Genomic DNA, 72,089 nt, shown 5'->3' with positions numbered 1-72,089 from the left:
CAAGAGAACGCACACAGGCGAGAAGTCTTATTACTGCTCCCAATGTGGAAAAGGTTTTATCCAGTTAAGGAAATTGAAAATGCATGAAATGACGCATACAGGGGAGAAGCCCTACCACTGCTCCCAGTGTGAAAATAGATATGTTTCATCAGGAGCCCTGAAGTCACATAAGAGAACACACACAGGGGAGAAGCCATACCTCTGTTCCCAGTGTGGCAAGAGTTTTAGCTGGCCAGGGCAACTGAAAGAGCACGAGAGGACACACACAGGAGTGAAGCCTTACTATTGCTCCCTGTGTGGAAAGAGTTTTACCCATTTAGGGAACTTAAAAAGGCATAAAAGATCACATGCTGTAGAGAAGCCGTATCAATGCTCCCAGTGTGAAAACTTGTTTTTATCACCATGGGACCTGAAAAAACATGAGAGAACCCACTCTGTAGAGAGGCCTTTCAAATGCTCTCAGTGTGGAAAGAGATTTATCCAGCGTTGTCATTTGAAAGCGCATGAAAAAATACACACAGGCGAAAAACCATTGTGCTCTCATTGTGGAAAGAGTTTTACCCAGTTAGGGAGCCTAAAAGAGCACGAGAGGACACACACTGGAGAGAAGCCATACCACTGTTCCCGGTGTGGAAAGAGTTTTACCCGGTTATGGTGCCTGAAAGCACATGAGAGAATGAAGAAGCTGTGTTCTGACTTAAGTTTTTGACTGAGAATTTTGTGTTTTTGTTCATGTCACGTAAAATCAACTTGGTTCGATGATAGAATCCTTAGTTGCTGCCTACTTTTCTTAAACTTCTAAATTAATGATACTCATTGATTCTTGATGAACATAACTTATAAAATGCCTCATGAGCTTAGTTCAACTGTCATACTCAGATTCCAAAATACCCACTTGATTTGCACCAATGTTTTGTAAACAATGTAAATGTAAACACACATTGTATGAGCCTCAAAACATATTATAGTTTAAACTATAATTTTGGGTCAAACTAAAGATTCTAGCTTTAAAGGTCCAATGCAGCCTGTTTTTAAAAACATCTCGATATCAAATCATTTCTGGGTAATATTTAGGTCCCTTACTGTAAAATTTAGGTACCTTACTGTAATATTTAGGGACCTTACTGTAATATTTAGGTCCCTTACTGTAATATGTAAGTCCCTTACTGTAATATTTAGGTCCCTTACTGTAATATTTAGGTCCCTTACTGTAAAATTTAGGTACCTTACTGTAATATTTAGGTACCTTACTGTAATATTTAGGGACCTTACTGTAATATTTAGGTCCCTTACTGTAATATGTAAGTCCCTTACTGTAATATTTAGGTCCCTTACTGTAATATTTAGGTACCTTACTGTAATATTTAGGTACCTTACTGTAATATTTAGGTCCCTTACTGTAATATTTAGGTCCCTTACTGTAATATTTAGGTCCCTTACTGTAATATTTAGGTCCCTTACTGTAATATTTAGGTACCTTACTGTAATATTTTTCAATTTCAAATGGTCAAAACCAAAATAACTTCTTAGCAAAGAGCAATTTCTCAATTGCAAGAATTGTGATGGTACTGAGTGGGGAGGGAACAACTGAACTAGCTCTTATTGACAGAGAGGTTTTTCATATTGATTTGATAACTAATTACCTGCCTGATGATGATATCAAGTACGCCAACGTGTCATCCTTCCAAAACAGGCTGAAATTTCAGGCGGTCTTTTGAAACAGCTCTTACACTGAAAGGACATGATCATCATTTCCACAGTATTATTCCAACCTCAGTGTGGACATATTTATAAACACACACGTTTCTGACTCTGCACTGGGCCTTTTAAAAACGCCTTTTCAACAATACATGTGTTAAGTCTTTTTTATCTAAAGACATGAATTGAAAAACTGAAGTATGGCAGTTTTAATAGCGAGCGCGACAGTTTCAATTTGTACACTCTCTGTGATTCAATGGTCCTTTACAAACTCTGGCTCTTCTATGGGTTTGTCTGTGTGACAGTTTCAATTTGTACACTCTCTGTGATTCAATGGTCCTTTACAAACTCTGGCTCTTCTATGGGTTTGTCTGTGTGACAGTTTCAATTTGTACGCTCTCTGTGATTCAATGGTCCTTTACAAACTCTGGCTCTTCTATGGGTTTGTCTGTGTGACAGTTTCAAATTGTACGTTCTCTGTGATTAAATGGTCCTTTACAAACTCTGGCTCTTCTATGGGTTTGTCTGTGTGACCGTTTCAATTTGTACGCTCTCTGTGATTAAATGGTCCTTTACAAACTCTGGCTCTTCTATGGGTTTGTCTGTGTGACAGTTTCAATTTGTACGTTCTCTGTGATTAAATGGTCATTTACAAACTCTGGCTCTTCTATGGGTTTGTCTGTGTGACAGTTTCAATTTGTACGCTCTCTGTGATTCAATGGTCCTTTACAAACTCTGGCTCTTCTATGGGTTTGTCTGTGTGACAGTTTCAATTTGTACGCTCTCTGTGATTAAATGGTCCTTTACAAACTCTGGCTCTTCTATGGGTTTGTCTGTGTGACAGTTTCAATTTGTACGTTCTCTGTGATTAAATGGTCATTTACAAACTCTGGCTCTTCTATGGGTTTGTCTGTGTGACAGTTTCAATTTATACGCTCTCTGTGATTAAATGGTCCTTTACAAACTCTGGCTCTTCTATGGGTTTGTCTGTGTGACAGTTTCAATTTGTACGCTCTCTGTGATTAAATGGTCCTTTACAAACTCTGGCTCTTCTATGGGTTTGTCTGTGTGACAGTTTCAATTTGTACGCTCTCTGTGATTAAATGGTCCTTTACAAACTCTGGCTCTTCTATGGGTTTGTCTGTGTGACAGTTTCAATTTGTACTCTCTCTGTGATTCAATGGTCCTTTACAAACTCTGGCTCTGGCTGTTCTATGTGTGTGTCTGTGTGACTGAGTGGACCTCCTTCTTCAAGCACTACAAATCATCTATTGTTTACATTTGAGTTGCATATGTATCTTACAGAGTGTGGCTTTAAGGGAATATTTGGTCACATCTACATGTAAATTAAAAAAATAATAAAAAATCCCTATTCTAACAGTATTTATTCATAATGTACATGTTAATATTGAGAGGGGTGTACTGCAAGGCAGGATCAATAAGGACTAGCCATCTTAACTTTTATAAAGAACCAGACATAACTATGACATTTCTGGCTCATTAGGAAATCTAAACTTGGTTATTGAGTCAATCAGACCATTTTAAAGCTTCTAAAAACATCAAATAGAAACCTAAGCACCAGGTGAGACTAACTCACTGATCCTGCTTTGTTGGATACGTCTTCCTGTCCAATTCTCTCTGCATCCTGTGCCCCTGGGCGGTCTGCGGCTCTCTTCAAAACTGTCTTTGTTGGATACGTCTTCCTGTCCAATTCTCTCTGCATCCTGTGCCCCTGGGCGGTCTGCGGCTCTCTTCAAAACTGTCTTTGTTGGATACGTCTTCCTGTCCAATTCTCTCTGCACCCTGTGCCCCTGGGCGGTCTGCGGCTCTCTTCAAAACTGTCTTTGTTGGATACGTCTTCCTGTCCAATTCTCTCTGCACCCTGTGCCCCTGGGCGGTCTGCGGCTCTCTTCAAAACTGTCTTTGTTGGATACGTCTTCCTGTCCAATTCTCTCTGCATCCTGTGCCCCTGGGCGGTCTGCGGCTCTCTTCAAAACTGTCTTTGTTGGATACGTCTTCCTGTCCAATTCTCTCTGCACCCTGTGCCCCTGGGCGGTCTGCGGCTCTCTTCAAAACTGTCTTTGTTGGATACGTCTTCCTGTCCAATTCTCTCTGCACCCTGTGCCCCTGGGCGGTCTGCGGCTCTCTTCAAAACTGTCTTTGTTGGATACGTCTTCCTGTCCAATTCTCTCTGCACCCTGTGCCCCTGGGCGGTCTGCGGCTCTCTTCAAAACTGTCTTTGTTGGATACGTCTTCCTGTCCAATTCTCTCTGCACCCTGTGCCCCTGGGCGGTCTGCGGCTCTCTTCAAAACTGTCTTTGTTGGATACGTCTTCCTGTCCAATTATCTCTGCACCCTGTGCCCCTGGGCGGTCTGCGGCTCTCTTCAAAACTGTCTTTGTTGGATACGTCTTCCTGTCCAATTCTCTCTGCACCCTGTGCCCCTGGGCGGTCTGCGGCTCTCTTCAAAACTGTCTTTGTTGGATACGTCTTCCTGTCCAATTCTCTCTGCACCCTGTGCCCCTGGGCGGTCTGCGGCTCTCTTCAAAACTGTCTTTGTTGGATACGTCTTCCTGTCCAATTCTCTCTGCACCCTGTGCCCCTGGGCGGTCTGCGGCTCTCTTCAAAACTGTCTTTGTTGGATACGTCTTCCTGTCCAATTCTCTCTGCACCCTGTGCCCCTGGACGGTCTGCGGCTCTCTTCAAAACTGTCTTTGTTGGATACGTCTTCCTGTCCAATTCTCTCTGCACCCTGTGCCCCTGGGCGGTCTGCGGCTCTCTTCAAAACTGTCTTTGTTGGATACGTCTTCCTGTCCAATTCTCTCTGCACCCTGTGCCCCTGGGCGGTCTGCGGCTCTCTTCAAAACTGTCTTTGTTGGATACGTCTTCCTGTCCAATTCTCTCTGCACCCTGTGCCCCTGGGCGGTCTGCGGCTCTCTTCAAAACTCAAATCCTACAGAAGAAAATACAGAAGAAAACATGAGCAACATGACAAACAACATGACTAGTAACATGACTAGCATCATGACTAGCAACATGACTAGCAACATGACTAGCAACATGACTAGCATCATGACAAACATGACTATCAACATGACTATCAACATGACAAACAACATGACTAGCAACATGACTAGCATCATGACTATTAACATGACTATCAACATGACTAGCACATGACCTGCAACATGACTGTCAACATGACTAGCAACATGACAAACAACATGACTTTCGACATGACTAGCAACATGACTTTCGACATGACTAGCATCATGACTATCAACATGACTAGCATCATGACAAACAACATGACTAGCAACACGACTAGCACATGACTAGCACGTGACTAGCATCATGACTAGCATCATGACTAGCAACATGACTAGCAACATGACTATCAACATGACAAACAACATGACTAGCAATATGACAAACAACATGACGAGCATCTTGACAAGCAACATGACTAGCAACATGACTAGCAACATGACTATCAACATGACTAGCAACATGACTAGCATCATGACTAGCATCATGACTTCAACATGACTATCAACATGACTAGCACATGACTAGCAACATGACTAGCAACATGACTAGCATCATGACTAGCAACATGACTAGCACATGACTATCAGATGACTATCACATGACTAGCAACCTGACTCAACATGATGAGCAACATGACAAACAACATGACTAGCAACATGACTAGCATCATGACTAGCAACATGACTAGCAACATGACTATCAACATGACAAACAACATGACTAGCATCATGACTAGCATCATGACTAGCACATGACTAGCAACATGACTCTCAACACGATGAGCAACATGACTAGCAACATGACTAGCAACATGACTAGCATCATGACAAACAACATGACTAGCAACATGACTATCAACATGACTATCAACATGACTATCATCATGACTATCAACATGACTAGCATCATGACTATCAACATGACTATCAACATGACTAACAACATGACTATCAACATGACTATCAACCTGACTATCAACATGACTAGCACATGACCTGCAACATGACTGTAAACATGACTAGCAACATGACAAACAACATGACTTTCGACATGACTAGCAACATGACTCAACATGATGAGCAACATGACAAACAACATGACTAGCAACATGACTAGCAACATGACTTTCGACATGACTAGCAACATGACAAACAACATGACTAGCATCATGACTATCAACATGACTAGCACATGACCTGCAACATGACTGTCAACATGACTAGCAACATGACAAACAACATGACTTTCGACATGACTAGCAACATGACTTGACATAACTAGCATCATGACTATCAACATGACTAGCAACATGACTAGCACGTGACTAGCATCATGACTAGCAACATGACTATCAGCATGACTATCAACATGTCTAGCACATGACTAGCAACATGACTAGCATCATGACTAGCAACATGACTAGCAACATGACTAGCACATGACTATCAACATGACTATCACATGACTAGCAACCTGACTCTCAACATGATGAGCAACATGACTAGCAACATGACTAGCATCATGACTAGCAACATGACTAGCAACATGACTAGCATCATGACAAACAACATGACTAGCAACATGACTAGCAACATGACAAACAACATGACTAGCAACATGACTAGCAACATGACTATCAACATGACAAACAACATGACTAGCATCATGACTATCAACATGACTAGCACATGACTATCAACATGACTGTCAACATGACTAGCAACATGACAAACAACATGACTTTTGACATGACTAGCATCATGACTATAAACATGACTAGCAACATGACAAACAACATGACTAGCAACACGACTAGCACATGACTATCAACATGACTAGCAACATGACTAGCACGTGACTAGCATCATGACTAGCAACATGACTATCAACATGACTATCAACATGTCTAGCACATGACTATCAACATGACTGTCAACATGACTAGCAACATGACAAACATGACTTTTGACATGACTAGCATCATGACTATAAACATGACTAGCAACATGACAAACAACATGACTAGCAACACGACTAGCACATGACTATCAACATGACTAGCAACATGACTAGCACGTGACTAGCATCATGACTAGCAACATGACTATCAACATGACTATCAACATGACTATCAACATGTCTAGCACATGACTATCAACATGACTGTCAACATGACTAGCAACATGACAAACATGACTTTTGACATGACTAGCATCATGACTATAAACATGACTAGCAACATGACAAACAACATGACTAGCAACACGACTAGCACATGACTATCAACATGACTAGCAACATGACTAGCACGTGACTAGCATCATGACTAGCAACATGACTATCAACATGACTATCAACATGACTATCAACATGTCTAGCACATGACTATCAACATGACTGTCAACATGACTAGCAACATGACAAACATGACTTTTGACATGACTAGCATCATGACTATAAACATGACTAGCAACATGACAAACAACATGACTAGCAACACGACTAGCACATGACTATCAACATGACTAGCAACATGACTAGCACGTGACTAGCATCATGACTAGCATCATGACTAGCAACATGACTAGCAACATGACTAGCAACATGACTAGCACATGACTATCAACATGACTAGCAACATGACTATCAACATGACTATCAACATGACTATGAACATGACTAGCACATGACTATCAACATGACTGTCAACATGACTAGCAACATGACTTTTGACATGACTAGCATCATGACTATAAACATGACTAGCATCATGACAAACAACATGACTAGCAACATGACTAGCACGTGACTAGCATCATGACTAGCATCATGACTAGCAACATGACTAGCAACATGACTAGCAACATGACTAGCACATGACTATCAACATGACTATCAACATGACTATCAACATGACTATCAACATGACTAGCACATGACTATCAACATGACTTTTGACATGACTAGCATCATGACTATAAACATGACTAGCATCATGACAAACAACATGACTAGCAACATGACTAGCACGTGACTAGCATCATGACTAGCATCATGACTATCAACATGACTAGCAACACGACTAGCACATGACTATCAACATGACTAGCAACATGACTAGCACGTGACTAGCATCATGACTATCAACATGACTAGCAACACGACTAGCACATGACTATCAACATGACTAGCAACATGACTAGCACGTGACTAGCATCATGACTAGCAACATGACTAGCAACATGACTAGCAACATGACTAGCACATGAAGTATTCAACTGTCAAGTGTACACAAAGAAGGATGTATATGCATCCATACAACTGTCTCTTTCAACCTGCTCATAAATGTTATTTTATGTTTTATTATGGAAATGTTCTGAAAACGTTTTATCATGTGGCGGTTTCATTCAGGTCTCTGTTTAACGAAATACTCTGTCTTTGACAGGAGAGAGACCAGACTCTCCCTCTGACAAGAGTCCTTCAGGGGAAATAGACCCAGGGAAGAGGCCTTCAGGGGAACCAGACCCAGGGAGGAGACCTTCAGGGGAACCAGACTTGGGGAAGAGTCCTTCAGGGGAACCAGACTTAGGGAAGAGTCCTTCAGGCGAACCAGACCTAGAGACTGCCAAACCAGCAGGACGACACTGCTGCTCCCACTGTGGAAGGAAATTTACCAAGTTACACAACCTAAAAGAGCACGAGAGGACACACACAGGCGAAAAGCCTTTCCAATGTTCCCAGTGTGGAAAGAGTTTTAGCCGGTTAGACAGCCTGAAAATGCATGAAAGAATTCACTCTGGAGAGAAGCCTTACCAATGCTCCTATTGTGTAATGAGTTTTTCACGATCACAGGCCCTCAAAAGGCATGAGAGGACACACACAGGAGAAAAGCCTTTTCAATGCTCCCAGTGTGGAAATAGTTTTACCCTGTTGGCACACCTGAAATCACATGAGAGGACGCACACAGGAGAAAAGCCTTTCCAATGTTCCCAGTGTGGAAAGAGTTTTACCCGGTTAAGGACCCTAATTAGGCACCAAGGAATACACAAAGAAGGAAGGAAGACCTTCCATTGCTCTCAGTGTGGAAAGAGTTTTACTGAGTTATGGGGTGTGAAAATACACGAGAGAATTCACTCTACACACAGAGGAGAAAGGCCTTTCCAATGCTCCCAATGTGGAAAGCGTTTTACCCAGTTAGGGAACCTGAATTTACATAAGATAATTCACTCTGGAGATAAGCCTTACCACTGCTCTCAGTGTGGAAAGAGCTTTATTCGGTCATGCCATCTCAAAGAGCACGAGAAAACACACACAGGGGAAAAGCTCTTCCAATGTTCCCAGTGTGGGAAGAGTTTTGCCCGGTTATGGAACCTAAAAGAGCATGAGAGGATACACACAGGAGAGAAGCCCTACCACTGCTCTCATTGTGGAAAGACCTTTTCCCGATTAAGGGAACTGAAATCCCATTACATTTCACACACTCTTATCCAGGGAGAATAACAATTGTTGAATTCACCTTAAGGTAGCTAGGTGAGACAACCACACATCACAGACATAGTAAGTACGTTTTCCCTTCATTAAATAGTTCTCAGTGAAGTCAGTGCTAGTAGGAAAAGACAAGTTCAGGTCAGATTTATTGAAAATACTCTTTGAAGAGGTAGGGTCATCGTAGTTTTCAAGGTTCGTTGTACATGAGAGAATAAAGAAGCTGTGTTCTGTCTCTTTTTTACTGAGAATTTGTGGTTTTGTTTATGCCGCATGAAATCAAAATTGTATGAATGAAATCATACAACAAAATGGCTACTTTTTGTTTTAAAATGTTCTAATGTGCATTTTATTTGAATTAATAACAATTCTTGTAATCTTGTAATTCCAAGATGGTGTAGCAGTGCAGACGTGGTTTGTCGTCCTCTCGTTTACTTTTGTATTTGGTCTTTTTTGTATATATTTTAATTTATTTTCAATCTTTTTTCCATTTTTAAATTAAATATACCTTCCGGTAACCATCCTCACCCAATGTCATACGGATCTGCTATTTTTTAGGCCTTATAGCTAGAACTCCCATCAGAAGCTAACCAGCTAATTAGCTACTAGCTATTTAGTCATTGTTAGCGGCCTTTACCTTCTGCACCAGACACTTTTAGCCTGGATAATACTTGCCAGCCTGCCAGTATCGGACTGTTTCCTCCACTACAACACCGGATTCCTGCCGTAAACCCTGGACCATTACTCCTGATCATCACAGCTAGCTAGCTGCCACCGAGTGACCAGAGTGACCCAGCCCCGAAGCTAGCCCTGAGCCAGACCTCCCGGCCTACTCTGATCACTCGGCTACTCAGCCGATGACTCTACCCCAACACAGCTACAATCCACTACTCCACCGGATCCATACCGTAGGACCTGGATATTTGCATCGGCTCATCGCTGCTACCGATTGGCTATAGTGGCTAACGCCCCTGCTCCGAAGCTAGCACCAGTTAGCCGCAAGCCAGGCCCATCTCCCGACTAGCAAACGAAATTACTACAACTACAATACTTCTTTCGCCATCTGGCCCGGACCCTTTGTCGACACGGCGCCCGCCGTACCATCCACCGACATAACTCCATCCGCTGTGCCCTCAACCGGCCTTTGCCGGATGTCGGAGCAAACGCTTCTACTTACCCCGGCCTGCTAACTTTAAACGCCATGTCTCCCGCGTGCTAGCGTAGTAACGACTACCCCGCGGCTTCCCTGTTCCATCTATTGCTGTTCAATGGACCCTATGATCACTGCTGGGCTGTTCATTAATCACGGTACTCCATTTTGTTTATTTGTTTGTTAACCGACCCTCTCTGGCCATTCATCGCCATTTTACCTGTTGTTGTCTTAGCTGATTAGCTGTTGTTGTCTTACATGCTGACCAGACCAGACACGTCGCGTGCGCGAGCGTCGCAAAACAAATGTAGAAATCCATGTTATTCAATTATTGCACCCACACTGCTCGCTCGCGCCAACGAGCGTCTGCGACGCCAAGGGCTGAAATAGAACTCCTTTCTATTTCTGACGCAGATCGCGCTGCAAGTCCTGCCTCTCCCATCTCCTCATTGGTTTATAGAAGCAGGTACCAACGTTCCATCTCCTCATTGGTTATACCCACGTGGGTGATTGAAAGATGAACTGTTTTGCTGGTCAAATATGAAAAAGCCTGGAAGGAGGAGAGGTGACTAGAAACGATTCGGATGGCCGTTTTATGTGTGGATTAATTGTCGGAGTAGATGACCTTATGCATTTCAGGTAAAATAACAACTCAATGTTTATATCCTAGGACAAATTAGCTAGCAAGTGCAAGCTTGTGTCCCCAAATTAATGTAATTGGTTCAGAGTTTGTTTTGATCATTTAACCTGCGTGTCGTGATCGCGTTTGGTGTAGGGGTGCAAAATGTATGTACGATGGTGCACGCGCACAGCCGGTTTGGGTTCCGTGTTACCCGTTGTTGTCTTAGCTAGCTCTCCCAATCAACACCTGTGATTGCTTCATGCCTCGCTTTATGTCTCTCTCAAATTTCAATATGCCTTGTACACTGTTGTTTAGGATAGTTATCATTGTTTTAGTTTACTGCGGAGCCCCTAGTCCCACTCAACATGCCTCAGATACCTCCTTTGTCCCACCTCCCACACATGCGGTGACCTCACCCAGCATAACTAGCCCGTACAGTAAACTTGGTGCCTGGGTTTACCTCCACTGTACCCGCACCCCACCATACACCTGTCTGTACATTATGCCCTGAATCTATTCTACCACGCCCAGAAATCTGCTCCTTTTATTCTCTGTCCCCAACGCACTAGACGACCATTTCTTATAGCCTTTAGCCGTACCCTCATCCTACTCCTCCTCTGTTCCTCAGGTGATGTGGAGGCTAACCCAGGCCTTGCGTGTCCCCAGGCACTCTCATTTGTTGACTTCTGTAACCGAAAATGCCTTGGTTTCATGCATGTTAACATCAGAAGCCTCCTCCCTAAGTTTGTTTTACTCACTGCTTTAGCACACTCCGCCAACCCTGATGTCCTTGCCGTGTCTGAATCCTGGCTTAGGAAGGCCACCAAAAATTCTGAGATTTCCATACCCAGCTACAATATTTTCCATCAAGATCGAACTACCAAAGGGGGAGGAATTAGTCTGCAGAATTCTGTCATACTTTCCAGGTCTGTGCCCAAACAGTTCGAGCTTCTAATTTTAAAAATGAATCTCTTCAGAAATAAGTCTCTCACTGTTGCCGCCTGTTATAGACCCCCCTCAGCTCCCAGCTGTGCCCTGGACACCATATGTGAATTGATTGCCCCCCATCTATCTTCAGAGTTCGTTCGATCTGTTAGGTGACCTGAACTGGGATATGCTTAATTAACACCCCGGCAGTCCTACAATCTAAGCTAGATGACCTCAATCTCACACAAATTATCAAGGAACCCACCAGGTACAACCCTTAATCTGTAAACATGGGCACCCTGATAGATATTATCCTGACCAACTTGCCCTCTAAATACACCTCTGCTGTTTTCAATCAGGATCTCAGCGATCACTGCCTCATTGCCTGCATCCTCTATGGGTCCGCAGTCAAACAACCACCCCTCATCACTGTCAAACGCTCCCTAAAACATTTCTGCAAGCAGGCCTTTCTAATCGACCTGGCCCGGGTATCCTGGAAGGATATTGACCAAATCCCGTCAGTCAAGGGTGCCTGGTCGTTCTTTAAAAGTAATTTCCTCACCATCTTAAATAAGCATGCCCCTTTCAATAAATAAAAAAACTAAGAACAGATATAGCCCTTGGTTCACTCCAGACCTGACTGCCCTCGACCAGCACAAAAACACCCTGTGGCAGACTGCACTAGCATTGAATAGTCCCAGCGATATGCAACTTTTCAGGGAAGTCAGGAACCAATACACACAGTCAGTCAGGAAAACAAAAGCTAGCTTTTTCATAAAAGAAATTTGCATCCTGCAGCTCTAACTCCAAAAAGTTGTGGGACACTAAAGTCCATGGAGAATAAGAGCACCTCCTCCCCGCATGCTCACTGCACTGAGGCTAGGAAACACTGTCACCACCGATAAATCCACAATAATCGAGAATTTCAAGAAGCATTTCTCTACGGCTGGTCATGCTTTCCTCCTGGCTACCCCAACCCCGGCCAACAGCTCGACACCCCCCGCAGCTACTTCTTTGGACACTGTGTTAACAAACCTCCAAACGAGCTTCAATGCCATACAACACTCCTTCCGTGGCCTCCAACTGCTCTTAAATGCTAGTAAAACTAAATGCATGCTCTTCAACTGTTTGCTGCCCGCACCCGCCCGCCCGACTAGCATCACTACTCTGGACGGTTCTGACTTAGAATATAGGGACAACTACAAACACCTAGGTGTCTGGCTAGACTGTAAACTCTCCTTCCAGACTCATATTAAACATCTCCAATCCAAAATTAAATCTAGAATCGGCTTCGTATTTCGCAACAAAGCCCCCTTCACTCACGCCGCCAAACATACCTTTGTTAAACTGACTATCCTACCGATCCTCGACTTTGGCGATGTCATTCACAAAATAGCTTCCAATACTCTACTCAGCAAACTGGATGCAGTCTATCACAGTGCCATCCGTTTTGTCACCAAAGCCCCTCACACCACCCACCACTGCAACCTGTATTGCCTCGTCGGCTGGCCCTCGCTACATATTTGTCGCCAGACCCACTGGCTCCAGGTCATCTATAATCTATGCTTTCCTTTCAGTTCTCTGCTGCCAATGACTGGAACGAATTGCAATAATCGCTGAAGCTGGAGACATATTTCCCTCACTAACTTTAAACATCAGCTATCTGAGCAGCTAACCGATCGCTGCAGCTGTACATAGTCCATCTGTATATAGCCCACCCAATCTGCCTACCTCATCCCCATATTGTTTTTATTTACTTTTCTGCTCTTTTGCATACCAGTATTTCTACTTGCACATCACCATCTGCTCATCTATCACTCCAGTGTTAATCTGCTAAATTGTAATTACTTCGCTACTATGGCCTATTTATTGCCTTACCTCCTCATGCCATTTGCACGCACTGTATATAGACTTTATTTTTTTTCTTATATTGTGTTATTGACTGTATGCTTGTTTATTCCATGTGTAACTCTGTGTTGTTGTTTGTTGTGCACTGCTATGCTTTATCTTGGCCAGGTCGCAGTTGTAAATGAGAACTTGTTCTCAACTGGCCTACCTGGTTAAATAAAGGTGAAATTTAAAAAATTTAAAATAAATCTTAAAAAACGCAGTTTCTTATAGGAATCTTATAGGAATGCTATAGTGCTTTTTCGTAAGGGGAGCCAGTTTGACTGTATGGAGTAGCTTACTTTCGATGAGCAAAGACTAAGACTGGTAGGTCTGGGATACCAGACTGCACTCTGGTCAAAGAGTGATGACAGATATCCCTTTTAAATGAAAACAGTCTGATCTCCACAAAAGCCAAACTGAGAAATACATTTCGTTTTTTTATATTAACAAGTGGTTGCCATGGTGAATAATCCAATAATAATTGGTAGGACCCATGAAAGGAAACTCTAAATGAAAATACTGACAGATCAATAAAAATGGCCCTGTAGATCTAATCTAAATGATTCTAAATTCATATCTAAGGGTATTTAAAAAAAAAAAAAAATCCCGTTGCAGGTATTATAAATGAACAGTGTGTCAGTTTCCCAAAGCTTGGTGTTGACTATGAACTTTACTTAGTGAGGTAGCTGTGCTTTGTGGAAGAATGTCAGATGTAAATTATTGTCAACATTGAGTTGTTACTGGCTAGCTAGCTAGTTGGCTAGCTAACTGGATATAACAGGTAATGACGTTCGTTATCTTATTTGTGCTTAATTTTATTTGTTTGTTTACACAGATGACATCAGCCTTATATATATTTAAACTTCTGTTATGATTGGTGTTTATATATTGGAGAGTTGAGACCAAATCACGGACGCTGGACAGAGTGGATTTCAGTTGTAACAAAAGACAGTTTTAATGAGTCAAAGATATCTTGTCCCGCAGTTTTACGGGCACGGATCTAGTTCATATAACTCGGCAAGGAGTCAGGTGAAAAAGAGGCCTTATACATAGGTTACATTCATTTTTATACATAGAATAAAGTAGGTGGAGTCTTGTCGTTTTGGTCTTCTGACTGGTCACAAAGGGTTGGAGGCGGGCCTTGCTCTAGCCAGAGCGGGCCCCATTGATGCACCTCAAAGTCCTGTTCTGAGCACCCGACCAGTAGAGGGGGTGAGATGTGTGTTTATACAAGGAGACATTTGTGTGTCAGGAAATCTGACACAGGAGAGCAGAGGGGGTCAGTTTTATGGCTGGGTGTATGTGTTCATGCGATGGAATGTCTTTGTTTCCTGGGGTCGGGAGACAACCAAGCTGAGGGGATCGTGTTAGGGGGGTAGTTTTATTGCTGGCTGTGTGAGCTAGTTCCTGTTTCAGCAAGGGTACGTAAGATGACTTGAGTCAGGCGGTTTAGCTTAGCGCTGTATCATATATGAGCTATGTGTATGAATATTTATATAACACTTGCTTGGCTAAATATAGCTAGCTAGTTGATTTGCTAGCTAGTTGGTTGGTTAGCTAGCTTATTTTTAAGCTAGCTAACCTTTATTTTGTAAATATTTTCTTAACTCCATTTCTTGAATTGCATTGTTGGTTAATGCCCCATCAGTCAGCTCTCTGTTTCCACTCTCTCAACGGAGCTGACCTGAACTGGCAGGTTTCACACCCCACATTTACATAGGGAGTAACATGTCACATTTTCTGGCCATTCCAGAAAAATGATATCTTCCTCTGAGAGAGTGAGCCCAGCTTGGGAGACAGCTCCCAGTGTGGAAAGATGTTTACCCGCTGACTAAACTAAATACATTTAGATTTAAACGGGCAATAAAGTATCAATCATTTAAAAGTAAAAAAATATATGTACCAATCACAGATTGCCCCTTTAACAATTCCTCCAGTACTGAACAATATATTTGAGTGCATAACTTTAGTAGAATGCCCCTATAAAACCGCACCTTAGCCTAGTTCACCAACTGCTGAGTTGTTTTTAGACAATACTCACTGGTGTTAATAAGAGCTTCTGTCTCCTCCTCTTTCACTCCCAGAACGGCTTCAACCTTCTCTTTTATTGAGACAGCCTCCTCTTCCTCCCCAAAAGGTTCCTCTTTCACTGAAACAGCCTCCTCTTCCTCCCTTTTCATTCTGAAAGCTTCTACCTCCTCTTCCACTGTGACAGCCTGTATCCCCTCTTCCTCTTTCACTCTATAAGTTTAATTCTCTTCTTTCACTGTAACATCCTCCTCTTCTTTCAATGTGATAGCCTCCTCTTCCTCCTTTTTCATTCTGAAAGCTTCTTCCTCTCCTTTCACTGTGATAACCTCCTCTTTTAAGTCAATGTTCAGCCCCAGAGCTTCTTTCTCCGTACAGCAGACCTCCTCACTTCGCCATCTGCTGGCTGCATTGGGTAACGCAAAGAGGATTCTGTCAAACAATATCACAAATCATTTCAGGTCGTTTTTTACCACACTTCTTATAAAAACACTATCACCCTCTACGAAGTTGGTTAAAAGAAAAACGGAAACATCCGGTTTTCATGGATATAGATTATCTTTAACCCAATCACATGTATAGGTAGCGTGGCCGAGCGGTCTAAGGCGCTGGATTAAGGCTCCAGTCTCTTCGGAGGCGCGGGTTCGAATCCCGCCGCTGCCAGATATTTTGGCTCCCGAGCGTCGCAGCGGTCTAAGGCACTGCATCTCAGTGCGAGCACTGGATCGATTCCAGGCTGTGATTGGGTCCCATAGAGTGTCGCACAATTAATCCAGCGACGTCCGGGTTTGTCAAGGGTTTTTGTAAAATAAGAATTTGGCTTGACTAGTTATATAAAGGAAAAGAAATGACTGAATTTCAAATTGATTACATGTAGATTTTTTTGTCACTGGTGTACACAGTGGTGGAAAAAGTACTCAATTGTCATACTTGAATAAAGGTAAAGATAACTTTATAGAAAATGACTCAAGTAAAAGTGAAAGACACCCAGTAAAATACTACTTGAGTAAACGTCTAAAAGTATCTGGTTTTAAATGTACTTGAGTATCGAAAGTGAATGGAATTGCTCAAATGTCCTTAAGTATCAGAAGTAAAAAGGGTAAACCATTTGAAATTAATATATTAATAAGCAAACCAGACGGCACAATTGTATTTTTTTATTGACGGATTGCCAGGGTCACACTCCAACACTCAGACATAATTTACAGATGAAGCGTTTGTGTTACGTGAGTCCGCCTGAGCAGAGGCAGTACGGATCACCAGGGATGTTCTCTGTTTAGTGAGTCCGCCTGAGCAGAGGCAGTACGGATCACCAGGGATGTTCTCTGTTTAGTGAGTCCGCCTGAGCAGAGGCAGTACGGATCACCAGGGATGTTCTCTGTTTAGTGAGTCCGCCTGAGCAGAGGCAGTACGGATCACCAGGGATGTTCTCTGTTTAGTGAGTCCGCCTGAGCAGAGGCAGTACGGATCACCAGGGATGTTCTCTGTTTAGTGAGTCCGCCTGAGCAGAGGCAGTACGGATCACCAGGGATGTTCTCTGTTTAGTGAGTCCGCCTGAGCAGAGGCAGTACGGATCACCAGGGATGTTCTCTGTTTAGTGAGTCCGCCTGAGCAGAGGCAGTACGGATCACCAGGGATGTTCTCTGTTTAGTGAGTCCGCCTGAGCAGAGGCAGTACGGATCACCAGGGATGTTCTCTTGATAAGTGTGTGACTTGGACCATTTTCCTGTCATAATGTAACGAGTACTTTTGGGTGTCAGAGAAAATGTATGGAGTAAAAAAGTACATTATTGTCTTTATGAATGTAAGTGAAGTAAAATTAAAAGTTGGACAAAAATATAAATAGTAAAGTACAGAAACAACTACTTAATTTTTTACTGAAGTACATTACACCACTGCATACACACAATACCACAAAATACCACAAAATGTCAAAGGGGAATCATGTTTTCAACGTTTTTTTAAAAACAAATTAATTAAGAAATGAAAAGCTGAAATGTCTTTGAGTTTATAAGTATTCAACCCATTTGTTATGGCCTAAATAAGTTCAGGAGTAAACATGTGCTTTTTAATTAACAACTCACATCATTAGTTGCATGGACTCACTCTGTGTGCAATGATAGTGTTTAACATGACGACCTCATCTCCGTACCCCAGATATACTGTACAATTATCTGTATGTTCCCTCAGTCGAGAAGTGAATTTCAAACACAGATTCTACCACAAAGACCAGGGAAGTTTTCCAATGCCTCGCAAATAAGGGCACCTATTGGTAGATGAAGAAATATATATATATAATCCATTTTGAATTCAGGCTGTATCACAACAAAATGTGGAATAAGTCAAGGGGTATGAATACATTCTGAGGGCATTGTAGCTAGAGATAAATAATGATAATGAAATTATAACAAAATAATGAAACAATCCCTAGTAAGCTAATGTTTTGAGGGCATACTGACAGTATTATTTAACATTAATAGACTGGTTTTACGAACAGATGGGAGAGTATGGAACGCCGTTTGGGTCTTTGGGTCTTCAAACACCCAAACGGCGTTCCATAAGAGAGAGCACGAGGAGGGCCCGTGTCATGCAGGTTCAGGTAGCCTCTACAGGACAGTTGTATATTATTTAAAACATGTAATCAATTGGTAGCTGATTAGGCATTATTGCCACTAGGCAGCAGTCTAACAATTGCAGCATTGCGACAGCATGTGTAGCTTCGTGAAATGTTAGGCCTAACATGAGAAAATGACGACCAAATAGAGGCCTACCAATAAACCGTTATTCATTAGCTAAAGAAAAGCTATACATACCCAGAAACCCTATCACCGATTAATTAGGCATGTAGCCAATTAGACACGTCACTATTTCAACACGATTGACAGCGATCGGTTTGTGAGATGGCTGTCTGGCTGAAATATTGGATTTTATTTTAGAGCGGGGCCCAAACTCCAACCTTGCGGGGTCCAAAGAAACTGCCTTAACTTTTGAAAATGAGCTCCTAAAATCAGAAGGCTACCAACGACTGGAGTAGTATTTGTATGTTGGCAAATTTCCAATGTTTCAGTTAAACAGGTGCTGTGCGGAATAGCTCCCCCCTGCCAGAATCCCCCTTCGCGTAAACGCGCAAGCACTCAATTCTTCATCGATTTACTTGCTCATTGAGATTTCTCATCACGTTAGGCTGCATTTAATTTTTTTTAATGTAATTTTGATTTCACTAGTAATGTCTGCAGTTTTCGGTTTGGCTATTTGTTTCAAGTGTATTAGTCTATAAATAAATCTCTTTGCCAAAAGTCGTCATCTCTCCCGTGTCTTATTCGACTAGTAGTTGTTCTAAAATGTTTATTGCTCGCCTACATGCTAATACCTATTAATGATTAATTGCGGTTGCCTATCCTGAAGTGAAGTTTGTTCTGTAGAAAGTATTTGACTCTGATGTGTGCCACAGAAAGTATTTGATTATAGCCACAATATTAAGGAAATTAGAAGGGGGGGGGTGGGTTCGGCATGGACATTTTCTTGCCTGCCGACCCCCCCCCCCCCCCCACCCCTGCTATCTTGGGACTGCAAGGCCTGCCACACCTCAGAATCATTGTTGATTACATATCATGCCCTCTGATATGTGCCACAGTAAGTGTTAAACTCCAGTCACAAAAGGAAGTGGTTATTTCAGCAATAATAGTTCAGAGCCCTCTACTGTTCCCTCTACCCATCCCTCAATCCCCCATCCCATCGAGCCCTCTACTGTTCCCTCTACTGTTCCCTCTACTGTTCCCTCTACCCATCCCTCAATCCCCCATCCCATCGAGCCCTCTACTGTTCCCTCTACTGTTCCCTCTACTGTTCTCTCTACTGTTCTCTCTACTGTTCCCTCTACTGTTCCCCCTACTGTTCCCTCTACTGTTCCCTCTACTGTTCCCTCTACTGTTCCCTCTACTGTTCCCTCAATCCCCCATCCCATCGAGCCCTCTACTGTTCCCTCTACTGTTCCCTCTACTGTTCCCTCTAATGTTCCCACTACTGTTCCCTCTACTGTTCCCTCTACTGTTCCCTCTACTGTGCCCTCTACTGTTCCCTCTACCCATCCCTCAATCCCCCATCCCATCGAGCCCTCTACTGTTCCCTCTACTGTTCCCCCTACTGTTCCCTCTACTGTTCCCTCTACTGTTCCCTCTACCCATCCCTCAATCCACCATCCCATCGAGCCCTCTACTGTTCCCTCTACTGTTCCCTCTACTGTTCCCTCTACTGTTCCCTCAATCCCCCATCCCATCGAGCCCTCTACTGTTCCTTCTACCCATCCCTCAATCCCCCATCCCATCGAGCCCTCTACTGTTCCCTCTACCCATCCCTCAATCCCCCATCCCATCGAGCCCTCTACTGTTCCCTCTACCCATCCCTCAATCCCCCATCCCATCGAGCCCTCTACTGTTCCCTCTACCCATCCCTCAATCCCCCATCCCATCGAGCCCTCTACTGTTCCCTCTACCCATCCCTCAATCCCATCGTGTTTTTCCCTCTTATGGCTTTACCTACATTTTTTAAAACACTTTTTCTGATAGAATTTTTAAGAATGTGGGTACAGTAGTAATAATAACAATAATAATAACAATAATAAATTAAACATTTGTACTCTGGGCAACTGTATAATAATAGAATAAACAAAACTATGACTGAATGTGACTCCATGAAGAATGCCCTCCCCAATAGGTCCCTTCGCCCTCCATAGGACACCCCCAGCACCCCCCCCCCCCACCATCAGCCCTCCATAGGACACCCCCAGCACCTCCACCATCCCCATCAGCCCTCCATAGGACATCTTCAGCACCTCCACCCCCCCTCCCCCCATCAGCCCTCCATAGGACACCCCCAGCACCTCCACCCCACAAATCACAATAATATATATATATATATATACATAAACATATTCACAGGATACTCAACTTATCTCTTTTCCTACATCAGATGTACAGGTGACATTTCCACCTGGATGACAGCACATAATCAGCAACACAGAGATGATCTTCATCCGAGGGAATGCCTGCCCGTTCTCATTGTTACATCAGATGATCACATGTCATTTACATTCCATCCCTAAGGATTGCCTGCCCGTTCTCATTGTTACATCAGATGATCACATGTCATTTACATTCCATCCCTAAGGATTGCCTGCCCGTTCTCATTGTTACATCAGATGATCACATGTCATTTACATTCCATCCCTAAGGATTGCCTGCCCGTTCTCATTGTTACATCAGATGATCACATGTCATTTACATTCCATCCCTAAGGATTGCCTGCCTGTTCTCAGATGTTAGATAACCCCAGGTAAAACACACATCATTTACATCCCAGCCGTTGTCAGCTCCAGATTTGACTACTTCAACTCCCACCCTGTTCGAGTCCCTGCATTCTCAGATTCCCCTCAGTTATTCAGCTCTATATTGTAATCAATAAAATGCTGTTTTTTTTATGAACATATACGTTCAGATCCTTCCTGAGAGAGAAGGGGTGTAGTATCTTCAGATGGGCGTGTGGTTTTGTCACTAGAGTCAAATACTTTCTGTGGCATACATCAGAGTCAAATACTTTCTATAGAGCAAACTTCATGTCAGGATAGGCAACCGAAATGAATAATTAATGTGTGCGTGTTATATTAAACAGAGGAGGGAGTAAAATGTAGGCAAGCAATAAACATTTCAGAACAACTACTAGTCGAAGAGACGACGCATTTTGGCGAAGAGACGTATTTTAATAGACTAATACACTTGAAACAAATAGCCAAACCGAAAACTGCAGACATTACTAGTGCGACCCCCCCACCTCCCCCCCACCTCCCCCCGCGATCAAACCGCCATAAAAAAATAAAATGAAACGCAGTGATCACGTGATCACTGACAGCTGCCTTGAAGAACACACCTACAATTCTTTCTGCTTCTAAGATCAGTTAAAAAGAGGCTGAACTGACAACGGAGTGAAGAGCATAAAAAAGCAAGTCGCAGCAATGAAGAATTGAGTGCGTAGAATTCTGGCAGGGGGGGCTTTTCTGCACAACACCGGAAGTGAAGGCGGAGCCTCGGCTCTTTTGTCTTGTGATTTTGGGCAGAGAGCCACATGTTGAAATATAACGTCTCAGACCTCTACAATATCAGTAGACTAGACATAAATATTCCCATCTGGTTAACTTCGCCGGATCTCTGTAATCGACAATAACGGAAGAATCTACAATGAATAAGGTAGGTTTATATACATTTAAGACAAGGGGTCTTTGTAGCCAACTTCCTGCTTTTACACAGCACCCGTATAACGATCAAAACAAATGCTATTGGGTAACATACACTATTATTGCGGGTGTAGCGAAATGCTATTGACATTTGTGCTGTTTTTGTACGTGAAAATAATGTATTTGTTATTTTTAAACTCGTTGGGAAGGTTCGTAAGCAACCATTTCACTGTGAAGTCGCATGCTGAAAGTTGGTGGCCATATGCATAAATCGCTCCGCCATTTCCTTGTTGCAAAAAAATATAATAGTTTACCTAATTTCAGTTTTTGACAAAAGAAGCACGCACAGTATAGAGAATCATTGTACCATCTAAACCACTGTGAAATATATTTTCAATAACCAACCATATTGTTTTTTGAAGCTGGTGAACAAAACCAAGTATACAGAACAAAAAATACAAACGCGACATGCAACCATTTAATAGAATTTTACCGAGTTACAGTTCATTTGAGGAAATCTGTCAATTTAAATAAATTCATTAGGCCCTGAGAGAGAGAGACTTTTTACTAGTGTAACGGATGTGAAACGGCTAGCTTTAGTTTCAATCGGTGACGTCACTTGCTCTGAGACCTTGAAGTAGTGGTTCCCCCGCGGCTTTTGTGGAGCGATGGGTAACGATGCTTCGTGGGTGACTGTTGTTGATGTGTGCAGAGGGTCCCTGGTTCGCGCCCGGGTATGGGCGAGGGGACGGTCTAAAGTTATACTGTTACACTAACAGAGGACCTGGTAAACTAGCCTATTCCCTATAATGTTATTAACTATAACCCCAACAGAAATAACTTCAAACCAAATCGTTTGCACTCATGACTACTGCTTTCAATAACCTTTTCAGCCAGTTTACAAGCAAATACTATGTGAATGTATTTTTTATAAATCAGCTAGCAATGTTGCTAACTAGCCTGCTAATGTTCTGTGACTGCATGAGACAGACAGCAGCTATCAACACCAAGCTTACAGCTACATTAAAGTAAACCAATGTTACTGGTATATAGTTATCTAAGCCAGCCAGCTAAAGTTAGCTGCTAGATAAACTAGCCAGCTAACTAGCCTAGCTATCAAAGCCCCCCACCGCACTCTGTTATATCCTATCAAAGCCCCCCCCCCCACACACAGCACTCTGTTATATCCTATCAAAGCCCCCCCCCCCACTCCCCCCCCACAGCACTCTGTTATATCCTATCAAAGCCCCCCCCCACAGCACTCTGTTATATCCTATCAAAGCCCCCCCTCCCCACAGCATTCTGTTATATCCTATCAACCCCCCCACAGCATTCTGTTATATCCTATCAACCCCCCCACAGCACTCTGTTATATCCTATCAAAGCCCCCCCCCCACAGCACTCTGTTATATCCTATCAAAGCCCCCCCCCCCCACAGCACTCTGTTATATCCTATCAAAGCCCCCCCCCCCACAGCACTCTGTTATATCCTATCAAAGCCCCCCCCCCCCCCCCCCCCCACCCACAGCACTGGTTACTAGCAGAATTCCCAATCCCCCAAAGGTTGTAATCGCCTGGTTAATAGAAAAATTTCCAATTCCCCAGAGGTTGTAATCGCCTGGTTAATAGAAAAATTTCCAATGCCCCAGAGGTTGTAATCGCCTGGTTAATAGAAAAATGTCCAATTCCCCAGAGGTTGTAATCGCCTGGTTAATAGAAAAATGTCCAATTCCCCAGAGGTTGTAATCGCCTGGTTAATAGAAAAATGTCCAATTCCCCAGAGGTTGTAATCGCCTGGTTAATAGAAAAATGTCCAATTCCCCAGAGGCTGTAATCGCCTGGTTAATAGAAAAATTCCCAATTCCCCAGAGGTTGTAATCGCCTGGTTAATAGAAAAATTTCCAATTCCCCAGAGGTTGTAATCGCCTGGTTAATAGAAAAATTTCCAATTCCCCAGAGGTTGTAATCGCCTGGTTAATAGCAGAATTCCCAATTCCCCAGAGGTTGTAATCGCCTGGTTAATAGCAGAATTCCCAATTCCCCAGAGGTTGTAATCGCCTGGTTAATAGAAACATTCCCAATTCCCCAGAGGTTGTAATCGCCTGGTTAATAGCAGAATTCCCAATTCCCCAGAGGTTGTAATCGCCTGGTTAATAGAAACATTTCCAATCCCCCAGAGGTTGTAATCGCCTGGTTAATAGAAGAATTCCCAATTCCCCAGAGGTTGTAATCGCCTGGTTAATAGAAGAATTCCCAATTCCCCAGAGGTTGTAATCGCCTGGTTAATAGAAAAATTCCCAATTCCCCAGAGGTTGTAATCGCCTGGTTAATAGAAAAATTCCCAATTCCCCAGAGGTTGTAATCGCCTGGTTAATAGAAACATTCCCAATTCCCCAGAGGTTGTAATCGCCTGGTTAATAGAAAAATGTCCAATTCCCCAGAGGTTGTAATCGCCTGGTTAATAGAAAAATGTCCAATTCCCCAGAGGTTGTAATCGCCTGGTTAATAGAAAAATGTCCAATTCCCCAGAGGTTGTAATCGCCTGGTTAATAGAAACATTTCCAATCCCCCAGAGGTTGTAATCGCCTGGTTAATAGAAACATTTCCAATCCCCCAGAGGTTGTAATCGCCTGGTTAATAGAAACATTTCCAATCCCCCAGAGGTTGTAATCGCCTGGTTAATAGAAACATACCCAATTCCCCAGAGGTTGTAATCGCCTGGTTAATAGAAACATTTCCAATCCCCCAGAGGTTGTAATCGCCTGGTTAATAGAAGAATTCCCAATTCCCCAGAGGTTGTAATCGCCTGGTTAATAGAAAAATTCCCAATTCCCCAGAGGTTGTAATCGCCTGGTTAATAGAAAAATGTCCAATTCCCCAGAGGTTGTAATCGCCTGGTTAATAGAAAAATGTCCAATTCCCCAGAGGTTGTAATCGCCTGGTTAATAGAAACATTTCCAATCCCCCAGAGGTTGTAATCGCCTGGTTAATAGAAACATTCCCAATTCCCCAGAGGTTGTAATCGCCTGGTTAATAGCAGAATTCCCAATTCCCCAGAGGTTGTAATCGCCTGGTTAATAGCAGAATTCCCAATTCCCCAGAGGTTGTAATCGCCTGGTTAATAGAAACATTCCCAATTCCCCAGAGGTTGTAATCGCCTGGTTAATAGAAACATTCCCAATTCCCCAGAGGTTGTAATCGCCTGGTTAATAGCAGAATTCCCAAAGTCCCAGAATTTCTGCAAACGGTTGCTTCATTATGCAGAGAACGTTCTGAAAATCATACAGGCAAATAGCCTTTTATACCTCACATTTGGTCATACCATCTACCATACCCATTATAAATGCCCCTCTTCTCTAACACTGTCAATGCTATTTATAAGTCTACTCCAACACATTACATTGCTTATCATATTTTGCCACATTGTTACATAACCTACTGCAAGCCTAACGGTTTCTCCCCCTCCCTGGGTGGGGAGACGTGTGGTAGGATTAATTTCTGTATTACCAAGAAGAGAGAGACTTAACTCCACACACCAATCAGAGTTATACTTAAACTTACACCTTTTAATAATAATTAAGCTTTGCAATAGCATTTGACTTTCAACAATTCACTATCTCTAATGAATTGTTGAGTGTCAACATAACGCCAACTGAGATCTTTTATAGCAAACCCCCCCCTAGTCGACATGACAAACCACAGATAATAGGAACTGTTCACAAAGGAAGACTTTTACTTGAGAGAGGAAGTGTCCCACGGAGATCTTTTATAGCAAAGATCCACCACCCACCCTAGTCGACATGACAAACCACAGATAATAGGAACTGTTCACAAAGGAAGACTTTTACTTGAGAGAGGAAGTGTCCCATGGTCAGATAGCATTCGCTATCAATTATCGTTCAGTTTGGTCTCTAAGACGAGGTTCTAATCTCATTCCTGGTACTTCATAGTACAAAAAAAACAACTCATCCAATGGCATAGATCAATTGTCAACTCTAGATACTCCCATCTCAAGTAAAACCTCCCTTGACCCCACTCCTGGTCAAGCTCACTGAAGGGAGTGAGCCTCTTAGGTCATACAATATCCCAAGATAAGTGCAACATCAGAGGGGACATACAATGGTTCCAGACACTGCCTCCAGACACTGCCATACACCTCCCCCCCAATAGACAAATGAGGGAGTGACTTGCCCACAGACATAGTAGAGACAAAGTAATTGGTTCCCCATTAATCACGCCATCCATTCACATGGTTTAAGAATAGGTAAAGACACATTCACATGGTTTAAGAATAGGTAAAGACACATTCACATGGTTTAAGAATAGGTAAAGACACATTCACATGGTTTAAGAATAGGTAAAGACACATTCACATGGTTTAAGAATAGGTAAAGACACATTCACATGGTTTAAGAATAGGTAAAGACACATTCACATGGTTTAAGAATAGGTAAAGACACATTCACATGGTTTAAGAATAGGTAAAGACACATTCACATGGTTTAAGAATAGGTAAAGACACATTCACATGGTTTAAGAATAGGTAAAGACACATTCACATGGTTTAAGAATAGCTAAAGACACATTCACATGGTTTAAGAATAGCTAAAGACACATTCACATGAGAAGACAATGTTCCATTCCTGTCCTCTTCCCGTTCTGATATTCTGCATAGCACCAGGGACATGTGAAAGACAAGCCTGACCTCTCCCCTCTCTGGGCCCCAAGAAATACTTATTTTCCACCATAATTTGCAAATAAATTCATTAAAAATCCTACAATGTGATTTTCTGGATTTTTTCCCCCTAATTTTGACTGTCATAGTTGAAGTGTACCTATGATGAAAATTACAGGCCTCTCATCTTTTTAAGTGGGAGAACTTGCACAATTGGTGGCTGACTAAATACTTTTTTGCCCCATTGTGTGTGTGTGTGTGTGTGTGTGTGTGTGTGTGTGTGTATGTATGTATGTATGTATATATATAAGTTGCAAAAAATGTGAAACTGTTTTTGCTTTGTTATTGTGTGTAGATTGAAGAGAGAAAAATAACTATTAAATACATTGTAGAATAAGGTGGTAAATGTAACAACTGTGGTAAAAGTCAAGGGGTCTGAATACTTTCCAAATGCTCTGCATGAAACGCACATGTCTCAGTCATAGTTAGGAGATTAATGCATGGATTGGTAAGATTTTGGCACCGTCATGTTATACTGCCTGGTAACATCTGGTGCATGTATTCCGTGAAACACATTTGCTACAACACAAAATTCCTGTTGCTGTGGGAGTGGACTTACGAGTCTGTTAACTATCTTTATCAGGGGAGTGCAGGACCCTTTCAGGGCCGCAAAACAACAGCTCTGAATTATAGCCCCTCTTTCACGTGACGCTCCGTGCAGAGTAGAATACTAGACAACGTGATGGAACAAAGGAGGCATGTTAAAAGGCTATCGGACGTGTAACTTTTGAAAATGAGCTATAAGCAGAAGCCTACGGCTGGACTGTTATTTGTATGTTGGCCGAAGTCCTCTTTTTCAATCGAACGGCAGTGAAAGTGGAGTCCGTCTCTATTCTCCATTTTCTCTTGTGACTTTACACGCTGACCATACTGACGCGAGCGTTGCAAAAATAAATGTACAACGTGCATGTTATTCAATTATTGCACCCACACTGCTCGCACGCGCCAATGAACGTCAGCGTTGCCATTGTGCGTTTCAGGTAAAATAACAGCTCGAAATGTATCTCACAGGACAAATTAGCTAGCAACTGCATGCTAGCTCATTTAAATTGTCATAAATGTTTAATGCTTTTCGAACCTGTCGACGAAATGATTATAATTGGTTCAGAGTTTGTTTTGATATTTCAACCTGCATGTCGTGATCACTTTTAGTGTGTTGGGGACAAAATACATTTGCGCGCGCGTCCGGTCTGGGCATGGTGTTAGGCAGAGAGTAACGTGTTGGAATGTAACGTTTCGGTCTTCTACCTCCCTAATCTACAAGGTCAGTAGACTAAACATAAACAATTATCATCTGGTTAACTTCTCCTGAACTCTGCAATCGACCACAAACAAAACAAAAGTTTATACAATGAATCAGGTGAGTTTATTTGTTTATTAAATAATGGGGTGAAGCCTCCCTTAACTAGCCTACAGGTTAGGATCAGCGTGCGCTCTCCCAATCCTAACCTTAACTATTAGGGTGGTTTTATATAACGGGGTGAAGCCTCCCTTAACTAGTTAGGATTGGGAGAGCGCACGCTGATCCTAGACCTGTAGTTGAAGGAGGCTTCAGACACCTACTGTAGCATATTATAAGTCTCTGGTATCCCTGACCTAGGGGGGACAACATGAGGTCTGGGGTCTCTGGTATCCCTGACCTAGGGGGGACAACACGAGGTCTGGGGTCTCTGGTATCCCTGACCTAGGGGGGAACAACACGAGGTCTGGGGTCTCTGGTATCCCTGACCTAGGGGGAACAACACGAGGGTCTGGGGTCTCTGGTATCCCTGACCTAGGGGGGAACAACACGAGGGTCTGGGGTCTCTGGTATCCCTGACCTAGGGGGGAACAACACGAGGGTCTGGGGTCTCTGGTATCCCTGACCTAGGGGGGAACAACACGAGGGTCTGGGGTCTCTGGTATCCCTGACCTAGGGGGGAACAACACGAGGGTCTGGGGTCTCTGGTATCCCTGACCTAGGGGGGAACAACACGAGGGTCTGGGGTCTCTGGTATCCCTGACCTAGGGGGGAACAACACGAGGGTCTGGGGTCTCTGGTATCCCTGACCTAGGGGGGACCAACACGAGGGTCTGGGGTCTCTGGTATCCCTGACCTAGGGGGGACAACATGAGGTCTGGGGTCTCTGGTATCCCTGACCTAGGGGGGACAACACGAGGTCTGGGGTCTCTGGTATCCATGACCTAGGGTCTCTGGTATCCTTGACCTAGGGTCTCTGGTATCCCTGACCTAGGGGGGACAACATGAGGTCTGGGGTCTCTGGTATCCCTGACCTAGGAGGGAACAACATGAGGTCTGGGGTCTCTGGTATCCCTGACCTAGTGTCTCTGGTATCCCTGACCTAAGGGGGCAACATTCTCTCCTTCTCTCTTTCTTTCTCTCTCTCGGAGGACCTGAGCCCTAGGACCATGCCCCAGGACTACCTGACATGATGACTCCTTGCTGTCCCCAGTCCACCTGGCCATGCTGCTGCTCCAGTTTCAACTTCCACCTGACTGTGCTGCTGCTCCAGTTTCAACTGTTCTGCCTTATTATTATTCGACCATGCTGGTCATTTATGAACATTTGAACATCTTGGCCATGTTCTGTTATAATCTCCACCCGGCACAGCCAGAAGAGGACTGGCCACCCCACATAGCTGTTGTTGTTGTTGTTGTTGTGTGATTTGGATTGATCCCCTCTACCACACGGAACCCCACTAATCTACTGACGGAGCGCAGGAGGTGGCTAACAACAGACCTCCATCCTATGCTAGCTTGCTACCGATGCCCTGGCTAGCTGTCTAAATCACCAACCAACCTCTCCACTCACCGGACCCTTTTGATCACTCGACTAAGCATGCCTCTCCTTAATGTCAATATGTCTTGTCCATTTCTGTTCTGGTTAGTGTTTATTGGCTTATTTCACTGTAGAGCCTCTAGTCCTGCTCACTATACCTTATCCAACCTATTAGTTCCACCACCCACACATGCAATGACATCTCCTGGTTTCAACGATGTTTCTAGAGACAATATCTCTCTCTTCATCACTCAATACCTAGGTTTACCTCCACTGTATTCACATCCTACCATACATTTGTCTGTACATTATACCTTGATGCTATTTTATCGCCCCCAGAAACCTCCTTTTACTCTATGTTCCAGACGTTCTAGACGACCAATTCTCATAGCTTTTAGCCGTACCCTTATTCTACTCCTCCTATGTTCCTCTGGCGATGTAGAGGTGAATCCAGGCCCTGCAGTGCCTAGCTCCACTCCTATTCCCCAGGCGCTCTCTTTTGACAACTTCTGTAACCGTAATAGCCTTGGTTTCATGCATGTTAACATTAGAAGCCTCCTCCCTAAGTTTGTTCTATTCACTGCTTTAGCACACTCTGCCAACCCGGATGTTCTAGCTGTGTCTGAATCCTGGCTTAGGAAGACCACCAAAAACTCAGACATTTTAATTCCAAACTACAACATTTTCAGACAAGATAGAACTGCCAAAGGGGGCGGTGTTGCAATCTACTGCAAAGATAGCCTGCAGAGTTCTGTCCTACTATCCAGGTCTGTACCCAAACAATTTGAACTTCTACTTTTAAAAATCCACCTCTCTAAAAACAAGTCTCTCACCGTTGCCGCCTGCTATAGACCACCCTCTGCCCCCAGCTGTGCTCTGGACACCATATGTGAACTGATTGCCCCCCATCTATCTTCAGAGTTCGTGCTGCTAGGCGACCTAAACTGGAACATGCTTAACACCCCAGCCATCCTACAATCTAAACTAGATGCCCTCAATCTCACACAAATAATCAATGAACCTACCAGGTACCTCCCCAAAACCTTAAACACGGGCACCCTCATAGATATCATCCTAACCAACTTCCCCTCTAAATACACCTCTGCTGTCTTCAACCAAGATCTCAGCGATCACTGCCTCATTGCCTGCATCCGTAATGGGTCAGCGGTCAAACGACCTCCACTCATCACTGTAAAACGCTCCCTGAAACACTTCTGCGAGCAGGCCTTTCTAATCGACCTGGCCGGGGTATCCTGGAAGGATATTGATCTCATCCCGTCAGTAGAGGATGCCTGGATATTTTTTTTAAATGCCTTCCTAACCATCTTAAATAAACATGCCCCATTTAAGAAATTTAGAACCAGGAACAGATATAGCCCTTGGTTCTCCCCAGACCTGACTGCCCTTAACCAACACAAAAACATCCTATGGCGTCCTGCATTAGCATCGAACAGCCCCCGTGATATGCAGCTGTTCAGGGAAGCTAGAAATCATTATACACAGGCAGTTAGAAAAGCCAAGGCTAGCTTTTTCAAGCAGAAATTTGCTTCCTGCAACACTAACTCAAAAAAGTTCTGGGACACTGTAAAGTCCATGGAGAATAAGAACACCTCCTCCCAGCTGCCCACTGCACTGAAGATAGGAAACACTGTCACCACTGATAAATCCACCATAATTGAGAATTTCAATAAGCATTTTTCTACGGCTGGCCATGCTTTCCACCTGGCTACTCCTACCCCGGACAACAGCACTGCACCCCCAACAGCAACTCGCCCAAGCCTTCCCCATTTCTCCTTCTCCCAAATCCATTCAGCTGATGTTCTGAAAGAGCTGCAAAATCTGGACCCCTACAAATCAGCCGGGCTAGACAATCTGGACCCTTTCTTTCTAAAATTATCTGCCGAAATTGTTGCCACCCCTATTACTAGCCTGTTCAACCTCTCTTTCGTGTCGTCTGAGATTCCCAAAGATTGGAAAGCAGCTGCGGTCATCCCCCTCTTCAAAGGGGGGGACACTCTTGACCCAAACTGCTACAGACCTATATCTATCCTACCGTGCCTTTCTAAGGTCTTCGAAAGCCAAGTCAACAAACAGATTACCGACCATTTCGAATCTCACCATACCTTCTCTGCTATGCAATCTGGTTTCAGAGCTGGTCATGGGTGCACCTCAGCCACGCTCAAGGTCCTAAACGATATCTTAACCGCCATCGATAAGAAACATTACTGTGCAGCCGTATTCATTGATCTGGCCAATGCTTTCGACTCTGTCAATCACCATATCCTCATCGGCAGACTCGACAGCCTTGGTTTCTCAAATGATTGCCTCGCCTGGTTCACCAACTACTTCTCTGATAGAATTCAGTGTGTCAAATCGGAGGGTCTGCTGTCCGGACCTCTGGCAGTCTCTATGGGGGTGCCACAGGGTTCAATTCTTGGACCGACTCTCTTCTCTGTATACATCAATGAGGTCGCTCTTGCTGCTGGTGAGTCCCTGATCCACCTCTACGCAGACGACACCATTCTGTATACTTCCGGCCCTTCTTTGGACACTGTGTTAACAACCCTCCAGGCAAGCTTCAATGCCATACAACTCTCCTTCCGTGGCCTCCAATTGCTCTTAAATACAAGTAAAACTAAATGCATGCTCTTCAACCGATCGCTACCTGCACCTACCCGCCTGTCCAACATCACTACTCTGGACGGCTCTGACTTAGAATACGTGGACAACTACAAATACTTAGGTGTCTGGTTAGATTGTAAACTCTCCTTCCAGACCCATATCAAACATCTCCAATCCAAAGTTAAATCTAGAATTGGCTTCCTATTTCGCAACAAAGCATCCTTCACTCATGCTGCCAAACATACCCTTGTAAAACTGACCATCCTACCAATCCTCGACTTTGGCGATGTCATTTACAAAATAGCCTCCAATACCCTACTCAACAAATTGGATGCAGTCTATCACAGTGCAATCCGTTTTATCACCAAAGCCCCATATACTACCCACCATTGCGACCTGTACGCTCTTGTTGGCTGGCCCTCGCTTCATACTCGTCGCCAAACCCACTGGCTCCATGTCATCTACAAGACCCTGCTAGGTAAAGTCCCCCCTTATCTCCGCTCGCTGGTCACCATAGCATCTCCCACCTGTAGCACACGCTCCAGCAGGTATATCTCTCTAGTCACCCCCAAAACCAATTCTTTCTTTGGCCGCCTCTCCTTCCAGTTCTCTGCTGCCAATGACTGGAACGAACTACAAAAATCTCTGAAACTGGAAACACTTATCTCCCTCACTAGCTTTAAGCACCAACTGTCAGAGCAGCTCACAGATTACTGCACCTGTACATAGCCCACCTATAATTTAGCCCAAACAACTACCTCTTTCCCAACTGTATTTAATTTTAATTTATTTATTTATTTTGCTCCTTTGCACCCCATTATTTTTTTTATTTCTACTTTGCACATTCTTCCATTGCAAAACTACCATTCCAGTATTTTACTTGCTATATTGTATTTACTTTGCCATCATGGCCTTTTTTTGCCTTTACCTCCCTTCTCACCTCATTTGCTCACATTGTATATAGACTTGTTTATACTGCATTATTGACTGTATGTTTGTTTTTACTCCATGTGTAACTCTGTGTCGTTTTATCTGTCGAACTGCTTTGCTTTATCTTGGCCAGGTCGCAATTGTAAATGAGAACTTGTTCTCAACTTGCCTACCTGGTTAAATAAAGGTAAAATAAAAAAATAAAATAAAAATAGCCTGGTTCCTCTCTAGGTTTCTTCCTAGGTATTGGCCTTTCTAGGGAGTTTTTCCTAGCCACCGTGCTTCTACACCTGCATTGCTTGCTGTTTGGGGTTTTAGGCTGGGTTTCTGTACAGCACTTTGAGATATCAGCTGATGTACGAAGGGCTATATAAATAAATTTGATTTGATTTGAACATGAGGTCTGGGGTCTCTGGTATCCCTGACCTAGGGGGAACAACACGAGGTCTGGTGTCTCTGGTATCCCTAACCTAGGGGGAACAACACGAGGTCTGGGGTCTCTGGTATCCCTGACCTAGGGGGGAACAACACGAGGTCTGGGGTCTCTGGTATCCCTGACCTAGGGGGGAACAACACGAGGTCTGGGGTCTCTGGTATCCCTGACCTAGGGGGGACCTACACGAGGTCTGGGGTCTCTGGTATCCCTGACCTAGGGGGGACAACACGAGGTCTGGGGTCTCTGGTATCCCTGACCTAGGGGGGACAACACGAGGGTCTGGGGTCTCTGGTATCCCTGACCTAGGGGGGACAACACGAGGGTCTGGGGTCTCTGGTATCCCTGACCTAGTGTCTCTGGTATCTCTGACCTAAGGGGGCAACATTCTCTCCTTCTCTCTTTCTTTCTCTCTCTCGGAGGACCTGAGCCCTAGGACCATGCCCCAGGACTACCTGACATGATGACTCCTTGCTGTCCCCAGTCCACCTGACCATGCTGCTGCTCCAGTTTCAACTTCCACCTGACTGTGCTGCTGCTCCAGTTTCAACTGTTCTGCCTTATTATTTGACCATGCTGGTCATTTATGAACATTTGAACATCTTGGCCATGTTCTGTTATAATCTCTGGGGTCTCTGAATCTCTGGGGTCTCCGAATGTAAGCAGAATCCATTTGAGTGTACAGAGCTGGGTCAACATGGAGTTGATCACCTAGACATGTAAAAGCAGAACGTAAAACGAAAATGTGTACCTTTTTTAATCTAGGCACCAAAAGCCATGTATCTGTAATAAGATGTGTTTGTACTAATCAAGTATTATGAAAGCACCTATATTAGGAAAGTATTTTATGCAATAAATATATTATTGTATTAATATCATGGCGCCGCTACCAATACAATCTAGACTGAGCGAAGATCAGTCAGGTCTCAGAGTAGATCATCATTGTGTTTTACCCTTCAGTGTTCTAACATGAGATCAGATCTCAGATTAGATCATCATTGTGTTCTAACATGAGATCAGATCTCAGATTAGATCATCATTGTGTTTTACCCTTCAGTGTTGTAACATGAGATCAGATCTAAGATTAGATCATCATTGTGTTTTATCCTTCAGTGTTGTAACATGAGATCAGATCATCATTGTGTACTAACATGAGATCAGATCTAAGATTAGATCATCATTGTGTTTTATCCTTTCAGTGTTCTAACATGAGATCAGATCTCAGATTAGATCATCATTGTGTTTTACACTTTAGTGTTCTAACATGAGATCAGATCTAAGATTAGATCGTTGTGTTTTACCCTTCAGTGTTCTAACATGAGAACTTCACTACCCTCTTTTTCGGATTTACAGGAAACACCTATCCCACCCCCCTCCTCCCTCTCCCTCCGACCCTCCTCCCCCTTCACCCTCCCGGGGGCCCCAGGTCGTGCCTCTCCCGGTAGTGCCTTACTGCAGGGTATGAAGAGGTTGTCTGTGCTGTTGGTGGACTGCAGGAAAACAACAGGGCTGAGTGGGTTTATGTTCTTACATACATTTATTTTGGGACACTCCCTAGATGTTCTTAATTGCCATTCAATATAACGGTCTGTCGTTGTTTCACAGGGGGCAGCCATAACCGTCGCTCTCTCAGAAGAGTCATATCTGGGGAGGCTAACGAACATGATGCTGACGGGGCAGAGAACAGTCTCTCCAGATCAGAACACCTCAAACACCAGCAGAGAGTGGCAGGGAAGAAACCTCACCGCTGCTCATACTGTGGAAAGAGTTTCACCTCTTCGTCAAACCTTAAAACACACCAGAGAATTCATACTGGAGAGAAACCGTTTCACTGCACAGACTGTGGGAAGAGTTTTGTTCAATTAGGCAACCTGAAAATTCATCTGCGGACACACACACAAGAGAAGCCTTACCACTGCTCTGTCTGTGAGAAGAGCTTTTCAACATCACATGGTAATAAAGTGCACCAGAGAACGCACACGGGAGAGAAGCCTTACCACTGCTCTGACTGTGGGAAGAGTTTTGCTCATTCAAGAAATCTGATAAAGCACCAGCGCATACACACAGGAGAGAAACCTTACAGCTGTGATCAATGTGGGAAGAGATTTACTAGCTCAAATGACCTGATACTACACCATAGAATACACACTGGAGAGAAACCTTACCACTGTTTGGACTGTGGGAAGAGTTTTACTCAGGCAAGCAACCTGAAAACACACCAGCGCAGACACCTGGGCCAGAAGCTTCACCACTGTTCAGATTGTGGAAGTAACTTTTCAACATCAAGGGGTTTAGAGCTGCACCAGCGAACACACACCGGTGTGAAACCTTACTACTGCTTCAGCTGTAGTAAAAGTTTTGCTAGATTAGACGGACTGACAGTGCACCAGCGAACACACACAGGTGAGAAGCCTTTTAGCTGTGATCAGTGTGGGAAGAGATTTGCTCAGTCAGCACACTTGACTGTACACCAGAGAACACACACTGGAGAGAAACCATACCACTGCTCAGACTGTGGAATAAGCTTTATTAATTCAAGTCACCTTAAGGTACATCAGAGAGTACACACAGGAGAGAAGCCTTATAACTGTGATGTATGTGGCAAAAGTTTTGTTGCATCAGGAAGTCTGGCTTCACACCTTCGAACCCACACAGGAGAGAAGCCTTACCATTGTACCGACTGTGGGACAAGCTTTGGCAAGTCAGGCCATTTAAAAGTGCACCAGAGAACACACACAGGAGAGAAGCCTTACCATTGTGCCGACTGTGGGAAAAGCTTTGCTGAGCCAGGCGGTTTAAAGTCACACCGGAGAACACACACAGGAGAGAAGCCTTACCACTGCTCTGACTGCGGAATGGGCTTAACCACTTCAGGTGGACTTAAAATACACCGGAGAACACACACAGGAGAAAAACCATTCCACTGCTCTGACTGTGGGAAAAGATTTAATCAGTCTGGGCAGTTGGTTTTACACCAGCGAATACACACTGGCGAAAAGCCTTACCACTGCTCAGACTGTGGGCTGAGTTGTACTTCTTCAGGGGATTTAAAAGTGCACCTGCGAACACACACTGGAGAGAAGCCTTTTGGCTGTGATCAGTGTGGGAAGAGGTTCGCTCAGTCAGGAAGCCTGGCTGGACACAAGAGAACACACACTGGAGAGAAGCCTTTTGGCTGTGATCGGTGTGGGAAGAGGTTCAGTCAGTCAGGAACCCTGGCTGGACACAAGAGGAAACACCACACTGGTGGGTAACCTTTCCATTTCTTTTATTCTTTTATAGCTGAAACCAGTTAATGGTAGACTATCGGAGAGAAGCCGTGCAGGGTGAGCTTTCTTAATGTCGCCATGCTTGGTGTAACAAGGGAACTTTAAATAACTGTCCATTTAATTACAATATTTTTAATTTATTTAACTAGGCAAGTCAGTTAAGAACAAATTCTTATTTTCAATGACAGCCTAGGAACAGTGGGTTAACTGCCTGTTCAGGGGCAGAACGACAGATTTGTACCTTGTCAGCTCGGGGGTTTGAACTTGCAATCTTCCGGCTACTAGTCCAACACTCTAACCACTAGGCTACTCTGCCGCCCCAATATGAGTGAAAAAGTCTGTGTTTGAATGGTTTGGGCGTATACCGGTCATTAAAATGATTCATGACATGTTAACAGTGCATTGGTCAGCTCCGAGAAAGCAGGGAGGCAGCTCCTCCCTGCAAGTTTCAGGCAAGTCTGTCCTTAGGGATAAGGCAAGGGTCCGTTTTGAAAATGTTCAACCCTGTCTACCATCCAACTCACCATGGTCAACCCTGTCTACCATCCAACTCACCATGGTCAACCCTGTCTACCATCCAACTCACCATGGTCAACCCTGTCTACCATCCAACTCATCATGGTCAACCCTGTCTACCATCCAACTCACCATGGTCATCCCTGTCTACCATCCAACTCACCATGGTCAACCCTGTCTACCATCCAACTCACCATGGTCAACCCTGTCTACCATCCAACTCACCATGGTCAACCCTGTCTACCATCCAACTCACCATGGTCAACCCTGTCTACCATCCAACTCACCATGGTCAACCGTGTCTACCATCCAACTCACCATGGTCAACCGTGTCTACCATCCAACTCACCATGGTCAACCCTGTCTACCATCCAACTCACCATGGTCATCCCTGTCTACCATCCAACTCACCATGGTCAACCCTGTCTACCATCCAACTCACCATGGTCAACCCTGTCTACCATCCAACTCACCATGGTCAACCCTGTCTACCATCCAACTCACCATGGTCAACCGTGTCTACCATCCAACTCACCATGGTCAATCCTGTCTACCATCCAACTCACCATGGTCAACCCTGTCTACCATCCAACTCACCATGGTCAACCCTGTCCACCATCCAACTCCCCATGGTCATCCCTGTCTACCATCCAACTCACCATGGTCAACCCTGTCTACCATCCAACTCACCATGGTCAACCCTGTCTACCATCCAACTCACCATCACCATGGTCAACCCTGTCTACCATCCAACTCACCATGGTCAACCGTGTCTACCATCCAACTCACCATGGTCAACCGTGTCTACCATCCAACTCTCATGGTCAACCCTGTCTACCATCCAACTCACCATGGTCAACCCTGTCTACCATCCAACTCACCATGGTCAACCCTGTCTACCATCCAACTCACCATGGTCAACCCTGTCTACCATCCAACTCACCATGGTCATCCCTGTCCACCATCCAACTCTCCATGGTCAACCCTGTCCACCATCCAACTCACCATCACCATGATCAAGCCTGTCCACCATCCACCATCACCATGGTCAACCCTGTCTACCCTCCAACTCACCATCACCATGGTCAATCCTGTCTACCATCCAACTCACCATCACCATGGTCGACCCTGTCTACCCTCCAACTCACCATTATTAACCCTGTCTACCATCCATCTCGCCATTATTAACCCTGTCCACCATCCATCTCACCATTATTAACCCTGTCTACCCTCCAACTCACCATTATTAACCCTGTCCACCATCCATCTCACCATTATTAACCCTGTCTACCCTCCAACTCACCATTATTAACCCTGTCCACCATCCAACTCACCATTATTAACCCTGTCTACCCTCCAACTCACCATTATTAACCCTGTCCACCCTCCAACTCACCATTATTAACCCTGTCCACCCTCCAACTCACCATTATTAACCCTGTCTACCCTCCAACTCACCATTATTAACCCTGTCCACCATCCAACTCACCATTATTAACCCTGTCTACCCTCCAACTCACCATTATTAACCCTGTCCACCCTCCAACTCACCATTATTAACCCTGTCTACCCTCCAACTCACCATTATTAACCCTGTCTACCCTCCAACTCACCATTATTAACCCTGTCTACCCTCCAACTCACCATTATTAACCCTGTCTACCCTCCAACTCACCATTATTAACCCTGTCTACCCTCCAACTCACCATTATTAACCCTGTCTACCCTCCAACTCACCATTATTAACCCTGTCTACCCTCCAACTCACCATTATTAACCCTGTCTACCCTCCAACTCACTATTATTAACCCTGTCCACCCTCCAACTCACTATTATTAACCCTGTCCACATCAGAATATATGTTCTCTTCTTCTTTCCTTCTCTTCATGTTTTACCTGTCAGTGAGACAGTCTTTGATATAGCCGTGTCCTTCTCTTGTCTGTATACTGCAGTTCATACTTTACCTGTCAGTGAGACAGTCTTTGATAATAGCCATGTGTATGAGTGTTAATGGAATTTATGTTTAAATTAATTATTAGAATATTCCACCCTGAAACCTTTTTTAATTGTATGAAATTGATTAGAATCATAAAATTATTATTAATGATGTGTGTAGTTTGTCAGTAAAAGCATAATTAATGATGTTTGTAGTTTTTGTCAGAATTAGAGTAAAACAATATATCTGTACAATATATGTTTATAGTATCTTAAAACACAGACTGTCTGAGCAAAATTCGTTGCCGACCTTGCTAGGGGCCTCTGAGAGATTTGGGAGAGGGCGGGGAGTACTTCTCAAGTCCCTCCTAATCTTGAGGGAGGACAGGGAGTGCTTCCCACAGTCTCCCTAATCTTGAGGGAGGACAAGGAGTGCTTCCCACGGTCTCCCTAATCTTGAGGGAGGACAGGGAGTGCTTCCTACGGTCTCCCTAATCTTGAGGGAGGACAAGGAGTGCTTCCCAAGGTCTCCCTAATCTTTGTCGGCTGGGTGGTGATACAGTATGTGCGTATTATACCTACTGTTTGTGTTTGAATGTAAGTGCGTAAGGAGCCAGTATAATATGAATGGTTTTGTGCAACGGACTAGCGCTCTCGTGAATAAACATTTTGACTATCATAGCTGGGCCTCCGTCTGTTTCATTCAACCAGAATCTTACAAATTCTGGGTTGCAGACTGAGTAGTTTAATTGAAGTGGTTTATGAACATTGAGAACATAATTCTCGCAACAATGAGACAGCCTAACCAATCACAAAAAAGCATTGATATAACCATGTTTATGAGACAGCCTAACCAATCACAATAAAGCATTGATATAACCATGTTTATGAGACAGCCTAACCAATCACAATAAAGCATTGATATAACCATGTTTATGAGACAGCCTAACCAAATTGAAGAAGGTTAATTGAATGTTTTAAAGTATGGGACAAGAGGTCTGCCCTTCTCGCTCCTTCCTCATTGTAAATGCATCTCTAACTGGTTCCATCTCCACTATATTGCAACAAAGAGCCAGGAGATGAGATGTTGCTAAACAACCAGTTTAGTAAATCAAGCTTAGAGCCAGGAGATGAGATGTTGCTAACAACCAGTTTAGTAAATAAATCTTAGAGCCAGGAGATTAGAGATGTTGCTAAACAACAAGTTTAGTAAATAAAGCTTTGAGCCAGGAGATTAAAGATGTTGCTAACAACCAGTTTAGTAAATAAATCTTAGAGCCAGGAGGTTAGAGATGTTGCTAAACAACCAGTTTAGTAAATAAAGCTTAGAGCCAGGAGATGAGATGTTGCTAAACAACCAGTTTAGTAAATCAAGCTTAGAGCCAGGAGATGAGATGTTGCTAAACAACCAGTTTAGTAAATAAATCTTAGAGCCAGGAGGTTAGAGATGCTGCTAAACAACCAGTTTAGTAAATAAAGCTTAGAGCCAGGAGATGAGATGTTGCTAAACAACCAGTTTAGTAAATCAAGCTTAGAGCCAGGAGATGAGATGTTGCTAAACAACCAGATTAGTAAATCAAGTTTAGAGCCAGGAGATGAGATGTTGCTAAACAACCAGATTAGTAAATCAAGTTTAGAGCCAGGAGATGAGATGTTGCTAAACAACCAGTTTAGTAAATCAAGCTTAGAGCCAGGAGATGAGATGTTGCTAAACAACCAGATTAGTAAATCAAGCTTAGAGCCAGGAGATGAGATGCTGCTAAACAACCAGTTTAGTAAATCAAGCTTAGAGCCAGGAGATGAGATGTTGCTAAACAACCAGTTTAGTAAATCAAGCTTAGAGCAAAGAGATGAGATGCTGCTAAACAACCAGTTTAGTAAATCAAGCTTAGAGCCAGGAGATGAGATGCTGCTAAACAACCAGTTTAGTAAATCAAGCTTAGAGCCAGGAGATGAGATGCTGCTAAACAACCACCTTAGTAAATACAGCTTTGAGCCAGGAGATTAGAGACGTTGCTAAACAACCAGTTTAGTAAATAAAGCTTAGAGCCAGGAGGTTAGAGAGAGACAACCAGGGTAGTAAAACTTGGTTTGGATGAAAAGCTAAAACCATAAAACTATCCCTTTAAGACAAGTGATCATATTTGATTGTTCACTTTTCTGTCATCTTAGATTGTTTGTGTAGTTTGACATTTCTGGCCATTGGCTGATTTTTCTAACACTCCCAGTTACCTTAAACATTAAAAACACTCCCAGTTACCTTAAACATTAAAAACACTCCCAGTTACCTTAAACATTAAAAACACTCCCAGTTACCTTAAACATTAAAAACACTCCCAGTTATCTTAAACATTAAAAACACTCCCAGTTACCTTAAACATTAAAAACACTCCCAGTTACCTTAAACATTAAAAACACTCCCAGTTACCTTAAACATTAAAAACACTCCCAGTTACCTTAAACATTAAAAACACTTCCAGTTGATATGAGACATATTGACATGTGAAGACATGTAGAAAAATAATGTGGACATATAACTGTGATAATAATATAAAATTGACAACTGTCAATGGAGTTTGCAGCCTTACCCGTTTCTCAGTCGATTCTGTTGAGACTGTATCATGGCCTTCATGTCCATCCATCTAACACAGCAGACAGAAACTCTGGTGATCGCTAGGAAACCTTCTAGCAGCCCTTTATACAGCCTTACCCGTTTCTCAGTCGATTCTGTTGAGACTGAATCATGGCCTTCATGTCCATCCATCTAACACAGCAGACAGAAACTCTGGTGATCGCTAGGAAACCTTCTAGCAGCCCTTTATACAGCCTTACCCGTTTCTCAGTCGATTCTGTTGAGACTGTATCATGGCCTTCATGTCCATCCATCTAACACAGCAGACAGAAACTCTGGTGATCGCTAGGAAACCTTCTAGCAGCCCTTTATACAGCCTTACCCGTTTCTCAGTCGATTCTGTTGAGACTGTATCATGGCCTTCATGTCCATCCATCTAACACAGCAGACAGAAACTCTGGTGATCGCTAGGAAACCTTCTAGCAGCCCTTTATACAGCCTTACCCGTTTCTCAGTCGATTCTGTTGAGACTGTATCATGGCCTTCATGTCCATCCATCTAACACAGCAGACAGAAACTCTGGTGATCGCTAGGAAACCTTCTAGCAGCCCTTTATACAGCCTTACCCGTTTCTCAGTCGATTCTGTTGAGACTGTATCATGGCCTTCATGTCCATCCATCTAACACAGCAGACAGAAACTCTGGTGATCGCTAGGAAACCTTCTAGCAGCCCTTTATACAGCCTTACCCGTTTCTCAGTCGATTCTGTTGAGACTGTATCATGGCCTTCATGTCCATCCATCTAACACAGCAGACAGAAACTCTGGTGATCGCTAGGAAACCTTCTAGCAGCCCTTTATACAGCCTTACCCGTTTCTCAGTCGATTCTGTTGAGACTGTATCATGGCCTTCATGTCCATCCATCTAACACAGCAGACAGAAACTCTGGTGATCGCTAGGAAACCTTCTAGCAGCCCTTTATACAGCCTTACACGTTTCTCAGTCGATTCTGTTGAGACTGTATCATGGCCTTCATGTCCATCCATCTAACACAGCAGACAGAAACTCTGGTGATCGCTAGGAAACCTTCTAGCAGCCCTTTATACAGCCTTACCCGTTTCTCAGTCGATTCTGTTGAGACTGTATCATGGCCTTCATGTCCATCCATCTAACACAGCAGACAGAAACTCTGGTGATCGCTAGGAAACCTTCTAGCAGCCCTTTATACAGCCTTACCCGTTTCTCAGTCGATTCTGTTGAGACTGTATCATGGCCTTCATGTCCATCCATCTAACACAGCAGACAGAAACTCTGGTGATCGCTAGGAAACCTTCTAGCAGCCCTTTATACAGCCTTACCCGTTTCTCAGTCGATTCTGTTGAGACTGTATCATGGCCTTCATGTCCATCCATCTAACACAGCAGACAGAAACTCTGGTGATCGCTAGGAAACCTTCTAGCAGCCCTTTATACAGCCTTACCCGTTTCTCAGTCGATTCTGTTGAGACTGTATCATGGCCTTCATGTCCATCCATCTAACACAGCAGACAGAAACTCTGGTGATCGCTAGGAAACCTTCTAGCAGCCCTTTATACAGCCTTACCCGTTTCTCAGTCGATTCTGTTGAGACTGTATCATGGCCTTCATGTCCATCCATCTAACACAGCAGACAGAAACTCTGGTGATCGCTAGGAAACCTTCTAGCAGCCCTTTATACAGCCTTACCCGTTTCTCAGTCGATTCTGTTGAGACTGTATCATGGCCTTCATGTCCATCCATCTAACACAGCAGACAGAAACTCTGGTGATCGCTAGGAAACCTTCTAGCAGCCCTTTATACAGCCTTACCCGTTTCTCAGTCGATTCTGTTGAGACTGTATCATGGCCTTCATGTCCATCCATCTAACACAGCAGACAGAAACTCTGGTGATCGCTAGGAAACCTTCTAGCAGCCCTTTATACAGCCTTACCCGTTTCTCAGTCGATTCTGTTGAGACTGTATCATGGCCTTCATGTCCATCCATCTAACACAGCAGACAGAAACTCTGGTGATCGCTAGGAAACCTTCTAGCAGCCCTTTATACAGCCTTACCCGTTTCTCAGTCGATTCTGTTGAGACTGTATCATGGCCTTCATGTCCATCCATCTAACACAGCAGACAGAAACTCTGGTGATCGCTAGGAAACCTTCTAGCAGCCCTTTATACAGCCTTACCTGTTTCTCAGTCGATTCTGTTGAGACTGTATCATGGCCTTCATGTCCATCCATCTAACACAGCAGACAGAAACTCTGGTGATCGCTAGGAAACCTTCTAGCAGCCCTTTATACAGCCTTACCCGTTTCTCAGTCGATTCTGTTGAGACTGTATCATGGCCTTCATGTCCATCCATCTAACACAGCAGACAGAAACTCTGGTGATCGCTAGGAAACCTTCTAGCAGCCCTTTATACAGCCTTACCAGTTTCTCAGTCGATTCTGTTGAGACTGTATCATGGCCTTCATGTCCATCCATCTAACACAGCAGACAGAAACTCTGGTGATCGCTAGGAAACCTTCTAGCAGCCCTTTATACAGCCTTACCCGTTTCTCAGTCGATTCTGTTGAGACTGTATCATGGCCTTCATGTCCATCCATCTAACACAGCAGACAGAAACTCTGGTGATCGCTAGGAAACCTTCTAGCAGCCCTTTATACAGCCTTACCCGTTTCTCAGTCGATTCTGTTGAGACTGTATCATGGCCTTCATGTCCATCCATCTAACACAGCAGACAGAAACTCTGGTGATCGCTAGGAAACCTTCTAGCAGCCCTTTATGCAGCCTTACCCGTTTCTCAGTCGATTCTGTTGAGACTGTATCATGGCCTTCATGTCCATCCATCTAACACAGCAGACAGAAACTCTGGTGATCGCTAGGAAACCTTCTAGCAGCCCTTTATACAGCCTTACCCGTTTCTCAGTCGATTCTGTTGAGACTGTATCATGGCCTTCATGTCCATCCATCTAACACAGCAGACAGAAACTCTGGTGATCGCTAGGAAACCTTCTAGCAGCCCTTTATACAGCCTTACCTGTTTCTCAGTCGATTCTGTTGAGACTGTATCATGGCCTTCATGTCCATCCATCTAACACAGCAGACAGAAACTCTGGTGATCGCTAGGAAACCTTCTAGCAGCCCTTTATACAGCCTTACCTGTTTCTCAGTCGATTCTGTTGAGACTGTATCATGGCCTTCATGTCCATCCATCTAACACAGCAGACAGAAACTCTGGTGATCGCTAGGAAACCTTCTAGCAGCCCTTTATACAGCCTTACCTGTTTCTCAGTCGATTCTGTTGAGACTGTATCATGGCCTTCATGTCCATCCATCTAACACAGCAGACAGAAACTCTGGTGATCGCTAGGAAACCTTCTAGCAGCCCTTTATACAGCCTTACCCGTTTCTCAGTCGATTCTGTTGAGACTGTATCATGGCCTTCATGTCCATCCATCTAACACAGCAGACAGAAACTCTGGTGATCGCTAGGAAACCTTCTAGCAGCCCTTTATACAGCCTTACCCGTTTCTCAGTCGATTCTGTTGAGACTGTATCATGGCCTTCATGTCCATCCATCTAACACAGCAGACAGAAACTCTGGTGATCGCTAGGAAACCTTCTAGCAGCCCTTTATACAGCCTTACCCGTTTCTCAGTCGATTCTGTTGAGACTGTATCATGGCCTTCATGTCCATCCATCTAACACAGCAGACAGAAACTCTGGTGATCGCTAGGAAACCTTCTAGCAGCCCTTTATACAGCCTTACCCGTTTCTCAGTCGATTCTGTTGAGACTGTATCATGGCCTTCATGTCCATCCATCTAACACAGCAGACAGAAACTCTGGTGATCGCTAGGAAACCTTCTAGCAGCCCTTTATACAGCCTTACCTGTTTCTCAGTCGATTCTGTTGAGACTGTATCATGGCCTTCATGTCCATCCATCTAACACAGCAGACAGAAACTCTGGTGATCGCTAGGAAACCTTCTAGCAGCCCTTTATACAGCCTTACCCGTTTCTCAGTCGATTCTGTTGAGACTGTATCATGGCCTTCATGTCCATCCATCTACCACAGCAGACAGAAACTCTGGTGATCGCTAGGAAACCTTCTAGCAGCCCTTTATACAGCCTTACCTGTTTCTCAGTCGATTCTGTTGAGACTGTATCATGGCCTTCATGTCCATCCATCTAACACAGCAGACAGAAACTCTGGTGATCGCTAGGAAACCTTCTAGCAGCCCTTTATACAGCCTTACCCGTTTCTCAGTCGATTCTGTTGAGACTGTATCATGGCCTTCATGTCCATCCATCTAACACAGCAGACAGAAACTCTGGTGATCGCTAGGAAACCTTCTAGCAGCCCTTTATACAGCCTTACCCGTTTCTCAGTCGATTCTGTTGAGACTGTATCATGGCCTTCATGTCCATCCATCTAACACAGCAGACAGAAACTCTGGTGATCGCTAGGAAACCTTCTAGCAGCCCTTTATACAGCCTTACCCGTTTCTCAGTCGATTCTGTTGAGACTGTATCATGGCCTTCATGTCCATCCATCTAACACAGCAGACAGAAACTCTGGTGATCGCTAGGAAACCTTCTAGCAGCCCTTTATACAGCCTTACCCGTTTCTCAGTCGATTCTGTTGAGACTGTATCATGGCCTTCATGTCCATCCATCTAACACAGCAGACAGAAACTCTGGTGATCGCTAGGAAACCTTCTAGCAGCCCTTTATGCAGCCTTACCCGTTTCTCAGTCGATTCTGTTGAGACTGTATCATGGCCTTCATGTCCATCCATCTAACACAGCAGACAGAAACTCTGGTGATCGCTAGGAAACCTTCTAGCAGCCCTTTATACAGCCTTACCCGTTTCTCAGTCGATTCTGTTGAGACTGTATCATGGCCTTCATGTCCATCCATCTAACACAGCAGACAGAAACTCTGGTGATCGCTAGGAAACCTTCTAGCAGCCCTTTATACAGCCTTACCTGTTTCTCAGTCGATTCTGTTGAGACTGTATCATGGCCTTCATGTCCATCCATCTAACACAGCAGACAGAAACTCTGGTGATCGCTAGGAAACCTTCTAGCAGCCCTTTATACAGCCTTACCTGTTTCTCAGTCGATTCTGTTGAGACTGTATCATGGCCTTCATGTCCATCCATCTAACACAGCAGACAGAAACTCTGGTGATCGCTAGGAAACCTTCTAGCAGCCCTTTATACAGCCTTACCTGTTTCTCAGTCGATTCTGTTGAGACTGTATCATGGCCTTCATGTCCATCCATCTAACACAGCAGACAGAAACTCTGGTGATCGCTAGGAAACCTTCTAGCAGCCCTTTATACAGACTTACCCGTTTCTCAGTCGATTCTGTTGAGACTGTATCATGGCCTTCATGTCCATCCATCTAACACAGCAGACAGAAACTCTGGTGATCGCTAGGAAACCTTCTAGCAGCCCTTTATACAGCCTTACCCGTTTCTCAGTCGATTCTGTTGAGACTGTATCATGGCCTTCATGTCCATCCATCTAACACAGCAGACAGAAACTCTGGTGATCGCTAGGAAACCTTCTAGCAGCCCTTTATACAGCCTTACCCGTTTCTCAGTCGATTCTGTTGAGACTGTATCATGGCCTTCATGTCCATCCATCTAACACAGCAGACAGAAACTCTGGTGATCGCTAGGAAACCTTCTAGCAGCCCTTTATACAGCCTTACCCGTTTCTCAGTCGATTCTGTTGAGACTGTATCATGGCCTTCATGTCCATCCATCTAACACAGCAGACAGAAACTCTGGTGATCGCTAGGAAACCTTCTAGCAGCCCTTTATACAGCCTTACCCGTTTCTCAGTCGATTCTGTTGAGACTGTATCATGGCCTTCATGTCCATCCATCTAACACAGCAGACAGAAACTCTGGTGATCGCTAGGAAACCTTCTAGCAGCCCTTTATACAGCCTTACCCGTTTCTCAGTCGATTCTGTTGAGACTGTATCATGGCCTTCATGTCCATCCATCTAACACAGCAGACAGAAACTCTGGTGATCGCTAGGAAACCTTCTAGCAGCCCTTTATACAGCCTTACCCGTTTCTCAGTCGATTCTGTTGAGACTGTATCATGGCCTTCATGTCCATCCATCTAACACAGCAGACAGAAACTCTGGTGATCGCTAGGAAACCTTCTAGCAGCCCTTTATACAGCCTTACCTGTTTCTCAGTCGATTCTGTTGAGACTGTATCATGGCCTTCATGTCCATCCATCTAACACAGCAGACAGAAACTCTGGTGATCGCTAGGAAACCTTCAAGCAGCCCTTTATACAGTAGCTGTGTCCACAGGAAGTAGTCACTTCAGTAGCTTCAGACAGATGAACACCTGATCACAGGAAGTAGTCACTGCAGTAGCTTCAGACAGATGAACACCTGATCACAGGAAGTAGTCACTTCAGTAGCTTCAGACAGATGAACACCTGATCAAGTCCGAGGCCTCTGTTGATACACAAACTACCAGTCTGAGCAGTGGCGTGTCAGCGGAAGTTATAACTGATTATTCTGAGGAGTAGGAGCAGCTTCCACCTAACTCATCTGTATACTGTGAAAGGTAACTTCCTGTTTTTGTGGAACCCTAAGACTAAGGACAGAAAGTAATTGCATTGGGTTATAGAGTAAAAACATATATATATATTTTAAAGCAGGAAATATGTTGATCTGCGCTCGCTCTCTCTCCATGTGGTGGTCATGTGACCAGGAAGCAGACAAGAACAAGCCGCAGTGTTCCACATTGCCGCTGTCAACGGAATCGAGGACCAACTGCACATAATAGATGGGAAAATAGAAGAGAATTACTAAAGCTATTGTTTCGGCTTGAGCAAAGAGGATGTAGGATTATCCCGACCAGGCTAAACTAGGATAGCTAGAAGAAGCCTAATCATTTCAAACATTATTATCCAGGCGATTTTTTTTCTTCCAGCCTGTCTTGTTTCGATCAGTTTTGAAAATTGTGTTGCGGCAAAAATATTGCTATGCATTTTATAACATTTTATAAAATGGCGGTTATTTTATAGCATTTTATAACCCCTCAGCCACACTCAAGGTACTAAACGACATCATAACCGCCATCGATAAAAGACAGTACTGTGCAGCCGTCTTCATCGACCTCGCCAAGGCTTTCGACTCTGTCAATCACCATATTCTTATCGGCAGACTCAGTAGCCTCGGTTTTTCGGATGACTGCCTTGCCTGGTTCACCAATTACTTTGCAGACAGAGTTCAGTGTGTCAAATCGGAGGGCATGCTGTCCGGTCCTCTGGCAGTCTCTATGGGGGTGCCACAGGGTTCAATTCTCGGGCCGACTCTTTTCTCTGTGTATATCAATGATGTTGCTCTTGCTGCGGGCGATTCCCTGATCCACCTCTACGCAGACGACACCATTCTATATACTTTCGGCCCGTCTTTGGACACTGTGCTATCTAACCTCCAAACAAGCTTCAATGCCATACAACACTCCTTCCGTGGCCTCCAACTGCTCTTAAACGCTAGTAAAACCAAATGCATGCTTTTCAACCGGTCGCTGCCTGCACCTGCATGCCCGACTAGCATCACCACCCTGGATGGTTCCGACCTAGAATATGTGGACGTCTATAAGTACCTAGGTGTCTGGCTAGACTGCAAACTCTCCTTCCAGACTCATATCAAACATCTCCAATCGAAAATCAAATCAAGAGTCGGCTTTCTATTCCGCAACAAAGCCTCCTTCACTCAAGCCGCCAAGCTTACCCTAGTAAAACTGACTATCCTACCGATCCTCGACTTCGGCGATGTCATCTACAAAATGGCTTCCAACACTCTACTCAGCAAACTGGATGCAGTCTATCACAGTGCCATCCGTTTTGTCACTAAAGCACCTTATACTACCCACCACTGCGACTTGTATGCTCTAGTCGGCTGGCCCTCGCTACATATTCGTCGCCAGACCCACTGGCTCCAGGTCATCTGCAAGTCTATGCTAGGTAAAGCTCCGCCTTATCTCAGCTCACTGGTCACGATGGCAACACCCATCCGTAGCACGCGCTCCAGCAGGTGTATCTCACTGATCATCCCTAAAGCCAACACCTCATTTGGCCGCCTTTCGTTCCAGTACTCTGCTGCCTGTGACTGGAACGAATTGCAAAAATCGCTGAAGTTGGAGACTTTCATCTCCCTCACCAACTTCAAACATCAGCTATCTGAGCAGCTAACCGATCGCTGCAGCTGTACATAGTCTATTGGTAAATAGCCCACCCTTTTCACCTACCTCATCCCCGTACTGTTTTTATTTACTTTTCTGCTCTTCTGCACACCAATATCTCTACCTGTACATGACCATCTGATCTTTTATCACTCCAGTGTTAATCTGCAAAATTGTAATTATTTGCCTACCTCCTCATGCCTTTTGCACACATTGTATATAGACCCCCCCTTCGTTTTCTACTGTGTTATTGACTTGTTAATTGTTTACTCCATGTGTAACTCTTTGTTGTATGCTCACACTGCTATGCTTTATCTTGGCCAGGTCGCAGTTGCAAATGAGAACTTGTTCTCAACTAGCCTACCTGGTTAAATAAAGGTGAAATAAAATAAAATAAAAAATAAAAAAATAACCCTGGTTGTACGGACAGAATCTGCGTAGAGGAGAGAGTATTAGCTGTTACTTTAATAAAAAATAAAAATATGTATGTACAGGACAGGTCAAATAAGAACAAATTGTTGTTTATAATGACGGCCTGGTAAGAGGCAAAAGGCCTCTCAAAAGTGGTAAGAAGTAAGTGTAACAGTATAACTTTAGTCCGTCCCCTCGCCCATACCCGGGCCCCTCTGCACACATCAACATCAGTCACCCACGAAGCATCGTTACCCATCGCTCCACAAAAGCCGCGGCCCTTGCAGGGCAAGGGGAATCACTACTTCAAGGTCTCAGAGCAAGTGACGTCACCGATTGAAACGCTATTTAGCGCGCACCACCGCCATTTCACATCCGTTACATAAGAAAACAAATATCTGGTTATTTTGTTATGACATATTGTTTGGCAGAATAAACACGGTGTAGTGAATATTTTGCAAAATTGCGTTACCCACTCCAGTCAGCAGGTGGCGATGTGAGTCTTTCAAGTTTGTTTTATTGCGTGACGTATAATCTAGTGGACGGAGCGGGAAGCTTTTTCAACAGCAAGACGGACTCGTCAACAGTTAGCTTGCTAGCAAACATACAAACCAAAGCTCTTTTCACTATTTTGTGTATATTAGGGTTTTAAGCACACAGTCTGGCTGCTTACTAGTTATTAAATGTCAAAAATATGTTGTTAGTCAGCTAAGTTGCCTACCACTACGCTAGTCGCGAATGCTAATTAACTAGCTAGCCAACTAACATCCACCACCATGAGCTCAATAAGCTACTGGACCCCTATTAAAGAAGAGGTCTGCTGGTCGGAAAAAGAAGCTCTGGGGCTGAACATTATCATGAAAGAGGAAGAGGAGGATGATATCACCGTGAAAGGCGAGGATCCGGAGATGACTGTCACAGGGAAAGGGGAGGAAGAAGCTGTGTTAGTGAAGGAGGGAGAGGAGGGGGAGATGACTGTCACATGGAAAGGGGAGGAAGAAGCTGTGTTAGTGAAGGAGGAGGGGGAGATGACTGTCACATGGAAAGGGGAGGAAGAAGCTGTGTTGGTGAAGGAGGAAGAGGACGTTTTTAGAGTGAAAGAGGAGGAAGAAAAGGAAGATATGACTGTCACGGTGAAAGAGGAGGAGGAGGGTGAAGAGGAGGAGACTGGAGATCTGATTAACACCAGTGAGTACTGTCTTAAAAACAGTGGCACAAACTCTGCAGTTGTTTAAAAAAATAATGTTTTTTAAGGGGTATTGTACTGAAGTTCTACACTTGAATAATGTATTTTGTATTGTAGGAATTGTTAAAGCTACAAAGACAGAGGGCCATCAACAAAACGTTAACATTGAAAAACAGCATCGCTATAGGGAGAGAAGAAAACGCCCAGATTGGAGAAAATGCCTTAGGTCCGTAGTATTTGAGTTAGGCCTATAAGGTTAGACAGACCGATCCAATTGAAATCTCTATGGCGTTATTGAATTGAAAAAACTCAACCCTGTGGATTATTGTGAAATGGCTAGCTAGTTAGCTGGGTGTGCGCTAATAGTGTTTCAAACGTCACTCGCTCTGAGATTTGGAGTAGTTGTTCCCCTTGCAAGGGCCGCGGCTTTTGTGGAGCGATGGGTAATGCTGCTTCGAGTGTGGCTGTTGTCGATGGGTTCCTGGTTCGAGCCCAGGTAGGGGCGAGGAAAAGGATGGAAGCAATACTGTTACACTGGCAATACTATAGTGCCTATAAGAACATCCAATAGTCAAAGGTATGTGAAATACAAATGGTATAGAGAGAAATAGTCCTATAAATACTATATTAACTACAACCTAAAACATCTTACCTTGGAATATTGAAGTCTCATGTTAAAAGGAACCACCAGCTTTCATATGTTCTCATGTTCTGAGCAAGGAACTCAAACGTTAGCTTTTTTACATGGCACATATTGCCATTTATTTACTTCTCCGACACTTTGTTTTTGCATTATTTAAACTAAATTGAACATGTTTCATTATTTATTTGATGCTAAATTGATTTTATTGATGTATTATATTAAGTGAAAATAAGTGTTAATTCAGTATTGTTGTAATTGTCATTATTACAAATACATTTTAAAATCGGCCGAGTAATCGGTATCGGCTTTTTTGGTCCTCCAATAATCAGTATCTGTATCGGCGTTGAAAAATCATAATCGGTCGACCTCTAGTTGAAACAGTCCTTTATAGTGTGTTGATAATAATCCACAGGGTTGAAACAGTCCTTAACCTCTCTGGGATCGTTCTGGACGCTAGCGTCCCACCTCGCCAACAGCCAGTGAAATTGCAGGGTGCCAAATTCAAACAACAGAAATCAATTTTTTTAAATTCCTCAAACATACAAGTATTATCCACCATTTTAAAGATACACTTCTCGTTAATCTTCTCGTTAAATTGTAGGCCCTGTTCAGAGATATTAATGCCTCTTGTAAGACCCTATGATTGTTCACACAGGAGAGAGACACGACTATCCTGGATCCTCTGGGGAGCCTCAACAACATCCTGATGCTGACGAGGAAGAGAAGAGTCTCTCCAGATCAGAACACCAGATGGTACAGCTTGGTCTGGTCTAGCATACAGCTTGCTCTATCGGGGGCTGGGTTTCTGTAAGGCACTTTATGACAACAGTGACATCAGCATCCATAATGATATGTGTCTGTGTCCCCTCTTTATGGTTACCAGGACAACGCTAGCCCTTCCACCCTCCCGGAGTCCCTGTATCGTGCCTCTCCCGGTAGCACCTTACTGCTGGGTATGAAGAGGTTGTCTGTGCTGCTGGTGGACTGCAGGAAAACAATGGGGCTGAGTGGAACTGTGAGAGGAGGAGAAGAGAAGAAAGGATCAGATTTGACTCATCAAAGTAAGTTCTGTAGTTTAGTTTGAACAAATACAATAGATCTGTCCACTGGTATCTGTTACCAGGACAACCAGCAGAGTTCTGTTAGTTGACAGGAAGATAGACTGGTGGATATGGATGTTATGAATATCATAACACTGAAAAAGGATTCTGCCAATGAAAAGAGAGAAACCAGTAGACCATATAAAACCTTGATGAAAGTCAGCTTTAGAGAGAAACCAATAGAACATATAAAACCTTGATGAAAGTTAAGCTTTAGAGAGAAAGTTTCAAGATGATCTGATGTAAGGTGCTTGTTTTACAAAACCTTTTCCTAAAAACATAATGGATGTTACATTGCCTGTCCCAGTCAACCCCCCTCTCTAATGATGAAACATTATGGATGTTACATTGCCTGTCCCAGTCAACCCCCCTATCTTTACAAGACTCTAGAACAGGCACACTAAACTCCAGACACTTCAATGTGGTCTGTATTGCCTCATTACCATCTGATCTACAAATATATTATTCTACACTACTGGTCAAAAGCTTTAGAACATTGAAACTCATTGAAGTTTATTTTATTTTAATTTGGACTTTTCTATTGTAGAATAATAATAAGTGAAGGCATCAAAACTATTAAAAAACACATGGAATTCAAACAACAGAAATATAAATATTTAATAACAGTCATATAAATACAAGTGTAATACATCAAAATAATGCTTAACTTCTTGTTAATCCAGCCCCGGTGTCAGTTTACAAAAAGGCTTTACGGCGAAAGCAAACCATGTGATTATCTGAGGATAGCGCCCCACATACAAAAACATGAAACCCAGATTTCAAGCAGTTGCGACACGATAGTTAGAAATAGCGATATAATATATGCATTACCTTTGAGGATCTTCTTCTGTTGGCACTCCAAAAGGTCCCAGATACATCACAAATGGTCATTTTGTTTGATAAAGTCCTTCTTTATATCCATAAAAACTCAGTTCAGCTGGCACCCTTCAGTCAATAATCCACCGATTTCCCTTCATCAAAATGCATACAAATGAATGAACCCCAAACGTTACTCATAAACTTATCCAAACAAGTCAAAACAACATTTATAATTAAACCTTAGATACCCTAATATGTAAATAATCTATAAAATTGAAGACCGAGAATAGTTATTGTCTTTACCTGAGACAAACAAAAAGAACGCGCTCTCTTGGCCATGCGCTTGGAAACACTACAGCCAATATGGGAGCCACTTAGAAAAACTACAACTTCTCCCTCATTTAAAAAAAAAAAACAGCCTGAAACTCTCTCAAGACTGTTGACATCTAGTGGAAGCCCAAAGAACTACAATCTGGGAGAATTTCGCCCCATAATAAAAGTGCCAGCCATTGAAATCAGTGATATGCTGATTTTTTTTTTTGGGGGGGGGGGTTTGTCCTCAGGGTTTCGCCTGCCATTTCAGTTCTGTTATACTCACAGACATTAATCTAACGGTTTTGGAAACTTTAGAGTGTTTTCTATCCAAATCTACCAATTATATGCTTATCCTAGCTTCTTGGCCTGAGTAGCAGGCGGTTTACTTTGGGAACGCTTTTCATCCGGACGTCAAAATACCGCAACCCAAAGAGGTTTTAACACTTGTTTGAGGTCTAAACTATTATTCTACAATGCAGAAAATAGTAAAAATAAAGAATAACCCTTTAGTAGGTGAGTCCAAACTTTTGACTGGTGTTGTACATTCAATTCCATGGCAACAGCTCCAGTGGACATTCCTGTAGTCAGCATGCCAATTGCCCGCTCCCTCTGAGACAACTGTGGCATGGTTGTGTGACACAACTGCACATGTTAGAGTGGCCTTTTATTATCCCCAGCACAAGGTGCACCTGTGTAATAATCAAGCTGTTCAATCAGCTTCTTGATATGCCACACCTGTGAGGTGGATGGATTATCTTGGCAAAGAATAAATGTTCACTAACAGGGATGTTAAGAATTCTGCCATCTTTTTTTCAGCTCATGTAACATCCAACACTTTACATGCTGCGTTTAGATTTTTGTTTATTGTAGCTACTATCAGTTTTAGGAACATCTAAACAAAATATTTCACTTTATTTTTTACTTTACACAAAATATGACATCAGCGATAATCAAAATGTTGAAAACCTGTGAACGTCTAAATAAGAAATTGGTCCATTTAAATAGCAGGTGTCGAACCCTTTCAACAACGGAGAGATTTTTACTGATGTGCTTTGTGTCTTCGACGTAAAAACAAGTTTTGGACTAACACTTTAAATTACTTATTTACTTATTTTATGTTTAACCTCTCTAGGGTACGTGAGACGGTAGCGTCCTCTTCAGCAGGCAGTGAAACTGCAGGGCGCCAATTTCAAAACAACAGAAATCCCATAATTAAAATTCCTCAAACATACAAGTATTATACACCATTTTAAAGATACACTTGTTGTAAATCCAACCACAGTGACCGTGATGCGATTATGTTAGGACAGCGCCTAGCCACAGAAAACCATACAACCATTTTCCAACCAAGGAGAGGTGTCACAAAAGTCAGAAATAGCGTTCAAATGAATCACTTACCTTTGATTATCTTCATCTGATGGCACTCCCAGGTCTCCATGTTAGACAATAAATGTTAGTTTTGTTCCATAAAGTTCATCTTTATGTCCAAATACCTCCTTTTTGTTTGGGCGTGTAGTCCATTCTATTACAGTTCGTAGAAACATGTCAAACGATGTATATAATCAATCTTTAGGATGTTTTTATCATAAATCTTCAATAATATTCCAACTGGACTATTCTGTTGTTTCATTAGAAATGAAAGGGAACAGAGCTCATGGCCACGCGCTATAAACAACTAAAGGCTTTCAGCTGAGCCACCTGCTTTGAGTGGTCTTATTCTCTCCCCTTTCACAATAGAAGACTGGTGACATCTAGTGGAAGCCTTAGGAAGTGCAATCTGACCCCATAGACACAGGATATTAGAGAGGCAATCGCTTTTTTTAAAACTACGAACCTCAGATTTCCCACTTTTTGGTTGGATTTGTTCTCAGGTTTTTGGCTGCCGTATGAGTTCTGTTATACTCACAGATATTATTTTAACAGTTTTGGAAACTTTAGAGTGTTTTCTATCCAAATCTACTAATTATATGCATAATCTAGCTTCTGGGCCTGAGAATAAGGCAGTTTACTCTGGGCACGCTTTTCATCCAAACTTCCCAATGCTGCCCCCTATCCCAAGAAGTTTATAGTGTGTTGATGATGATAATCCACAGGGTTGAAACAGTCCTTTATAGTGTGTTGTTGATGATAATCTACAGGGTTGAAACAGTCCTTTATATTGTGTTGATGATAATCCACAGGGTTGAAACAGTCCTTTATTGTGTGTTGTTGATGATAATAATCCACAGGGTTGAAACAGTCCTTTTTGGTGTGTTGTTGATGATAATAATCCACAGGGTTGAAACAGTCCTTTATAGTGTGTTGTTGATGATAATAATCCACAGGGTTGAAACAGTCCTTTATAGTGTGTTGATGATAATCCACAGGGCTGAAACAGTCCTTTATAGTGTGTTGTTGATGATAACCCACAGGGTTGAAACAGTCCTTTATAGTGTATTGATGATAATGTTAGGCTAGTAGCCATGGGTTAATGATGTCCCTCTGTTCCAAACCAAATGGTAGGCTAGTAGCCATGGGTTAATGATGTCCCTCTGTTCCAAACCAAATGGTAGGCTAGTAGCCATGGGTTAATGATGACCGTATGCTTATATGCTTTTCTTCCAGTGGAGATTAGTTTATAAATTACCTGGCTGGGCTGTGGGGCAGTGGAGATTAGTTTATAAATGGCCTGGCTGGGCTGTGGGACAGTGGAGATTAGTTTATAAATGGCCTGGCTGGGCTGTGGGACAGTGGAGATTAGTTTATAAATGGCCTGGCTGGGCTGTGGGACAGTGGAGATTAGTTTATAAATGGCCTGGCTGGGCTGTGGGACAGTGGAGATTAGTTTATAAATGGCCTGGCTGGGCTGTGGGACAGTGGAGATTAGTTTATAAATGGCCTGGCTGGGCTGTGGGACAGTGGAGATTAGTTTATAAATGGCCTGGCTGGGCTGTGGGACAGTGGAGATTCGTTTATAAATGGCCTGGCTGGGCTGTGGGACAGTGGATCTTTTGGGATAATTCAAATGGAACTTTTAACATGTATTACCAGTGGATTATTGCAAATGTGTATCAACCAATCAGCATTCAGGATCCATTCAGGATCCAAACTACTTATTTTCGAATGAGGAATCTAGACTTGATTAAACCGCATAAGACATTTTTATCATGTGTAGGTTTCATTCATTTTGTTTTAACCAAATACTATGTTTGTCTTTGACAGGAGAGAGGCCAGACTCTCGCTCTGACACTAGGAAGAGTCCTACAGGGGAATCGGCCCCAGTGACATCCAAACCAGCAAGACCCCACCACTGTTCCCAGTGTGGAAAGCGATTTATCCGGTTAGGGCACCTGAAACAACATAAGAGAACACATACAGGGGAGAAGCCATTCCAATGCTCCCAGTGTGGAAAGGGTTTTGGACAGTCAAGTGATCTAAAAGTGCATGAAAGAATACACACTGGAGAGAAGCCGTATCAATGCTCACAGTGTGAAAATACATTTTTCTCATCAGGGGACCTGAAATCACATGAGAAAACACACTTAGTAGAGAGGCCTTTCCAGTGCTCCCAGTGTGGAAAGGGATTTATCCAGTCATCGCATCTGAAAGAGCATGAAAGAATACACACAGGAGAGAAGCCATTCCAATGCTCCCAGTGTGGAAAGAGTTTTACCCAGAGAGGGAAGCTGACAAATCATGAAAGAAGACATACAGGTGAGAAGCCTCATCACTGCTCTCAGTGTGGAAAGGGTTTTGGACAGTCAGGGCATTTAAAAGTGCATGAAAGAACACACACTGGAGAGAAGCCATATCAATGCTCCCAGTGTGAAAAGAAGTTTTTGTCATCAGGGTACCTGAAATCACATGAGAAAACACACTTAGTAGAGAGGCCTTTCCAATGCTCCCAGTGTGGAAAGGGATTTATCCAGTCATCGCATCTGAAAGACCATGAAAGAATACACACAGGAGAGAAGCCATTCCAATGCTCCCAGTGTGGCAAGAGTTTTACCCAGAGAGGGAAGCTGAAAGATCATGAAAGAACACATACAGGGGAGAAGCCTCATCACTGCTCTCAGTGTGGAAAGGGTTTTGGACAGTCAGGGCATTTAAAAGTGCATGAAAGAACACACACTGGAGAGAAGCCATATCAATGCTCCCAGTGTGAAAAGAAATTTTTCTCATCAGGGGACCTGAAATCACATGAGAGAACACACTTAGTAGAGAGGCCTTTCCAATGCTCTCAGTGTGGAAAGGGATATATTCACTCATGGCATCTGAAAGAGCATATGAGAATACACATGAGAACAACCATTCCAGTGCTCTCAGTGTGGAAAGGGGTTTAACTGGGTAGTGAGCCTGAAAACACATAAAATGACACACACAGGAGAGAAGCCTTTCCACTGCTCCCAGTGTGGAAAAAGTTTGGCCCATTTAGGGAATCTAAAAACACACGAGAGGGCACACTCAGGAGAGAAGCCTCACCTCTGTTCCCAGTGTGGAAAGGGTTTTGTTCAGTTAGTGCACCGAAAAACACACGAGAGGACACACACATGAGTGTAGCCTCACCTTTGCTCCCAGTGTAGAAAGGGTTTTCTTCAGTTAAGGGGCCTGAAAGAAAATGAGAGACAGATGAAGGTAGAAGACGCCATTGGAGCAGGGCTTCATTCATTTCAAAACCAGTGTTTACATCACCTAGATATGAAAAAACAACCAGTTGAATAATGGAATGTATTTACAAATTCTTCAACTACATATCATATTAAGATTTTGAAAGACGGTACAATAATAAATATTACAATTATTTGGATGTATTTAAAATAGTTGTGAATGTACTTAGTAGTAGTTTAAAAAAAAGTAACAAACAACTTCACACGTACAGGTCTTATTTCACTGTTTAATCACAATATACAGCCCAACTCTACATTGGTGTCCCATCTGGTGTGGCTTCTTCTACTCATCTGCTTCTTTCAGATTTTTGACAAGCTTTCCATTGTACCTGGTAGAGCAATTGGTGAGATGTTTAATCAGTCCTCTCATTTATTTTTTAAACCTTTATTTAACTAGGCAAGTCAGTTAAAGAACAAATTCACTGTACCTGATTTGTACCTTGTCAGTTCGGGGGTTTGAACTTGCAACCTTCCCGGTTACTAGTCCAATTCTCTAACCACTAGGCTACCCTGCCACCCCACCCTTCTGATGTATGGAATGATGTAGCTGTGCTGTGATGATTTCGAATCCTTGCTGCACGCAATCTGTGGCAAGCATGTAGGAGCAGTATAGACCTTGTCTGTTCATTATATACATCTACATGATGTATTGTTACACCATGTAGGAGCAGTATAGACCTAGTCTGTTCATTATATACATCTACATGATGTATTGTTACACCATGTAGGAGCAGTATAGACCTAGTCTGTTCATTATATACATCTACATGATGTATTGTTACACCATGTAGGAGCAGTATAGACCTAGTCTGTTCATTATATACATGATGTATTGTTACACCATGTAGGAGCAGTATAGACCTAGTCTGTTCATTATATACATCTACATGATGTATTGTTACACCATGTAGGAGCAGTATAGACCTAGTCTGTTCATTATATACATCTACATGATGTATTGTTACACCATGTAGGAGCAGTATAGACCTAGTCTGTTCATTATATACATCTACATGATGTATTGTTACACCATGTAGGAGCAGTATAGACCTAGTCTGTTCATTATATACATCTACATGATGTATTGTTACACCATGTAGGAGCAGTATAGACCTAGTCTGTTCATTATATACATCTACATGATGTATTGTTACACCATGTAGGAGCAGTATAGACCTAGTCTGTTCATTATATACATCTACATGATGTATTGTTATACTATGTAGGAGCAGTATAGACCTAGTCTGTTCATTATATACATCTACATGATGTATTGTTACACTATGTAGGAGCAGTATAGACCTAGTCTGTTCATTATCTACATGATGTATTGTTATACTATGTAGGAGCAGTATAGACCTAGTCTGTTCATTATATACATCTACATGATGTATTGTTATACTATGTAGGAGCAGTATAGACCTAGTCTGTTCATTATATACATGATGTATTGTTATACTATGTAGGAGCAGTATAGATCCAGCTGCATATTGTGAGATGATCTGTTTGATGATTGATATCCTAAATGCAGATGTGTAGTATAGTAGCCTATGTTTTATAAACTTGCTCATTAAAAATCTGTTCTGATCAACACATGCTTCTCTTTTGTATGTATCCATATAGTTTAAATAAAAATACATGAAAAATAAAAGTTTTGTTTGAAAATAAAAAATAAAATAAAGATTTTTACCACGTTTACGTGCTAGTCGGAACTAGGAAACTTGCGTTCAACTAATCAGCAAGTCAGGAATGTTTGAGTTTCCTCGTTCAGCGCATTACCAACTTCAGCCGGTAGTAAATGGTGTGGCCAGTGTGACGTATAATCTAGTGGACGGGACGCTTCCTCAACAACAGCTAGTCGGTTACCTCGGTAACCAACATAGCCGAAACATTGAAGCTCTTCACCTTTTACTGCAAAGGGGGCTAAATCAGGGTCACACAGAGTGATTCTTGGTTTTGGGTTTGTTTATTACACTCTATATACATCAGAGAAGAAATATAACAAAACTGTTTGACATAGAAACACCAGATTTTTGTCGGGATGTTTGAATGAGCCTTTATTTACAATGAAATTCGGAAATAAATTTAAATAAATAAATAATTGCAGCATAAATGACTGCAGGAAATGGCTACAGCGCTTTCTGCGTATATTTGCCGCTGTGTTTTAAACGCACTTCTCTCGGATATGGCTGGTTGTCCCATTTAATGTCATATTTACTTTACTGGTTGCTAGCTGGCTTGCTTTGGTAGCCAGACACTAGACTATCAAATATATTTATAACTGGCAACCCACTGGGCACAGACGTCAATTCAAGGTCTATTCCACTTTGGTTCAATTGTAATTTTAATTGAAATTACGTGTAAAGCCGAGACACTCCATTTCGTATGATATGTTACGAATTTCTATTTGTTGTGGCTAACATTAGCTAGGCTAGTGGTTGGGTTTATGGGGTTAGGGTTAAGGTTGGGGTTAAGATTCCTAACAGGGTTGATACCTAACAGGGTTGATTCCTAACAGGGTTTATTCATAATGTACAAATCCCTATCCAGCCTCGACATTTGAGGAAATTCATATCTGTAAGAAGTAAGACAACTGGTTGTTTAACAATTATTATTTAACAATTATTGTTTTTACGTTTTCCAGAATATTGTTTTTGTTCAACTGTATTACTCACTCCAGCCAGCAGGTGACGATGAGTCTTTCAGGTGATGCCTCTTCCGTGACGTATAATGTAGTGGACGGGATATTTTTTCGACAACAGCAATTCAGCAACCTCGGTAGAGTGCTAGCCAACATAAAACTAAAACATTGAAGCCTTTTGGCCATTTTTGTGTATATTAACCTCAGTGTTTTAAGCACACTGTCTGCGTATTTACAAATTACTCTATTTAATTTACTATTTACGTTGTTAGCTATGTAGCTAAGTAACATTAGGCTAATGCTAACTAGCTTTCTAACATCCTCGACCATGAGTTCACTAAGCTACTCCCTCCCTGCTAAAGAAGAGGAGAAAGAAGCCCCCGTGAAAGAGGAGAAGGGAGAGGAGGCTGTCACAGTTAAACAAGAAGTAGAGGATGAGGCTGTTACAGTGAAAGAGGAAGAATTTACATTGAAAGAGGAAGAAGTTACGGTGAAAGAAGAGGAAGAATCTTTAAGAGTGAAAGAGGGAATGAAGGAGGAGGGGGAGATTACTGTCACATTGGAGAAGACTGGAGATCTGATTAACACCAGTAAGTGCTGTTTTAAAAACAGTGGAACAAACTCTGTAGTTATTTTAACAATTGAACTCATGTGCAGTGTTAAAGACTGCCGTCAAGTGCTTCGTGCTTCTACACCTGCATTGCTTGCTGTTTGGGGTTTTATGCTGGGTTTCTGTACAGCACTTTGAGATATCAGCTGATGTAAGAAGAGCTATATAAATACATTTGATTTGGTCAAATGAGCCGTAATTCGCAAAAGGCGGTCAAGTCACCCATCTGTTTCTGCCTGAATTTGATTTTAAGTGGATAGACGACACTTTACGGTAGCGCGTGTTTTCTGTGAGGGGAAACTGAGTCGGGGGTTCTCTAATGCGCAGATAGAAACGACAGCTACAAATGATTCCAAGCAAACAGTTTCACGTATTCAAGCTTCCATAAGCAAAAAGAAACCAAATCATTTGGTTCATTTTCGCACCTTTTAATTTTTTATATTTGACCTTTATTTAACTAGACATGTCAGTTAAGAACAAAATGTTATTTTCAATGACGGCCTAGGAACAGTGGGTTCAACAACAACTGCCTTGTTCAGTGGCAGAACGACAGATTTTTTACTTGTCATCTCAGGGATTTGATCTTGTAACCTTTCGGCTACTGGTCCAATGATCTAACCGCCCCACTGGGCTACCTGCCGATCTTAACAAAAATTAACTTTGGTATCAGGGGTAGAGTGAGTCTGCTTCATCAAGTACTGAGTTAAGGGTCTGAATACTTATGTAAATCAGTTCCAGATTTTGTTTAAATACATTTGCAAAAATGTATACAAACCTGTTTTCGCTTTGTCATTGTGGGGTATTGTGTGTAGAATAAAAATCTTAGTAAAATAAATGTAATCCTTTTTAGAACAAGGCTGTAATGTAACAAAATGTGGAAAAAGTCAAGGGGTCTGTATAAAAGAGTGCAAAATATCCAATCAGAAATTATTATTTTCTCTGTTGAACATTGGATGATCTGGGCCAATAGCTGAAGTCTATTTTTATAGCGGACACTCGGGTGTCTTATTGCTCACATCGCTCCATTTGATCCAGTGTTGAGGCTCAGCGGAGTGGATGTGTTGTTTCCTCCCTTCACCACCTGGGGGCGGTGATACGACTTGGTCTATTAAGACACTCAGTTTAATGCCGGTTAGATTTCTCGTGCCGCGCTATTTCATGATCAAACAATGCATACATCTAACAGGGTTCTAGGCTTTATCAGAAAGTTACACGTTGTTTCTGAATAACCTAAAACATGGGAACCCTCAAGTAATAATGAGAGAGGGAAGGAACAATAGCAATATATAAAAAATCACATGAGAAATTTGAACAAACCTTTATAACAAAGCATTATCAAGACAGAAATGATGCATGCAAGCCCCGCCCCCAATTGGAACCAAACGACCAAAAAATAACCTACTAATTTAAATATCATAACAGTATTAAGACAAAATTCAAGTTATGACGAGTATTTTCCAAACTGTTCTAATGAAGTGTTTTAAAATCCTAATGTTGCAGCTTTTAAAATGTGAATCATTTTGGAAAGTCTGATTCTATGCTATTTGTCAATCACATATATATATATTCGGAATGACAAATCTCACAGGAAGTGAGATTGAGAAAACAATACCAAGATGGAAAAATTCAATGAGGAGTGAAATGCAAACTGAGGCCACAGCGGAGGAAAGCTGAGGATATAAATGATGTGTCGTTGGCCTAGGACTATTAGATAACCAGTTGGGGCTACTACACAGCTCATTACTACCACAGATAACCACATAGGGCTACTACACAGCTCATTACTACCACAGATAGGGCTACTACACAGCTCATTACTACCACAGATAGGGCTACTACACAGCTCATTACTACCACAGATAACCAGAATACAGGCTACTACACAGCTCATTACTACCACAGATAGGGCTACTACACAGCTCATTACTACCACAGATAACCACATAGGGCTACTACACAGCTCATTACTACCACAGATAATCAGATAGGACTACTACACAGCTCATTACTACCACAGATAACCAGAATACAGGCTACTACACAGCTCATTACTACCACAGATAACCACATAGGGCTACTACACAGCTCATTACTACCACAGATAACCACATAGGGCTACTACACAGCTCATTACTACCACAGATAACCACATAGGGCTACTACACAGCTCATTACTACCACAGATAACCAGAATACAGGCTACTACACAGCTCATTACTACCACAGATAACCAGAATACAGGCTACTACACAGCTCATTACTACCACAGATAACCACATAGGGCTACTACACAGCTCATTACTACCACAGATAGGGCTACTACACAGCTCATTACTACCACAGATAGGGCTACTACACAGCTCATTACTACCACAGATAACCAGATAGGGCTACTACACAGCTCATTACTACCACAGATAGGGCTACTACACAGCTCATTACTACCACAGATAACCACATAGGGCTACTACACAGCTCATTACTACCACAGATAATCAGATAGGGCTACTACACAGCTCATTACTACCACAGATAACCAGAATACAGGCTACTACACAGCTCATTACTACCACAGATAACCACATAGGGCTACTACACAGCTCATTACTACCACAGATAACCACATAGGGCTACTACACAGCTCATTACTACCACAGATAACCACATAGACCTTGGCTACTACACAGCTCATTACTACCACAGATAATCAGATAGGGCTACTACACAGCTCATTACTACCACAGATAACCAGAATACAGGCTACTACACAGCTCATTACCACCACAGCTCCACTAGAGTTGGAATGGGCTAAAAGATTTGGCTCCACTAAATATAGTTTGTCAATGCCATGATTCCTCTCGTCCTTCCTGTAGAAATGCAAGTCATTTTCAGTCAACCTTCAGCTTTTGGAAAAGTAAAAAATGACTCCTACTTATTCAAATTACACCAAGATTCTTTTAAATTAGATTTTTTTTTTTGTAATCTGGCCTCGGGTTATTCAATCACATGTATTTATAAAGCCCTTTTTACATCAGCCGATGTCACAAAGTGCTGTACAGAAACCCAGCCTAAAACCCCAAACAGCAAGCAATGCAGATGTAGAAGCACGGTGGCTAGAAAAACTCTCTAGAAAGGCCGGAACTCAGGAAGAAACCTAGAGAGGAACCAGGCTCTGAGGGGTGGCCAGTCCTCTTCTGGCTGTGCCAGGTGGAGATTATAACACTACATGGCCAAGATGTTCAAACGATCATAGATGACCAGCAGGGTCAAATAATAATATTGAGGGATCTGATTTAAATTCAACCTCCCCGCAAGATAGTTGTGGAGGTTTCATGCAGGTCTCTATTTAAATAAACACTATGTCTTTTGCAGGAGAAAGACCAGACTCAGAGGAACCAGAGACGTCCAAACCAGCAAGACGACACCACTGCTCCCACTGTGGAAAGGGTTTTAACCAGTTAGGGGACCTGAAAACACACGAGAGAATACATACAGGAGAAAAGCCATACCACTGCTCCAAGTGTGAAAAAGGTTTTAACCAGTTAGGAAACTTGAAGCGGCATGAGAGAATACATACAGGAGAAAAGCCGTACCACTGCTCCCACTGTGGAAAGGGTTTTAACCAGTTGTGGGACCTGAAAGGCCACAAGACTTTGCACACAGCGGAGAAGCCTTATCACTGCTCCCTTTGCGGAAAGAGTTTTACCGTGTTAGGGAGCTTGAAAATACATGAGATAAATCACACAAGGGAGAAGCCTTACCACTGCTCCCAGTGTGAAAACAGTTTTACCGAGTTAGGGAGCCTGAAAATACACGAGAGAATACACACAGGAGAGAAGCCTTACTACTGCTCCCAGTGTGGAAAGAGATTTACCCAGTTAGGAAGTCTGAAAGAGCATAAGATACTGCATACAAGGGAGAAGCCTTACCCCTGCTCCCTTTGTGTAAAGAGATTTTCCTCATCAGGGTGCCTGAAAAGACATGAGAGGACACACACAGGCGATAAACCTTTCCAATGCTCCCAGTGTGGAAAGAGTTTTTCCATGTTAGCGAGCCTGAAAAGACACGAGAGGACACACACAGGAAATAAGACTCATCACTGCCCCCAGTGTGGAAAGAGTTTTAACCTTAAAGAATACCTGAAAGTGCATGAGAGAATACACACAGGGGAGAAGCTAGAGAAGCATTTCCACTGCTCCCAGTGTGGAAAGAGTTTTTTCTTGTTAGCGAGCCTGAAAAGACATGTGAGGACACACACAGGAAATAAGCCTCATCACTGCTCCCAGTGTGGAAAGAGTTTTAAGCTGAAAGGACAACTGAACCAGCATGAGAGAATACACACAGGGGAGAAGCCATACCACTGCTCCCAATGTGAAAAGAGTTTTGCCTGGTTAGGGGACCTGAGAAGACATGAGAGGACGCACACGGGAGAGAAGCCTCATCACTGCTCCCAGTGTGGAAAGAGTTTTACCCAGTTAAGACACATGAAAAGACATGAGATAATACACACAGGAGATACGAACGTAGGCTGAACAGTGGGACATAGGACAGATGTAGGCTGCTGAACAGTAGGACATAGGACAGATATAGACTGAACAGAGGACAGATGAAGGCCCAATACATGGTGGGACAGTAGTCCCCAGACACTCTGAATGTGTCTTGACTTTCCAGTGTTTTCCCTCCTGCAGGTATTATAAAGGATTGTGTTTGTGGATGTGTTTTCTGGGTGAGGGTTTGGTTTGTGCCCGAGCACAGCTGATTCAAATAACCAACTCATCATCAAGCTTTTCTTATTTGAATGGGCTGTGTAGTGTTAGAGAACCTGATAAGAATACAGAGGTTTTGTTCTGGCTGTTGTTTTTGACTGAGAATTGTTTTGACTTTTCTCTTTTCCTTTAAGTTGTTGAAATGTTCTCGGAATCACTGACCTTCACATCTTAAAGTAATGATGGACTATCATTTAGCTGTCTTCAGTATACCACCCCTACCTTGTCACAACACAACTGATTGGCTCAAATGCATTAAGAAGGAAAGAAATTCCACAAATTAACTTTTAACAAGGCACACCTGTTAATTGAAATACATTCCGGGTGACATCCTCATGAAGCTGGTTGAGAGAATGCCAAGAGTGTGCGAAGCTGTCATCAAGACAAAGGGTGGCTACTTTGAAGAATCTCAAATATAAAATAATATTTTGATTTGTTTAACACTTTTTTGGCTACTAAATGATTCCATATGTGTAATTTCATAGTTTTGATGTCTTCACTATTATTCTACAATGTATAAAGTAGTAAAAATTAAGAAAAACCCTTGAATGAGTGTGTCCAAACTTTGACTGGTACTATATATGTATGTATGAGTATTTATAAGTGTATGTACAGTTGAAGTCGGAAGTTTACATACACTTAGGTTGGAGTCATTAAAACTAGTTTTTCATCCACTCCACAAATTTCTTGTTAACAAACTATAGTTTTGGCAAGTCGGTTAGGAGATCTACTGTGTGCATGACACAGGTATTTTTTCCAACAATTGTTTACAGACAGATTATTTCACTTATAATTTATAATATCTTTAGAAGCTTCTGATAGGCTAATTGACATCATTTGAGTCAATTGGAGGTGTACCTGTGGATGTATTTCAAGGCCTACCTTCGAACTCAATGTCTCTTTGCTTGACATAATGGGAAAAAAAAATACAATCTGAGACCTCAGAAAAAAAATGGTAGACCTCCACAAGTCTGGTTCGTCCTTGGGAGCAATTTACAAACGCCCTAAGGTACCACGTTCATCACGACAAACAATAGTACGCAAGTATAAACACCATGGGACCACGCAGCCGTCATACCGCTCAGGAAGGAGACACGTTCTGTCTCCTAGAGATGAACGTACTTTGGTGCGAAAAGTGCAAATCAATCCCAGAACAACAGCAAAGGACCATGTGAAGATGCTGGAGGAAACAGGTACAAAAGTATCTATATCCACAGTAAAACGAGTCCTATATCGACATAATCTGAAAGACTGCTCAGCACGGTGTAACAGCGTTCTTCGTTTGTCGAAAGAGAGAACCGAAATGCAGCGTGGTGGTTACTCATGTCTTTAATGAAAAAAATGACGGTACATGAAATAACGATAAATACAAAAAACAGCAAACGGAACGTGAAACCTAATTACAGCCTATCTGGTGAAACTACACAGAGACAGGAACAATCACCCACGAAAGACAAAGCGAACTCAGGCTACCTAAATACGGTTCCCAATCAGAGGCAACGAGAAGCACCTGACTGCTGATTGAGAACCGCCTCAGGCAGCCAAGCCTATACATCACCCCTAATCAGCCGCGATCCCAAATACTACAAACCCCAATACGAAACACAACACACAAACCCATGTCACACCCTGGCCTGAACAAATAATTAAAGAAAACACAAAATACTAAGACCAAGGCGTGACACACGGAAGATGCCACTGCTCCAAAACCGCCATAAAAAAGACAAGACTACGGTTTGCAACTCCACATGGGGACAAACCTGCTTTTTGGAAAAATGTGCTCTGGTCTGATGACACACAAATAGAACTGTTTAGCCATATTGACCATCTTTATGTTTGGAGGAAAAGGGGGAGGCTTGCAAGCCTAAGAACACCATCCCAACCGTGAAGCACGGGGGTGACAGCATCATGTTGTGGGGGTGCTTTGCTGCAGGAGGGACTGGTGCACTTCACAAAATAGAGGGCATCATGAGGGAGGGAAATTATGTGGGATATTTTGAAGCAACATCTCAAGACATCAGTCAGGAAGTTAAAGCTTGGTCGCAAATGGGTCTTCCAAATGGACAATGACCCCAAGGATACTTCCAAAGTTGTGGCAAAATGGCTTAAGGACAACAAAGTCAAGGTATTGGAGTGGCCATCACAAAGACCTGACCTCAATCCTGTCGTGTCTTTGGCTATGCCGGATTAAGTGATATGACATGCTATTCTATAAAATAATTTCTCCGTAATTACTATTACCTGATTGAGCAAATCATGTAAATGTAATTAACTAGAGAGTCGGACATCACAAAATTATATTTATAGAGCTGTTATCTTCCGAATAAACTCTTAAAGACCTAGTAATATTTTACATCAATAGCAGTCAATATCAATCGTCACCTTAATTCAGTTTCATCTGAAAGTTGTAAATTCTTAGTAAATTCTTAGTTATCTGCACGAACCCTGGCTAACAATTTGAATCAGCAATACAAAATTGGGTTTAATTATTTATTTACTAAATACCTAACTAATCACACAGAATTACACATACACATAATCAAATCATAACTTGATTACACATTACACCATAAAGGAAAACGTCCCTAGCGGGCAGAACAGATATGACAGCTTGTAACAAAGGAAAAGGGGCTGGGTTGAGTGAAGGAGCGGGAAGACTGAGGAACAAAGGCGAAGCTGTGCTATCGTAAATACAGTATCTTATGCATTCTAACTTACCGTCCATTTGGAAAAGGAAAATGCAATAAATATTTACTCTGAGCTGCGCTTCGATAGGTTGGTGGTAGATGGAAGGCCGTGTTGCCCAACCGAGTCCTATGAAGAATGTCTCTGGTGGTCAATTGGATGCGTTGTAGTAACGTCGTTGTGTGGTAGACAGGATACTCTGTCTGTTCCTTCCTAACCTGCGTTTGTAGCTGCGGTTGCTAACTCAACGGCTAGGAGGTATCACTTCTGTAGTGAATAAGAGTTCAAATGTTGGCTTCGTTCTGTAGTTATAATCTGAACCATACTGACATTGGACCGTCGTCCTACATCCCCGGAACCGGAAGTTCTATTGTCGTAAAGGGCTTATATAGGAAGGGAGAGGAGGGTGTGTTTGAATAGTTTTATAGCCCATGTCCCTTTACAGGGTGGGCCACTGATTGAGCAGCCCTATCTTATGAAAACCCACATCTCACATTTTAGAAGCTAAAATCTAATTTCATCTCATCACAGGTCCTGGAGTGGCCTAGCCAGTCTCCAGATCTAAACCCCATAGAAAATCTTTGGAGGGAGTTGAAAGTCCGTGTTGCCCAGCAACAGCCCCAAAACATCACTGCTATAGAGGAGATCTGCATGGAGGAATGGGCCAAAATACCAGCAACAGTATGTGAAAACCTTGTGAAGACTTACAGAAAACGTTTGACCTCTGTCATTGCCAACAAAGGGTATATAACAAAGTATTGAGATAAACTTTTGTTATTGACCAAATACTTATTTTCCACCATAATTTGCAAATAAATTCATTAAAAATCCTACAATGTGATTTTATGGATTTTTTTTCTCATTTTGTCTGTCATAGTTCAAGTGTACCTATGATGAAAATTACAGGCCTCTCATCTTTTTAAGTGGGAGAACTTCAATTGTTGGCTGACTGAATACTTTTTTGTATGTTGATGATAATATGATGTACAATATTAAATTATGTTTCTATTTGAAAGAAATAAGGTATTATATTTAATATAAACTTCTTTTTTTTTTTTACAGTTTCACCAATTCATTTTAATTAACTTAATCATTATGACACACCCCTTACTATTGTCACTAATTGCACTTGTTTGTCTACATAACCTGGTTCAAGTATTCATGACATTACCCTGAGGAAGGCACAGTGATGCTGAAAACATTGGTAAATACCCATTCAATTGCTGGGAGTTTATATATATATATATGGAGTGTGCGACTTTATTTTTATCGTTTGAAGTCTTGATCAATGAACACATTATACGTGGCCACGAAGGCTTGAATCTGGGACTGACGGATGTCCTAGACGTCTAGGACGGCTACCCAGGCTTACCACAACACAGTTGCCTGATCACCGACAACGATGAGACAGCCTATAGGGAGGAGGTCAGAGACCTGGCTGGGTGGTGCCAGAATAACACCCGATCCCTCAGCGTAACCAAGACTAAGGAGATGATTGTGGACTACAGGAAAAGGAGGACCGAGCACGCCCCCATTCTCATCGACGGGGCTGTACAACAAAACCTATTACCCCTCAGGAGACTAAAAAGATTTGGCATGGGTCCTCAGATCCTCAAAAGGTTCTACAGCTGCAACATCGAGAGTATGGCTGCATCACTGCCTGGTACGGCAACTGCTCGGCCTCCGACTGCAAGGCGCTACAGAGGGTAGTGCGAACGGCCCAGTAAATCAGTGGGGCAAAGCTGCCTGCCATCCAGGACTTCTACACCAGGCGGTGTCAGAGGAAGGCCAAAAAATTGTCAAATACCCCAGACACCCCAGTCATAGACTGTTCTCTCTACTACCGCATGGCAAGCGGTACCGGAGTGCCAAGTCTAGGACCAAAAGGCATCTCAACAGCTTTTACCCCCAAACCATAAGACTCCCGAACAGGTAATCAAATGGCTATAATTTCATGTCATGATCAACCGTCATAATAAACCCAGTTATGATCAACCCTGTTATCATCTCAGGGTTGATTATATCAGGGTCGATCATGACAGGGTTGATTATGACAGGGTTTATTAATGACATGGTTTATTAATGACAGGGTTGAACATGACAGGGTTTATTAATGACAGGGTTGAACATGACAGGGTTTATT

The 72,089-nt window shown here is 42.9% G+C and overlaps 6 protein-coding genes and 1 non-coding gene across 9 annotated transcripts in view; all 7 read left to right on the top strand.

Moving 5' to 3' along the window:
- LOC116358934 (zinc finger and SCAN domain-containing protein 2-like) overlaps positions 1 to 3,053 on the top strand; it is a 5,451-nt gene extending 2,398 nt beyond the window's left edge. Inside the window, exon 2 of the mRNA XM_031811373.1 lies at positions 1 to 3,053. This exon is cut by the window's left edge and continues 301 nt beyond it. Coding sequence (XP_031667233.1) covers positions 1 to 709 — 709 coding nt within the window. The 3' untranslated portion in view covers positions 710 to 3,053.
- Positions 3,054 to 5,595: 2,542 nt separating this feature from the next.
- Positions 5,596 to 9,468, top strand: LOC116358840 (zinc finger protein 2 homolog). The gene is made up of 2 exons (XM_031811082.1): positions 5,596 to 5,734; positions 8,194 to 9,468. The coding sequence occupies exons 1-2, from the start codon at positions 5,596 to 5,598 to the stop codon at positions 9,246 to 9,248; spliced, it is 1,194 nt and encodes a 397-aa protein (XP_031666942.1). The 3' UTR covers positions 9,249 to 9,468.
- A 6,963-nt stretch (positions 9,469 to 16,431) lies between these two features.
- trnal-aag (transfer RNA leucine (anticodon AAG)) lies at positions 16,432 to 16,513 on the top strand. Its single transcript has one exon. It is a non-coding gene; the product is annotated as a tRNA-Leu (tRNA).
- Positions 16,514 to 21,863: 5,350 nt separating this feature from the next.
- Positions 21,864 to 37,073, top strand: LOC109882089 (gastrula zinc finger protein XlCGF57.1-like). The gene is made up of 3 exons (XM_020474208.2): positions 21,864 to 22,089; positions 34,929 to 35,088; positions 35,181 to 37,073. Exons 1-3 carry the CDS (start codon positions 22,081 to 22,083, stop codon positions 36,827 to 36,829), a joined length of 1,818 nt encoding a protein of 605 aa, XP_020329797.1. The 5' UTR covers positions 21,864 to 22,080; the 3' UTR covers positions 36,830 to 37,073.
- On the top strand, positions 37,065 to 39,976 carry LOC116358939 (DNA-directed RNA polymerase II subunit 1-like). 3 transcript variants are annotated; one of them, XR_004206535.1, is made up of 3 exons: positions 37,065 to 37,372; positions 37,404 to 38,444; positions 38,482 to 39,976. XR_004206535.1 is itself a non-coding variant. In XM_031811383.1 (2 exons), the coding sequence occupies exons 1-2, from the start codon at positions 37,370 to 37,372 to the stop codon at positions 38,577 to 38,579; spliced, it is 1,173 nt and encodes a 390-aa protein (XP_031667243.1). In that variant the 5' UTR covers positions 37,065 to 37,369; the 3' UTR covers positions 38,580 to 39,976. The 3 variants fall into 3 exon arrangements, 2 of the variants coding, with proteins under 2 accessions (XP_031667243.1, XP_031667242.1); XM_031811383.1 differs by having other exon boundaries at positions 37,065 to 38,444; XM_031811382.1 differs by having other exon boundaries at positions 37,066 to 37,372; positions 37,404 to 39,976.
- A 10,866-nt stretch (positions 39,977 to 50,842) lies between these two features.
- Positions 50,843 to 60,837, top strand: LOC116358839 (zinc finger protein 2 homolog). Its single transcript, XM_031811081.1, has 4 exons — positions 50,843 to 51,723; positions 53,020 to 53,065; positions 53,382 to 53,425; positions 57,800 to 60,837. Exons 1-4 carry the CDS (start codon positions 51,312 to 51,314, stop codon positions 58,918 to 58,920), a joined length of 1,623 nt encoding a protein of 540 aa, XP_031666941.1. The 5' UTR covers positions 50,843 to 51,311; the 3' UTR covers positions 58,921 to 60,837.
- A 1,166-nt stretch (positions 60,838 to 62,003) lies between these two features.
- Positions 62,004 to 67,796, top strand: LOC116358932 (zinc finger protein 878-like). The gene is made up of 2 exons (XM_031811366.1): positions 62,004 to 62,475; positions 65,868 to 67,796. The coding sequence occupies exons 1-2, from the start codon at positions 62,184 to 62,186 to the stop codon at positions 67,025 to 67,027; spliced, it is 1,452 nt and encodes a 483-aa protein (XP_031667226.1). The 5' UTR covers positions 62,004 to 62,183; the 3' UTR covers positions 67,028 to 67,796.
- The last annotated feature ends 4,293 nt before the right edge of the window (positions 67,797 to 72,089 follow it).

This window comes from Oncorhynchus kisutch, unplaced genomic scaffold (genome assembly GCF_002021735.2).
Source record: "Oncorhynchus kisutch isolate 150728-3 unplaced genomic scaffold, Okis_V2 Okis01b-Okis20b_hom, whole genome shotgun sequence".
Taxonomy (NCBI): Eukaryota; Metazoa; Chordata; class Actinopteri; order Salmoniformes; family Salmonidae; genus Oncorhynchus; species Oncorhynchus kisutch.
This window is presented reverse-complemented; position numbering and strand designations above follow the sequence as displayed.

Coding starts and splice junctions, on each gene's coding strand:
- LOC109882089 (XM_020474208.2), top strand. Junction 35,089..35,180: donor CAGGAAAACAACAGGGCTGA/GTGGGTTTATGT, acceptor GTTGTTTCACAG/GGGGCAGCCATAACCGTCGC.
- LOC116358840 (XM_031811082.1), top strand. CDS start 5,596: ATGACTATCAACATGACTATCAACATGACTATCATCATGACTATCAAC. Junction 5,735..8,193: donor CCTGACTATCAACATGACTA/GCACATGACCTG, acceptor TGTCTTTGACAG/GAGAGAGACCAGACTCTCCC.
- LOC116358932 (XM_031811366.1), top strand. CDS start 62,184: ATGCTAACTAGCTTTCTAACATCCTCGACCATGAGTTCACTAAGCTAC. Junction 62,476..65,867: donor TGGAGATCTGATTAACACCA/GTAAGTGCTGTT, acceptor TGTCTTTTGCAG/GAGAAAGACCAGACTCAGAG.
- LOC116358839 (XM_031811081.1), top strand. CDS start 51,312: ATGAGCTCAATAAGCTACTGGACCCCTATTAAAGAAGAGGTCTGCTGG. Junction 51,724..53,019: donor TGGAGATCTGATTAACACCA/GTGAGTACTGTC, acceptor TTGTTCACACAG/GAGAGAGACACGACTATCCT. Junction 53,066..53,381: donor TCTGGGGAGCCTCAACAACA/TCCTGATGCTGA, acceptor GAGTGGAACTGT/GAGAGGAGGAGAAGAGAAGA.